Here is a 72,089-nt window from a genome sequence, read left to right as displayed (position 1 = left end):
CAGATTAATCTCATGGACCAATATTATCCTTGGAGAAGAAACTAAACCAGCATGAACCGTCCAGGACCAAAGCAAGCAAGTTCAAGACAACAAACAACCCACTAACTATGCAAGACAAAAATCAACCTCGCCCAAGCGTTCACGTGCCACGACCCCGCTAAACAAGATACACTTTCAGAATAAGCGCTGCAGCCCGGCCCACTCGGTTTTTGAAGAAAAAAATGGGAGGGGGGACAAGAGCGGTACACAACTACTGCTACTCCGCAAAGCATTTTGAAGCAATCATGACAGAAAATTCAAATCGACTTATAATTTGATCGTGTCGTCTCTTTGGATATGTAACAGCCCAATTTTCACGCCCAAAAATTTCATTTTTATAAATTACTTTAATTAAAACATTCGGAGGAAAAACATTGTCAAATCATAACATCTCATAAAACTATGTATAATGTCTGAAAATCCAAATCGTAAATAGTGATAATGTCAGAGCACAATCCCAAGGAAAATCATAGTGCGGAATCTGGGGTGTGTGTATGATGTGCAGCTACCGCGCCGGCTCCTTCCCCTTCGAAGAAGAGGTACCTGAAACAAAACTGAAAACCGTAAGCACAAAGCTTAGTGAGCTCCCCCATAATACCACATACCATACACATATAAGGAACATCTAGGAGATACGGGCCCCGCCCACACTCATGGAGATACGGGCCCCGCCCACACGCCGCTAGCTGGGAGATACGGGCCCCGCCCACACTCCACTATCTGGGAGATACGCGCCTCGCCCACACTCCACTATCTCTGAGATACGGGCCTCGCCCACACTCATCTACTAAACCATAACATACAAGTATCACACAGACAACGAGTATAAACAATTCTATCGTACAAGCATATATCATAATCAAGTTCAACTATGAGATACGGGCTCTGCCCACACTCCGATACTAACATATCGTCTATACGGGCCGACCTTGGTGCCTTAGACCTGTTCCTACTGGAAGGAAACTCACCTCAAACGAGTAGCTGCTGATAATCTGTGCGGGAGAATCTCTGACTGCTGTTGCTCCGGAAATCCTCCGGCTATATTCCCCACAAAACACTTAATCAGAATCTGGTATCTACCCTTTAGGGTAAAATGACTATTTTACCCCAGACCAAGTCCAAGTCAAAGTCAAAGTCAAAGTTAACGTCAAAGTCAACTTCCAATTGACCCGACTCGCCGAGTTGGGTCGTCAACTCGTCGAGTCCCTACCCCTTCAACTGTCCTCTTCCACGTCCCTACTCGTCGAGTTTAGCGATGACTCGACGAGTTCTCCTTCTAACACAACCTCAGATGAACCTTCATCCGACCCGCCGAGCGGTATGAACACTCGTCGAGCCCGTCTTCATCCTAAGAACACGTCCTGTCCTCGACTCGCCGAGTTGTATGAACAACTCGTCGAGTTCATCTTCAAGGGTTGGGAGATTGCCTTGGACTCGCCGAGTCTGTTCTAGCACTCGTCGAGTCCCATGAACTCCAGGTCTAAAATGAAGTCCAATGCGTTGGGTCACTCTTTATGTCCTGCTACAACCTTACTAACACCCAACTGAGTTCTTTTAACCCTCAACAGATATGAGACTCAAAGCCTTGGACTCGTCGAGTCCCAAGAACGGACTCGCCGAGTTGGTCACGTCCACACCCTAAATCCTCGATTTCTGATGTACAACTCATGACCAAAAGATAGATCTAGGCTCCTACAATCGTCCTAGCACGTAAAGTTACAAACTTTACATGCATGCATGGGGCTTTGAGTCCAAAAGGTCCTAAAACAAGCTCTTGGGTTGCATGGAGTCTTCCTTGGGTGGAAAAGCACCCACTTTCTGCCTTGTGACCCCTCAAAGGACCTAGATCCGAAGCCTTGTCCCCAACCATGCTTGCATTCATGGTTGGCTACCTAAAATGACTTATAAAAGCCCTAAATCTCCACAAAATGGGATCTAGCAAATGAACAAACAAGTTAGCAACTTTATACCTTCTGAGGACTGAAAATGAAGCACAAACTCGAACCCCTCTGGTCTCCTCTTGTTTCCTCAAGCTCTTCTCCTTCCTTCTTAAGACCACCAACACCAAGATCCACCAAAATGACTTAGATTGCTTCAACAACGGCTAGGGTTTTCTATAGAGGGTTTCTGGGAGCATAAGGGACGATGGAGGCTGTATAAGGTTGTTTAAATAGGGTGCAAACCCTCAGTTTAGGGTTTTGTCCAGACAGAGTCTACTCGTCGAGTCCGGGACTCGACTCGACGAGTCCATCACTTAAATCCCGCGTCTCATCCCGCTTCTACTCGGCGAGTTGGGCCTTCAACTCGCCGAGTCCCAGGCCAAAAATGCAAAATTACTAAAATAAAATACATACCAGGAAGCGGGTGCTACAAGATAACTGCTCCAGTGTTGCGGCGGTCAAAACCATACCATCAAGCCTGAGAATCCTCTCTTAATTACTAAGTACATGCTTTCGAGACAAAGCTCTGAGAAACTCGCAGGTTGAGCAAAGCACAAGTGTTTTCGGCCTAGACACCCAAAGTTAAGTCTGAAAAAGCTCGAAAGAACCTCTCGCATATCACACTCACAGAGCAAAGCTCGGCCTGAAAAGCATTTACAGGGGACTTGCGAAATGTACACTGCTGACCAGCCACCCAAAGTTTCCTCATGGACATAAAAATATAACATGCTACCTGGCGCTAGCCGCAGATCTCATCCCCCGTTGGCGGAGCATGCGCGTTTTCCTCAACGATGTTTTTATAGACAACTTTCAGGCGTGACTAGGAGGTAAGAATCATGGACCGAGTACGTCGCAGTTGCTTTACGAACTTCGAAGCTTGGTACAACAATCACGCCAAATAACAATTTAAAAAACTATATGGCGAGGTCGCACTTCCTAACTACCTTGGTCCAACATCTTATCGACACCATTGTCACATAGCATCCCAACATCTTAGGGAATGCGGGGAGGCGATCCAGTGGGGGGAAATCCCTCACTTAAACCACACTTAAAGTATGGTGTTCCAAAATGTGGTTTTTATCCCAGTCAGCAAACCGCTATGTAAAGTATTTGGTATACCATCAAGCCTAACACATAGCAAGTGTTAAATGTCTTTCTTTGTATAGAACATAAGTCTTTGTATGGGACAAAGCAACTAGTCAGAGGAGGTTTGGAATTGTAACAGACTAAAAGGTGATGATTAATATCCGCAATATGAAAATCAAATGGGTGACAAATATCTATATCCAAGTTCCATTTAGCCCTTTAGATTTCCAACAGATAGGAGACTTAGGGTCAATAATTATTTATGTTGCTAATTAGATTGTAAATTCTGTACGAATTGAACTTGAAAACAAATTCGAAAGACTTTGCAAACAAAAAAACAAGAGAGGGACCCCCTAATAAGAGTTATATATTTGATCCATGATATCTTTTAATGTTGTTCGTACCATCAAAAATACTTTTACTTTAATAAAGATTTTTCTATAAACAAATCATCATTTCATGGAACAAAAAAGAAAAGAAAGAAAATCTGCACAATCTTTTTAACATAATTAATTACCAATGAACAAAAAGTGAAACCACTCTTTTCCATTTCTTGAAACAGGAAAGTAAACCTAAAAATCAAAGAGCAACGATCACACAAGTAGCATGTTGTACGAAAATGTAACAAAGTTAACTAGTAAACAAAATTATTAGGCTTCCCACGAAGATCACGAAAATAGCCTCTAGGGTTAGCTTCAAACGCAGACCTTCGCATCATCATCGGAGATCTACCGGGTGCTCTCATCCTTCTTCCACAGCAGCAGCAGAAACACCGACCGAAACACCGGAAGAATGAACGGACGACGTTGAAACAGCCGACGAAAATGGAAGAGATGCACGACAGCAAGCAGCTCCAGCAACACAGGACGGTGATCAAGACGGCGGCAGCTATGAGATAGGGTGTGGCACCGTCGAACCAGTGGCGGATCTGCTCGTCACGGCTGTCCGGGGGGAATTCCTGGTTGAACATCCCGATCAGACGCTGGAAGAAGTTGCTTACGGCGTCGATGACGTTGGTGAAGATGTCACTGAAGGGGTTGGTCCATTTCTCCGGCGAATCGTCGGCTAAGAAGATTCCTCTCAGCTTTAGTTGCAGTGAAGTCGTCGTCATTTTTAGTCGTCGGATATGGAGATACTGTGTAACAACCCCTGCAACTTTATAAGTAAAGTTTGCAGTAATTACGACAATAGTCCCTTGGTTATTAGTAAAGTTCTATATTGTGTCCACCGTCATTTTAGTTATACATTTATGGCTCTTTGAATGAAAATTGATAAATATTCTAGGGTTATTTGAAAATATGATTTGACAAACTAATCTTATTCATAATTATCATTACATATGTTTCAAACGAGACTCAAATCCATAACCTCTCAAATGAAAAAGTCATTCTTTGCTGTTCGACTAAAAACCTTTGGTGGAGAATATTTTATACATTTTAAATTCACACATCATTTTTTTAATCATTTAATAAAAATATTATTAGTTTTTATTTTATATAACTTACTTTATGTAAAATTTCTTAAAATAAATGATTATGAAGTATGGATTCACAAAATTGTGAAAGTCACTCGTTTTAACTCAATTTCTTATCGAATATCGTTTACCTAAAGTTAAACATAATTTAAATAGATCTATAATAAATTTTAAGATAAAATGAAATCATTCACTATTTTTGTAAAAATAAAGAAAATGTGTATACATATATAAACTTTAACCTAGGGATGTAAACCGGTGAGAGCCGGAAGAACTGAAAATCAAAGTTGAACAATAATAGGAACCGAAAACCGAATCGGGTATTAACTGGGAAGGACCAAAAAAACATTTAAAATTTGCTTTGGAACCGAAAAGAACCGATTCAGGTTTTAGAACTAGAAAAACCGGGTTGTTTTGGTAAAAGAAATATGAATTCAAGGGCTGTTTGGTACTCTTTTTAAACTTAGGTTCTGTTTGTATTACTTAGCCTTGAAGGTTTGTTATTATTAATGTTATAACTTATCACAAAACCAATCAAAAGAAACATATATTAGACTTTGATTCCAATTTAGCAGTTCATATAGATATATGATTAGACAGTAATGCTAATATTGTTCATCCTGATTAAGGTCTTACTTGAAATAGTGAAGTTCATATATCATAATCTGAAAAGTAGCAAACTAAGATAGACTTTTTTTTTTTTATGGAACTGCAAAACCTTCTTAATCAATTAAAATCTTAATGATAAATTTAAATTTGATGCTTATGGGTTTCTGCTTTTAACAAACACAGAGAAGTTACTAATGCTCACTCTGTCACACACTTTTAATACAGGGGCGGATCCAAGGGGTATCCCGGGGTAGCCTGGGATACCTCTAAAACTTTTTTCGGTAGTGTGATTTTTTTTAGAAAAATTTTGTTTTATGTAGTGTATATATACGCATTGCTTCACTGCTAGGTACAAGCAAACAACTAGTCTACCGGTTAAGGTGTTGGTTTATTAAAACAAAGGTCTTAAGATCAATTCTTGCTCCTTACAAATCCTTTGTTTACATTTCTTTTATTTTTCCAGCTATTTTATTCTATTATTTTTCCAACTATTCTATCCCACATCGTCAAACACATGTAAACTCAGTTATTTTCATCTATTATATAAACTTGTTATCCTCGTGCTTCATTTGATATCTACTTTGAGTCCCATATCGATTCAAGTATCAAAAGATACTTCAAATTCATGTTTATATAACAATACTTGAAGTTAGCTAAAGATTCGGGTTTAAAACCAAAACAAAACCGAGAAACCCAAGTACAAACCGAAAACCGAAACATCGAACCGATGAGTTTGGGTTCAGTTCAGTTTTAAAAGTTTCAAAACCGAGGCTGTCGGTTTTGGGTTCGGTTTTAGGTCAAAACTGACCCGACCCGCCCCATGCTCAGCCGTTGTGGTGATACCCAGAAAAAAAATTTGGGATACCCCTTCTCTTTAAGTCTGGCTCCGCCACTGTTTTAATATCTCTTTAAAATTTGAATATGAATTAAAAATATACTGGAAAAACATATATTCTTGTTGAGTGTTGCACCAAAGATTCCCAACTTCTCGAACCATTACATCAAGACTGTTTTACTTCCACTGTTCAATATCACCCAAGATAAATTCATAACAGCCATAATGTTACTTGATCTAGGAAAAAATATATCCATTTTCAGTATATACTACAGTTTGAGTTACATATGAATTGACCATCCCGAATGTTCCCTGATGACTAATGTGCTTATTTTTAGTATACGTACAGAAATAGCATTACATAAGATGCAAACATCTGTGGAAAAAAAAATTGAGTTTGCTCGACTTAGGAGGGATCAACTTCACATAAAGTTTTTTTTTTTTTTTTTTTTTTTTTGTGGGTTGTGCGTGTGATCAACTTCAGCGTGGCCAATTGATGAGGGAAAAATACTCTTCAATATCTGGTTCCAGGTTTGTAGAACCGGACCCGAAAGAACCGATGATTGATTAAGTCCATAATACAAAACCAGAAACCGAACCGGATTAGCTTATTCGGTCCTAAGCGGTTCTGGTTTCGATTTCGGTTTCGGTTTATTTTTTGGTCCAATGTTCATCCCTACTTTAACCTCTAATTTGTCATCCCTCTACTTTGTTGATGACCCAACCCTACCGACACATCCTTTTATATAGCCTTTAATTGATTGTCATTACATTTTGATTCTAGGACATATTTGTCCGACTTGGATTTTAAACATGGGCGGAGGTACTGGGTGGCACATGCAACCTCTTAAATTTTACCGTGAAGTGCAAAAATTTAATGTAAATTCGTCAAAATCCATCACAAATTCAATACAAATCCATCAGAAATTTGTCACGAATCCATTGGAAATTCGTCAAATTAAGTCATAATAAGTGTAAATTTAATATAAATATGTCGGTGTAACATTTTTAGTGACGGATTTTTTGACGGAAATTATCTTTGAAAATTAGTTTTTTTAGTAGTGCAAACTTTAAAAAAATTGTGCAGCCCCTCATACTTTTTTTTTCTACGTCAGCCATTGATTTTAAATATCATATCTTTTCTTAAATTTTTTGAAGATCATATGTGCCAAAATCCTTATTTTTCATATTGTTTTTAATATTTTATAGTAAGTTTTAATCTTTATTTTAATCACTTTATACCCTTAATATAAATATTTAAATAACATCTAATACCCTTTCAAACCCTATAGGTAACTACAACATAAAACAAAAGGGTGTGTTCGGCACGGAGCGTTTGCAAACGTTTGAGAGCTTCTAGCGTTTGACAAAACGCTCCGTTTTGAACAGAAAATCTCATTCGACACTACAAGCTTTTAGCGTTTAGTTTAAACAAAACGCTTCAAATCCAAACGCTACTTCATGTTGCGTTTAACAAAACGCTACAAACTACAAGCTACCCGCTACCAGCTAGTTTTGTCGAACACACCTAAAATCAGCTTTCTCTCATTCTAGATTGGACAATGTGTTTCTCTCACATCTCCTCTACTTGACAAGATCACCGGGGATGTCGTCTCGTCACTCTTGCCACACTGCAGCCCTGCCGCTCTCTCTGAATCTCTCTTATCTACCTCTTGCTCCCAGCATCTCCATCTTTCTTCCCATTCCTTATCTTCCTTCGTATTTGTTAAAAAATTGATGCCCCACCTTTGGTTTCTGGTATCCACCTTTATGGCCCCCGACCACCACTAATTGACGAAAGCCATCATCGTCCTCTACTTCTTTCTTGCCAAGACCAAGCAACACCGACAATTTGCCAATCAAAACAAGTTATAACTCTTTGCTTGACTTTTTTTTCTTTGGTTAGTTGATCCACCATGCTAAAAATACATGGTCAAATTACAAGGAATTATCATCTCTTAGAAAAAAAATATAAGAAACATACATATATCTTTTGAATCCCTGGTATGTGTTTGTGATATTAGATTCAAAGTATTCCAATAGTTTAGAAGTATGGGTATTGTTGTCATTTCATATTTTTTTATAATTATAATTATTTTAAATTACCAAAAATTATTGAATTGTTAAAAAATATTAAACAATAGTAATAATTTAGGCAATTATGATATTTCAAAAGTTTAAGAAATATAAATATGATATGTAGAATAAAAAATGGATAAATAGAATATTTTGTTATTTGTCAAGGATGTATAGAGTATTCTCCGTTCATTATATTATTTTCACCATTTGATAATTTCGATGTTCCTTTTGGTTTATAGAATATAAAACAATTTATAATTGGGATAATGATTTAAAAGACTAATATATTTTTTGATTTATATATTTATGGTCACTGAGTTTTTTTCATCCACATTTACCCATTTACTTGTTAAACTGTATACATTCAGTCCTTATGACTGGCTATTCCAGGTAAACCGGGAAAAATGACTTAATAGAGTAATTATTTATCACTGTGTATACATTTAGTCCTCAATATTTTTTTTTGCACATTTAGTCTTTAATATTTTTTGTTGCAAAATAAGTCATTGTTGTTTTTGTACACATTCTGACAGGCTGCTTTAAGTTTTCCTCACGGCATCCTACGTGCGACAATCATTAATGAGGTGTTCAGGGATGTTGATGTTTATGGCCACCGCGACCTCGACTGCTTGGTTGTTTAGGTCTTGTGGTTTGGCTTAGGTCTTGTGTTCTGAATGTCGCAACTTCTTCATACGATCTTGGATTTTAACGATCTTTATATCCACACGTTCGTATTTGAGTTTACTACAACTTTTGTTTAGATTACTCCTGCTAAAAAGTTGTAAGAAAAAATGTTCATACATACATTCATAAAAAACGCATGGATATAAAGATCGTAAATAAAAATATATTACTTTTCAATATCTTTATTACGTGAGCCTTCGAATTAACAACTCCATTAATACCAATATTATAAAAATAATTATTTTATGTTTGTTTTAACCTTTTTTATAAAAATATATTTAATTATAAACCAAAGTCAATTATATCAATAGCAACAACAACAAACCTCAAGAATCTCATTAGAATAAGATAGGGAATGTAGATGGGGTAAAACGATTGCATCTCGTAAATAACATGTGGTAGGTGAAACTGATAACATGTAGAAGAGACAAGCTTGAAAAATAAATCTAAGTGAGTTATAATGTAGAAGAGACAAGCTTGAAAAATAAATCTAAGTGAGTTATAAGACATAAATATAAACAAATAAGTAGTAACCAAAGACGGTAAAGATGCACTAAAACGAAAAATCCCTAATGCATCAAACAATCTAGAAATTCGAATCACAAGAACAATATTAGTTCAAGCGGAATAGGACTAATATATCAAACAATAATCAACCAGATGAAATGAAAATACCAAGCAAAACATTAAATCAGAGAGACACAAAGATTTACGTGGAAAACCCAAATCGGGAAAAAAACTACAGGCGGGAGAAGCCGAGAACCAATCCATTAAAATATTACAGTGTTTACAGAGCTTGATCAAAGATATTACAATGAGCTTTAATGATTTGGTGATTAAGGGTTGAAACCCTAGAAATGTCGCTCAAAAGGGGGAAGAAGAAGAGGTATTGATTTTGTCTAATCTCTCTCAATGCAAAAAATGACATTCAATTGAGGCTAAAAGGAATAAAAGTTTTACCAATTTGGCAAATTGGTCCCTTCAAGAATGGCGTATTTTCATTTCTGGAACAAGTCCTTTTTAGACCTAATACACCCATTTTAGACCTACTACCCCTTTTAGACCTGATACACTCATTTTAGACCCAGTGCACTTTTTAGACAAGGATTGCTGAAAGACATTATAGCCATTTGAACTAAGTAGCAGTTGTCAATTTTGTAAGGCAAATTTACATAAAATCGAACTTGGTTGACTGCATCCCGGATGGCCTTAGGTACATGTGTTTTCATAGTTGCGTTCGGGCATAGTTTTATTGATAAGAACCTTAATTGTTGTTCTTAATCCAATGATATGGAGCAAGCTTTTCCAATAAAGGTAAATGTCTTTGAATTGAGGTTGTCGTTGGATAAGTTACCTACCAGAGGCAAGTTGTGACATCCCCAATTTTCATTGTCAGAGAAGACCTTTTTATTTATGCTTATTTTAAAAACAGAGTATTCTTTATATAGCGGAATTTATCCCGTAAAAATTATTTCCAAAGAAATGTTTTTCATTGATTATTAAAACTTGGGATGTCATAATTGATACAAAACATAAGCATAAATATTACAAGCCTTACATTAACTTATTATACTCCTCGAATCTCTCGGTGGGTTGTACCATCATACCGCTATCTGTGATACAAAGAAACTAAGTGGGTCGGGTTGGGAAACCAGGTGAGATACATAGAGCTTTCAATCCCACAATGTTTTAATAATATATATCTTAAAAACCCGCAAGATCGATTTTTTATCATTAACACATATATATCTCATATAAGCAAATTACCCTATCCCATCGATCCTCGCATATTGATCCTATACGACCTTACGACATTTTACGACATTTATCCAGAAGTATTAATGTGAACAACAATTTGACTATGTTGCTTTGGGGATTCCTTAGTAGTAGACGATGATCAATAGATACAAGAGAGAAAATAATGGATTACTCGGATTATTATGTGTAATCCATACTCTCGGATCAGTAATAAATAATTGTACCTAATCTATACTCTCGGATCAGTGGTGAATGACTATACCTAATCCATACACCCGAATAAGGAATGAATGACTATACCTAATCCATACTCTCGGGTCAGTGAAGAATGATTATACCTAATCCATACCCTCAGATCACTGATGAATGACTATACATAATCCATACTCTCGGATTAGTGATGAATGAATATACCTAATCCATACTCTTGGATCAGTGATGAATGACTAAACCTAATCCATACTCTCAGACCAGGAATGAATGACTATACCTAATCCATACTCTCAGTCCAGGAATGAATGACTATACCTAATCCATACTCTCATATCAGGAATAAATGACCATACCTAATCCATACTCTTGGATCAGGAATGAATGACCATACCTAATACATACTCTCGGATCAGGAATGAATGACCATACCTAATCCATACTCTCGGATCAGGAATGAATGACTATACCTAATCCATACTCTCGGATTAGTAATAGATGACTATACCTAATCCATACTCTCAAATTAGGAATGAATGATTATACCTAATCCATACTCCCAGATCATAAATGTCAGAATTCTACCCTCCGTTCACACCTCACACGTACTGTTAAGAAGATGCTACCTAATATCCAACTTAATTAAACTTCGGCCTCCTTTACAAGTATTATCTTATTTCTCGATAAAACTACAACGCTCAACTCCTAATACCAACTCCGCTTAGGCAACATTATCCTACCTACGTGTGTTTATTTGATACAGAGTATTTTAGGTATTAATATACTTTTACATTTCTTTCTAATAATACTTCTATTATTATTATTATTATCATGAAGCAGTAGATATATATCTCAACATATATAGAACCATATCTGGTTTGCATATAGTATATTATCAAATAAGTTTTTAACACATATTCCAGGAAATAAGCATCTCACATATAAACTCTTTGACATATATTTAATACTTTAATTAATATTTATACTAAAATAATGTTCATGAAATGGACTATTCATTCATCTGACTTAGGTGGGTGACTGAAGAATTCGGTAGCGCTCCGCATAACACCTTGAATTTTCCTTTGACGTGACCTAAGTACGAATGTCACTAAGTCTTAGTCTTATATTCCTGACGACTAATAATAGCCTAGATTCCTCACTAATCCCAATGTTTACATAAAGATCTATCAAGTAAGGAACAACCAGGTAGGATTATATCAGAGGTAAGAGGTAAGGTCTGTTTTGTATACAGAGTATACTGTTTGGAAATATCACTTTAAACACCTCACTAAATCCAACCTAAACATCACTCCTATAAGTAGATCAATCAGTATAATGACTTGGAATCACTGATAAATTTTATTTATAGGTTCATAATAACGATAATGAACTTAAACATAAGTTACACTTAAAGCATAATAAGTGTAGCTTAACTTACATAGATTTCTAACAAAATTCTGGAAAGTTCGCAGGCAGAACTTCGACCGAACACCGATATATCTTCGAAGACTCAGGGCTTCCCCAAAAGCTTCTAAAATCTAAAGGAAATTCAGGCTTGAGAGGTAGAAATTCCATAGAATGGTTCTGGAGGTGTGAGGGAAAGAATGAGGGGTTGCATCTATTTATAGGTCGATTTTTTATTTGCGCGCCACACACTTAGGCTGACATTTCTCCTGCCGTTTCGTGCCACGTGTAAGCTTCCATGTGGTTCGTGTTGCCACCTTCTAAAAGAGCGCGCCGCACAAAAACGCAGATTTTTTAAAATCTGTAGCTTCTTCATATGAGCTCCGTTTTCGACGTTCTTTATATCCACACGTAACTATCGACGAGATCTAAAACTTTCATTTAGACTTCGTCGGCTTATTCTCACTTTACTTTTAAATTTATATTTTTATCGGCTTGTAATGTTAAAGTCCGTATAATAATCATAACTCTTCCATACAACATTTGTTCTCGACTGTCTTTACATCGACAAAATTGTATCTACGAGATATTCAACTCATGTTTAGATTTTTGGCTAACAATCAACCGATTGTACGATTTGTATCTACGAGATCTTCAAAAAATCATAACTTTCTCATATGAAGTAAGATTTGGAGGTTCTCTATATGCACACATTCGGTTTTACGATTCCTATGACTTTCGTTTAGATTATTTATCCTAAATATTCTTCTATCAACAACATTTGTTTATCATTGTGACGAATAAATATTATATTATTCTTTAAATCATCTTGTTCTATCTTGTGGGCGTTACAATTATCTCTCCCTTAGGATGATTACGTTCCTAAATCATCAACAAAACTGGGATTGTATAATGATTTTGCATGTTACCTTTCCATCCTAGGTAATAACCATAACTCATCTGTCTTTCCAAACGGGTATCAAAATCTTGGACTTCTTAACGGCTGGCAATGCTCAACCTTGCATTTGCTCTTCATTCCTAGCCAAACCTTCAGTCCTAACCTTTGAGTTACAAAGTTGATCTTTATTAGAGACTTCTGCTCCTTCTTAAATGGACTTGATTTGTTATGCATTATTTCTCTGAGCAGGATCTTCTTGAGATTAACAACGAATTCCAGAATCTGAAGAAGGGCAAGATGAGCGTATGCTGCAAGTTTTACAGAGAAAACGAAGCTAGTTCCTTGGTTCCAACTGAACTCTCCACGATCAAAAAAATTGTAAGGTGACTACCAGCAAATTTTGGTCCAACGGTGAAGCTGGAAACCACTTTGAAAGCCGCCATCTGGGCAGCTAAGAATGTTGAGAACCAGATCATAGATAAGGTTATGGAGAGAGCGAAAGTAGGAGAGAAGAAGAAGTTTGAGGGATCTTCAAGATCCTACAAGAAAAGAAGATTCTCAAAGTCTGATCCCAAGAAGTTTGGAGGAGGAGGAGGTGAAGCAAAATGGTGTGAGAAGTGCAAAAAGAAGCACTCTGAAAAATATGGTGAGGAGGTGACCTGTTACAAGGGCAGAAGGACGGGTCACTATGCTAACGAATGTACATTAAACAAGAGAGTGTGCTATAATTATGGAGAGGATGGGCATGTGCATAAGGATTTCTAGAAGAAGAAAGAGGCTACGAAGCCAAATGTGCCACCGAAGCCAAAGGCGAGATCTTTCCAAATGACTTTGGAAGCAGCAAAGGAAGAAGCTGATGTCGTATCAGGTACCTTTCTAGTAAATGATTTTCCTACCAATGTTTTGTTTGATTCTGGAGCTAATTACTCCTTTATATCGCATAAATTTGGTAGAAGACTAGCATATCATATAGATAGACAAAATAATGTTCTAGTAATAGAAGTTGCTAGTGAAAAATTTGTACGTGTTGCGAATGCATGAAGAACATCGTCATTGACTTCAATGGGAATAAGTTTCACGAGGAATTATTGCCCATTGAGTTAAACAACTTCGATATAGTATTAGGAATAGATTGGCTTAGTGCGAACGATGTCAAGATACTATGTAGAAAGAAGATAGTGAAGATAAACCCACCTAGAAGACAATCATTTATGGTGTACAAGGACAAACGCTGAGTGAACTCTAGAATTATCTCGATGATAAAAGCCAGAATGTGTTTGGCCAAAGGATGTACATTATATCTAGCATTTGTGATTGATATAAAGAAGGAAAAGAAGGAAATGAAAAGAATACCAGTGGTGTGTGACTTTCTGGAAGTATTTCCCGAAGATCTTCTTGGATTTCCCCCTGATAGACAAGTAGAATTTTGAATAGACATGTTAACAGGGACGACGCCGATAGAGAAAGCACCATATTGATTAGCACCGATGGATATGAAGGAGCTTATGATATAGCTTCAGGAGTTGTTGATTAAAGGTTTCATTAGACCTAGTTCATCACCCCCGGGAGCTCCGATGTTATTCGTGAAGAAGAAGGACGGGAGCATGAGGATGTGCATAGAATATAGAGAGCTGAACAAGGTAACAATGAAGAATAATTACCCATTTCTAAGGATTGACGACATGTTCGATCAGCTGTAGGGCGCGAGCTATTTTTCGAAGATCGATCTTAGTTCGTGATATCATCAGATGAAGGTGAGAGAGCAATACATTGAGAATATAGCTTTCAGAACAAGATATGGACACTATGAGTTTTTGGTTATGTCGTTTGGACTAACCACTGCTCCAGGAGCGTTTATGGATCTGATGAATAGGGTTTGTAAACCTTTCCTCGATAGATCTATAATAGTGTTCATCGATGATATTCTCGTATACTCAAAGAGCCAGCAGGAGCATAGCAAGCACTTACAAGAAGTATTGGAAGTTCTGAAGAAGGAGAAGTTGTATGCAGAGTTCTCCAAATGTGACTTCTGGATCCGAGAGGTAGAATTCTTGGGTCATGTGGTTAACCAAGAAGGTATAATGGTTGACCCATCGAAGATTGAAGCTGTGATGAAGTGGGAACGACCAAAAAGTACCACTGAGATTCGTAGCTTGATGGGATTAGTTGGATACTATCGAAAGTCTATCCAAGGCTTTTCTTCGATAACTGCTCAATTGACAGATTTGACCCATAAAGGAGCTACTTACACATGGAGTGAGAAACATGAAGAAGCTTTTGAGAAGCTAAATAAGAAGTTATGAAAGGCATCGATTCTTGCATTACCCGATGTAGTTGAATATTTTGCAATTATAGTGATGCATCTAGAGTTGGGTTAGGTTGCGTTTTAACCCAGAGGGATAATGTGATATCATATGCATCCAGACAACTGAAAGACCACGAGAAAAGATACCCCACTCATGATTTGGAGTTGGAGGAAGTAGTTTTGTGATAAAGATATAGAGCCATTATCTTTATGGAAAGAAGAGTAAACTTTTCACCGATCATAAGAGTCTTCAGTATCTCTTTAGTCCAAAGTAATTGAATATGAGACAACGAAGCTGGCTAAAGTTACTCAAGGATTATAACTACGAGATACGTTACCACCCTGTTAAAATGAATGTCGTAGTAGATGCTTTGAGTAGAAAGATAAACCTGGAGAGGAAAAGGCCAAGAGCGTTGAGAATTGAAATTGTCTCAACAATTGCGGAAAATATCAAGAAAGCTCAAAATGAAGCTTTGGAGGGAGATAACCAAAAGGAGAAACATTCAGGAAAAACGTTAGTGTTCGATACAAACAGTCTAGGATTAAAGGTACATATAAGTTTTGCTTCCGGTAATCACTCAATATTAGGTAATTTCACTATGACAATATTCAATAATCAGATTATTTTAACGAAATTACTTTATCACTAAAAATGATTTATCAAATAAGTTAATAACACATATTCAAACTTTATCAACAAAAAAGCTTTTACTAAATATAAAATGGGTAGAATCAAAGGAAAATATGACAAAAACTATTAGGTTTTCAATAATTTATCTGAAAAAACCACTGTTTTATGTTCTTTTTTTTTTCACAAAAACCACTCATATTTCTTAAAATTTTTAGAAAAACCACTTATATCATTTTTTTCCCAAAAAACAACATTTTTTAAAAAAATATATATTTTTCTTCCAAATACAATGTAATTTATAACCATTAAACAAAGTTTGTTAACAACTATGGGTGAGAACTGATTCGGGATCGACTTAAATGAAAATCAAATCGAAAATTTTGGTTTTTTCACTTGAAATTTTTGGTTTCAAAATACAATATAGTTTATTTTGTTTCATTTCATTTTTTTCGGATATATATATATATATATATATATATATATATATATATATATATATATATATATATATATATATATATATAAACTAAAACGGAATAATTATTTTTTTTCGAGGTTTATATATGAATTATTTTCAGAATACAACACAATTTTTTTTACCATGAATGCAATTTTTTTAACTCTAGAGTGAGAATATTTCCTTTTATTTAACTAAAATCAAAACAAAACCCAAAATTTTGGTTTCTGAATTGGGGCATACAAAATTATCGGTCTTCCGGTTTCGGTTTCTAATTTTTCTATAAAGTTTTGAAGTCTTAGTCATAAGCGGATTCACCTTGGATCCCGGGATGCCCCATACAAAAATTTCAATAGTATAATTTTTTTTGAGGAACCTGATACTCTCCACTCGCCGGAGTACTGAGCATACAAACACCACCATTAACGAATGTCGAGTTTCATTGTCAATCAGACCTTCACCTTTCTTAACAAAGTTCGCTCCCGATCTCGTTACTCACTAAAATCACCGGAGAAGCATGACCTCTTCGAAGTTCAATTATCTATCTCTCTCTTTTTGTCGGGATTTGAACTCAAGGGAGAAGGGGGATTGCACTATAACTGACAGAATCGTGTACAAGAGGGTAGGGATCAAAAGACTTCGAATTTGTAAATATGTGCAGGTCCAAAAATGGAAGAGAAAAAGTTCCTGTCGATGCATAGTTGTTAAAGTGAAGAAGACAAATTGATTTTTGAATTAGGCTGTTTTAGGGAGTTCAACATCCTAACAAATGTAATTCCTCAGCCTAACTTATCTTACAAAACAAATTTTCGGAAAATAAAATTTACACCCTGAACTTATACTCCAAAAATTATTATTATTATTTTAATCCCTTTACATCTAAATAACGCCTTTCATTTAACTAATTCACTTGCCAAACTTACAAAATTTAGTCTTTAAAATTGTGTTTTTTTTTTTCTTATTTGACTAATTCTCTTACCAAACTTTCATTTGAACTTTATGTCTAATGAAAATTGCGGAGTTTTTTTTCTTATTGTATATTACATGATTTTTTTGGGATACCCCTTTACTTTGACCATGGCTCCGCCACTGGTCTTAGTGTTCTTGTAGTCACATACATCGTTAAATACTCGCATCAAGAAGCTTAAATTTTAATATACGTCATGAATATATTTGCAAAACTATTATATCATATACTTTTGTTGAAAACTTATTGGTGGACAATAGGGTTTGCAAAAAACCCGAAACCATACCAAAAACAAATTTGAAAAAACAGAAACCGTGCCCAAAAAAAAAGAAACCAATTATTTCGGTTTGATTTCCTTTCTTATATATAAAAACCAGGAAAATATGAACCAAAACATTTATTTGAAAAAGCGAATTAATTTGTTTTAGTTTGCTTTTTATATATAAAAACCAGAAAAAAAACCGAAACTAACCAAAATACCAAAATTAAAAATTTCAATTAAAAAACCAATGTTTTAAGAAAAAAATTCTTAGAAAATAATGTTTTTGATTTTTTTTTTGATATAAGTGGTTTTTTTTTCTGAAAAATTGAAGAATATGAGTGGTTTTTATGAAAAAAAATAAAGAACTTAAAATTTTAATGGTTTTTATGATATTTTTTCAAGAATCAATATTACTTGATAGTAAAAGAAAGAGAGTATGTTAAAAAAAGGAAGAGAAATGACAAAGTGACATTAGACTTAGAGAAGATTGTTTTGATTTAGAACATTACCGCCACAAAAGATGCGAGAAAAGATGGAGACATATTTCTTTATTTGGCTGGAGGGAGTGGTGTCACCGACATCACACTCCATTTATTACCACATAAGCGCCACATTATTTTTTACCATAAAAGTTTGGTTCCTTGCCATATCCAAAAAGTGGTGTCACACTTTATTTTAAAAAAGAAATTAATTTATATAAAAACTTTAATTTTCTCCCCACCCAATCACAAAACGGTCAAATTCTCCCCACTCAATCACAAAACACGGCAATTTTTTACCACACTGCGGTCTAAACCGCACCCAGGGGGCGGTGTTCACTGCCTAAGTGGCGAAACCGCACTCCCTCTACCACACCACTCCCCTAAGTCTTACGATTCTTTTTGACCTAACTCTCTTGTTTTCTTTGTTTATCCATTTAAGGTCCATGGTTTCACATTCCACATGTCATATATGTAACACAGTCGATCTTCCACATATAGAAGTATGTTTGTCGACATCTATCTTCTATATAAGGTCGTGCCAATTAATAGGGCAATATGGGCGATGGCCCACGACCTCCAATTTTTCAGGGCCCCATTTTTATATACTTTATTATGTTAGTATAAGAAAAAAAAATTATATATCATGTATAGTGGTTGACTTGAGCCACCATCGATCGAAGGTCTATGAATCAATTTTGGTTTCTTCAACGGTAACAAAAAACTGATTCTGGTTTTTTAGCACAACATTATGATTTCTGATTTTAATTTTTGTTTCCTGAGTTTTAATTCCAGTCTTTTGTAATACATCGATTATGATAATTTAATTTTATGCATCTTTCAAACAAATCGATCTTGTGTTCGTCTTAATCTAATTTCAGGTAGCCTCACCGATAAAATGAATTCACGTTTATGATTCTTGTTAATATTATTTCTGATTCATGTAAATTGTAAGATTTCGTTGTTGTTCTTCACTTCTTTCATGTTAATTTTCTGATAAAAAGTTAATTTATGTGTTTTCTTTCTAATATTCTTATTGATAACTTGAAACTTCAACATCATAACTTTTGAAATCGTTGTTGTTGGAGCCCGGAAAATGATTCAAAATCGTTATCTTTGTTGCTAAAAAATGATTCTAAAAACTATTTAACATCACAAGTCCACAACTAGGTGTTTTCTTTTCTTTTATTTCCTTTTATTTTCAATGTTTCGTAAGTTTATAAAATAATAACATGTTGTCTAAAAAACATTTATCCGGTAGTAAGAAAAAAAAAACAAAAACAAAAAACGGAACAACTAATATTATAACAAAAACGATCTAAGAATAAATTTATAACAAGTGTTCATTTAAAAGAAAAACAAAAACAAAAAATATCACCCTTATTTACTATTTTTTTTTTTACTGTTAGGGTCTTATTTATTTTTATTTTTTTGTTTGGGGTCTCAAATCAGTTTAGACTAGGGATGAGCATCGGAACCGGCCCGGGAACCGAATTTGGTGGAAAATAGGAACCGAACCGGACCACCAGTTCTTCCGGTTCCGGTTCCTACCGGTTCTTTTCGTGTCTTCAATGTTTGAACCGGTCCTCGAGAAATAGCAACATACGATTTCGGTTTTTGCCGGTTCTACCGGTTCCCGGTTCCAAAAACCCACAAAAATATCGTCTCAGTCCCGGCCCGATCGGTTCTATCCGATTCCGATTCCGGCCGGTTCTCCGGTCCAAATACTTATCCCTAATTTAGACCATCCCTGGTTCTTATGTTCTTCTATACCCCATTCCCAAATTTGTTGTGTTGTTGATGTAACCAAAAAAATACAATTGCATGGGTATTTATTTTGTTTCCAAAATAACAAAAATGATATATACACCGGCAGACATTAGTGGAGCCTGGGTCCCGGGCCACTGCTCCGATTCCGGCAGGTAGTGTAATTTTTTTTTTCTATTAGTTGCAACGACTTAAAATGCGAGTACCACAACTAATTTAGATTTGTTCAGATTTTTTTTGTGTCACCGCTAAAATATTCTCGTCCGTCCGCACAGGATATATAGATATATAATTTCATGATTTTAATGTATACCAAATATTATTTGGATTACAAATCATTATATAAATTAAACCATGAAAATATATATATATATATATATATATATATATATATATATATATATAATGCTCCCTTATTTTTAATTTTTTTATCATGCGGTAAATAGGATAAAATAAAAGTTATTTTGAAATAAGAATTATCTTCCATCACTCCGGAGAGTTCTGATAGTGTTCTGATTCCCTCCCCGATATTTCAATATGCGAACCCAAGATTCTGTTCTCTCATCGTAATCCATTATTTTCTTCGATTTGTTTATAATTATTATTATGATATTATTCTATATATTTATCAGGGTTTCTTCGAAAATTTAGTCGTATGGAAATCCTTGTGAAATTATGCTATCGATTATCAACTATCAAGGTTAGTTTTCTATCTGGGTACTTCTGCTCTTTGTTTGGTTTTCGTTTTTCCAAATCTTGCTGACGAATTGAAAACCTTCGTTCTATATTCAATGCAATTTTATCGACTCAAACTTTTGGTTTTTGAAGCAAAATTACTTTCTCTCAGCACCAAAATCAACCAATTAATTTAGTTTTGTCGAGTCATATCATCATTGATCATTCAATATAATCCTGAATTTGGGCTTAATTTGAATGAAAACAGTTTTAATCTCATGTAACTTAAAAGTCACTTTGACATTTGAGAAAGTCAAATACCAAGTCCTTTGTGTGCTAAGGTGGTGTTTTAACTTTTATGTGTTCTACAATGTCGAGAACTATTGTGTGATTTTTCTCACATTCTATAAACTAATCTTGGGTTTATCATCTAAATCTTTAATTTACCTTTTTAATCATATTCTCCATAGCTCTAGATTAACCAACCTGCAAAATCGTCATGGGATGCTTGCTTTGTTGTTTTCGGGCCCCTGAAGTTGACCAAGAAGATGAAGATCCCGATGATGGTCAACAAATTCAACAACCTAATGCAACAACCAATAGAAGCACTGAGGTACAAGACACTGCATTTGAGGTATGTTTTAATTCCATATGGTGTTGCATTGCATTGAGTAATAACATTTTCTTTTTGTAATGTTTTCATTGGTACATTTTGTTAATTGTATAATCATAAGTGTCCTAAAGCTTGTGTAATTGCCTTAATTTGTGTTTTGCATGTGTTTGTGAACACTTATTACGGTATCAAATGTAAAAAATTATCATAAAGACTACTTGTGCTCCGTTAAAGAATATACATTTTGTCTTTTAGGGTCAATACTTTGCACATTTTGACCTTGAAAACAAGTAAAGGTTGTAAAAATTGGATTGAGATTTTCAACTCATTTAATTAATCGGGTCAACCATCATGTTTATTAATTTGGTTGGGTTAAAGTTCAAATTTGGTGACATATCAACTCGCTCACCTGTTTAAATATAACATTTAATTTAATATCAATATTTAATTATCTTCTATTTAATACATAATATTCGCTTAGTTCAGTTTCGTAGATATTAGACAATTCAAAAGTTAATTACGCAATCAATTAGTATTTTTTTAAACATTTGAACAATTATTTGAGTTTGTAATTTATAAGTATCCTGATTATTTAATAGGCCGAGTTGAAAAAAATAAATAGATTGACGGTTTAATTAAATAGTTCAACTTGTACTCAATCCAACTTGACCCATTAGTACCCCTAAAAATTAATTTATTTGACTAGTAACGCCCAAATGCATATTTTATTACTTCTAATGAATCAAATATATATTTTATTATTTCTAATGAATTAAAGTTTTGTGCTCTAGAGTGATGCTCTTCTTGGAAAAGGATCAACAGATGTGACTCATTCACAAGTTGTACGAGAACCCGTTCTTGAAAGTAACAAAATGAACTCTGAAAAATCAGAAGATTGTGTAGTAAAAGAAGATAATGAATGTCTTATATGCTTTGAAGGTGAGTAATTTTTTTTTTTTTTTTTGGCATTCTATGTTTATCATAAACTTATGTTAACTATATTATTTTAGTTTCCAAAAACGAGAATTGGAGCTAGAATCATTTGTTTATATATTTGGTTGTAGAATATACGCTTGACAACCCAAAGATTACAACTAAATGCTCACACCATTATCATCTTGGTTGCATCTTGAATTGGCAAGAAAGAAGCGAGTTTTGTCCCGTTTGTTCAAGGGTAACACTTTCTTTTCATTTTTTTTAAATAATTATTATTAACTACCAATTATGGTCACATTTTACCAACATTTGAGGTTTTTACAATTAAGTTCAAAATGCAAACTAACTTGTTTGACCACAAAAGTCAAAGTAATGCATACTGAAATTTGAATTTATAGGTGATGGATTTTGAGGAGATGAATTGACTGTGAAAGCGGCCCTCTGTATGGATTTTTTTTAGTCAACCGTATCTTGAAGAAAATTCTAACGGAAGATTAAGAAAGCTGTGTTGATGCATTGGGGGAGAATGAACATATATTGATTGAGTTTTTTTTATTTTTATTTTTTTTAATTTATATTTGGGAGTATATTAAACTTTTGGTCCTAAGAGTTTTTGGTTTTCATAGAATTTCAATATCATAGAACATTGTTATCACCGGCTTTGATTTGGGTGTGATAGAATTTGAGTTTGAAACTACTTTAGTATAAAGAATGTAACGTCTATAAAGTTTAATGGAATATTCAACTTTTATTTAGAGTTTACATCAAACTTACATAGTTCAGTTAAACTTTTATTTAGGTTGGTGAGAGTGGTTCCACTCTTGATATATTAATTTAACTGTCATGTAAACGTTACGTCATATTTGTCACACCTTTTCAACATCTTGTCATTTGGGAGTTGGTTTGTCATACAACAAATTTTTTTTTTCTTTTATTTAAACAAATTAATCTAATATAAAACCTAAAAATTTCATTAACTTGAAAAGGAATTACAATAAAAATTAAACATTAACAGTATCGTGTTTGGTATAGTGAGTAATATCTTTTATCAAGAGTTTCATATCATGAGTTTTTTCCTTCTCTTTTGCAATGTTTAAATATTGCTTCAAAGTAGTTTTTAAGTTGTCCATCCCGCTCGTCATTTTATCTACACTTGAACTGCTTGCGATTCATTTACCTTTCGTTTTGCTTTGTGTCTTCCCATGGGGCAACTAGGTATTGGAACCGCAACATGCTCATTTTCGTTAAGGTCTACCCCGACATGCGCATCCGATGATTAGCTATGAGTGATTTCAAATGTTTTGGTTCTTTTAGAACTACCCATGTACAATTCCGAAGTTTTGATATCTTTCCATTTTTCAAAGTCCTTCACAATAGTCCAAAACTCAATAAATTGAAGAGTGCCCCCTTATCATGCTGGTAAATTGCTAGAGTTTTCTTCAATATTGTTTTATCATTCACATCACTTTGCCACGTATGCTTCACGTTCAAGAATATGGCGTTAAACTCCATGACAACTTTGTTGGTGATCTTCCACTTTTAGTAAATTTGATTTTTTCCGGTAGTCTCCACTCTTCATGGCGGAGAGAAAATGTATTGTACATTTCTAGTAAAAAGGTGGTCCATATATGTCGTTCCCAACTCTTGGGTCTTCCAAAACGTTAACCAATGCATGTGTCAAAGTCTTCTCTTCCTCAACGGTCCAATTCTTACAAGGTGTCTTTCCTTTTTTCTTGGGTTCCGATTGAGCTTATCATGCTTGGGTATGATATAGTGTTTATATTGGAATTGAGTTTGGGATTGGAATTTGAATTAGGTTTCTTGAATGGTCTTATATGGGTTGAAATCATTTTGGGATCGGAATAGGGATTGGATAAGGATTGGAATTCATATTCAGATTTGGATTGGAATTGGCTAGGATGTGGATTGAGATTTGGCTTGGAATTGGCTAGGATGTGGATTGTGGTATGGGCCGACACCAAAATAATGGAAAGTAGGGATGAAAAAATAGGGTGATCCATTTGAGCTTAGTAGAATATGTAGGAATAATATTACGGAAATGTACGAAAACAAATAAGAAATAGGAAAAATTTGAGGCATGTGTTTAACACATTGTCCTTAAAACATATTCGTCCGCTATCGGGTGTTTGTTTCCCAGGATACAACAACTAGAAGTGGTTCTTCTATTCCACCCGAACCCTCATTAGGCTTGGATTTTACCTTTAATTCAGCAAGAAAACTAAGAACATGAAATGGAGAAGAAGAGAGTTTTTGTATTCTTATTGGTGTACTCAAATGGTTGTATAGTAGTAATATTTATACTATACATTCTATAACCTCCCCTTTAAACACCTCTATTAATCACAAAATTAATGTGTGTTAATATGTGTGTTAATATGTAATTACATTGTAATATTAATTACAATTTCAGTTACAAAGGAAAGAAATATTTGCAAGAAAGGTCCCTGAACTTTTCTTTTCTTTCTCCCAACCATTAATCTCTTTTATTTATTTCTTCAAACACCCTTACTTTAAGGATTAATTTCTCATTCATATAAATCCATTTTGGACGTATTAAAAAATGGGAAAAAAACCCATTTTTATAAATTGGTTAGCACCAATTTTCCAATAATCTCCCACATGAATGAAAATTGATCAAGCATTTTCAAGCTACCTAGATAAAATCCAACAGTTGAATCATGCATAGGATAGGTAGGTGTTATCCTTTGAACCTTCCCTTAAGATACATATTTATTTTACTAGCGGAGTAGACTCGATGTCCTTGAACTGTTCTGCCGTTTGTGTAAATAATAAATATGTATCTCACATGATTCTTCCTAACCTAGTTTGGTTCTCATTGATGTGTCCGTTATGGTCATGGACACTTGCCTGGTTCTGTAAGAGCTCTTAGGAATGTGCCCATACAATTCCATTTGAAGCGACCCCACTGTAAGGGTCGAAGACCTGTTGTAATATGTCGAAGACCTAAGTTTATTTTACAAGGCATTTTTGTAACGAAGCGTACTTGTTTAGTCCTTGTAATTTTTTGTGTGCTTTCATATTTCCTATAAATAGGGACATTACTTAGAGTTAGATAAGAGTCTTTGTATGAGCTTGTCTATTTTCTCTCTGTAACATTGAAAGCATAATAGAGCTAAAACCAGATCATATTTACATCGTGTTCAATCTATATTCTGATTACTCTGATTTAATTCATACTTGATTCCACACTTCAACAATTGGTATCAGTGCAGGAATCATGATCTGAGATCTAATTTTCACTCTGTTTCAAAAGATTTTTGAATCAAATTTCTGGTTCAAAAAGTTCCGCATCTTTTGACGTGAAAAAACTTTCTAGATCTTCAGTTGTGATTTGATTCTGCAACTGATTTGTTGAATCGAGTATTCTACTTCATTTTTCTGATCAATTCAACAATTTAATTTCAAATTCTCTTTGATTTCTCAAAAAATTTCTTTCGTACATCAATGGCGAACTTCAATCTCAACTCGATGACTACATACTCTCATCTGCTAGGATCTTCAACTAAGATTCCTATGCGCATTCCTGAATAATATGATCAATGGTTTGATCGTATGCATGATTACTTGAATGGAATCGATGAAGAGCTTTGGTCTTGCATCTCAGGGAATGTTACTCTTCCGACAAACCTTCAACCAATTGGATCGTCGTCTGGTACTACGAGTGTGGAAGATCAAAATGTTTGTATGAAGAAACTTGAAAAACGATGCATAAGGGAGTTACGTGGTGCATTGCCTCCAGTTGTGTATAACTATGTCAGAAGTTGTACAATTGCAAAGGAAATCTGGAATAATCTCAAAGAAAAGTTTCAAGGCAGCGAGAAGACGAAAATCAATTCAGTTAAGCAATGCTTGATTGAATTGAAGGATTTCAAGCAAAAAGATGGTGAAACGATTGAAAGTTACTATGATAGGCTGAACGAGCTGATTTACAAATGCAATCGTTATGGAATCACAAGGTCTGCCATGGAATTCAATCTCACCTTTGTTATGGGACTCCGTAAAGAATGGAGGAGTGTTAGCATGATGGTGAAAAATCAACAGAGTTTCGACACATCTTCTTTGAATGATTTGTACAATCAACTGAAAACTCACGAAAGTGAAGTGAACGAAATGGCAGAAGAGTCGAAGATTAGTCTGGGAGGTCCATTAGCACTTGTCTCTAAAGTGTCTGAAAAGGAAACTGTCGAAAAAGGTGATTCTGATGATGAAGAGGGGTTTCTCATGAATTCGGATGATGAGGCAATTGCTTATTACTCAAACAACCGAGTCAAAAAGTTTTTCAAGAAACCGTTTAATTCGAAGATGAAGCAAAGTGAGGGAAAAGGAAGCTTCGTGAACAATTCTACAGGAGAAGAGAAGAAGAAGTATGAGAAGAATGATGCGAAGGGTGCTGAGGAGAAGAAAGAAAAGAAATTGAAAGGAGATTCTGGTATGGATTGTCATTATTGCAATGGAGCCAATCATCTAGCAAATGATTGCATGCTTCAAAAGAAAGATGAGAAAATGAATAGAGTGAAGGATGAGGCGTATTATGTGGAGAGGTTGGAAGAGGTGCGTACGAAGGCGAAAATTTTTTCTCTGGTGGCTCAAGGTGAACAGGAGAATGATGGCACATATCAAATCTGGTCTTCGGGCTCCGATGATGAGGAAATGCGTAATCCTACGCATGGGGCAATGTTTGCGAAGCTGGAGGAAGATTCAGACGAAGAGGTCAAGGGCCGTTACTTTGTGTCAAAATCTGCTGATAAATCTCCAATGACAACAAAGGTACTATGTGACGAGCAATATGATGAGAAATGGTATATCGATAGTGGTTGCTCACGTCACATGACAGGACGAAAGGAAAATCTGAGAGATTTTCGAAGCTTGGAAAATGCAGGAGTTGTGAAGTTTGGCAATAATCACAAATGTCAAGTGAAAGGATATGGCAAAGTCACGAATGGAAAGTTCATTGTTAATCGCGTTGCTTATGTCGAAGGTCTTCAACATAACTTGATAAGTGTTTCACAACTTGTTGTGGGCACTGGCAATCAAGTGGTGTTTAACGAAGAAGGCATCATCATTTCAAATGTTGAAATTAACGAAGTTTTGCTCAAGTCCAAACGACATGGTGACATGTTTACTCTTGATATCAAACCAATCATCGGCAAACCCTCAGTGTGCTTACTTTCGAAAGCTTCCTCTGATATCAGCTGGTTATGGCATTGACGTTTATCGCATTTAAACTTTCAAAATTTGAATAAATTGGTTGTTGATGATCTTGTTCGAGGTTTACCTGTACTAAAATTTGACAATGATACATTGTATGCAGCTTGTGAACAAGGGAAACAGCACAGGAAATGACATCCAATTGTGATAGATCCGAAAATTGTGGAACCGTTGGAACTTCTTCACATTGACCTTTGTGGACCATCGACTGTTGAAACTCTCAACAAGAAACGGTACATTTTGGTTATTGTTGATGATTTTTCACGATTTACTTGGGTATATTTTCTCAGGTTAAAATCTGAGGTTGCTCAAACAATGATCGAGTTTATTAAGAAGATCGAGATGACTCTGAGGAAAAATGTTCGAAAGATAAAAAGTGATAATGGATCTGAGTTTAAGAACAAAGTGTTGGATTCGTACTTAACAGAAAAAGGAATTTCGCATAACTTCTCTTCACCATATACACCTCAGCAAAATGGTGTGGTTGAAAGTTGAATTAGGTCACTTTGCGAAGCAGCGAGAACTATGTTGACATATGCGAATCTTCCTCAATATCTATGGGCTGAAGCAGTTTCGACAGCATGTTTCACTCAAAATCGATCTTTCATTCATCGTCGATTCAATATCACTCCGTATGAAATTATCAATAACCGAAAATCTAATGTCAAATTCTTTCATGTTTTTGGTTGCAGGTGTTTTATAATGAATCTTAAAGACAGCCTTTCAAAATTTCAAGCTAAAGCTGACGAAGGCATATTTTTGGGATACTCGCACAATTCGGTTGCATACAGAGTGTTAAATAAGCGTACACGAAAAGTCGAAGAGACATTCAATCTTACTTTTGATGATTATTATGTCAAACAAGTTGAAAAACAATTTGAATAAAAACCAATTATTAATGAATCTTCTGATGAAACTGAAGAATCAAATTCATCTGACTTTGATTATGATTTAATTTTTGGTATTCCTGACAGGGCTGTGGATGCTGAAGTTCATGCGAATGATAATCATCACTCTGAATCTTCGAAGAATAATGATGACTTGGAAATTCCTCAAAATATTGTAGATGTTAATTCAACAACGAATTCTCCAGGAGTTGGCGAAAGTATGCATATTAATCTAGTGGAAGGAGAGCACTTGGATTCGAATACTCTGGTTGAGGGGGAGCAGTCTTTCGAGGGGGAGAATGGGAGAATGGATGAAGTTATTGAGGGGGAGCATCAAAATGATAATCATGTTGAGGAGGAAAATGATACAATAAATTTTAAACAAAACGATGATTTTCATGATCTAAATGATAATGTTTCTGTTGTAGGATCTGAAAATGAAGAGATGTACGAAGATGCACCTTTGGAATTCGATCCGGCATATCCACCGTTAGAGAAATGGACAAAGACTCATCCGATAGATCAAGTCATTGGAAATCCTCAAGAAGGAGTATTAACAAGAGCTCAGATTTGTGCAAAGAATGAGGTATTAAATACTCATCAAGAATTTTGCATGTTCAATGTTTTCATCTCGAAAATAGAACCAAAAACAGTTAAGGTTGCAATGGAACACTCAAATTGGGTTGTTGCAATGCAATCTGAACTGGCTGAATTCGATAGAAACAAGGTTTGGCGATTAATTCCTAAACCTGAAAATGTTTCGATTGTCGGGTTAAAATGGATTTTCAAAAACAAAACCGACAAAGATGGAAATATTGTACGAAATAAAGCACGTCTAGTTGTAAAAGAATATTCACAACAAGAAGGGATTGATTATGAAGAAACCTTTGCCCCTGTCGCAAGACTCGAGGCTATTTGAATATTCTTAGCTTATGCAGCTCATAAGGATTTCGATGTCTATCAAATGGATGTGAAATGTGCTTTTCTCAATGGTGAACTTGAAGAAACTGTTTACGTTGAACAACCTCCAGGTTTTGTAAATGAAATGCATCCTGATCATGTATACATTTTAGATAAAGCAGTTTATGGGTTAAAACAAGCACCAAGAGCATGGTATGCAACTCTTACCAGTTTCTTAAAACAGTCGAAATTTAAACAAGGATCAGTTGACCCCACATTATTTCGAAAGAAAGTTGGGAATCATCTAATGCTTGTTCAAATTTATGTTGACGATATTATTTTTGGCTCTACCGACCCTGCTTTGTCTAGTGAATTCGAAAATTTGATGAAAAGCCAATTTGAAATGAGCATGATGGGTAAAATCAATAATTTTCTTGGCTTAAGCATTCATCAAAGCAGAGAAGGCATTTTCATCAATCAGGAAAAGTATACAAGGAATTTGCTCGAAAAATTTGGAATGACAAATAGCACGAAGCTAAGAGTACCAATGGCTGTTGGAACAAGGCTAGCCCCTTCGTTAGAAACGCCTGCGGTTGATCTTACCTTATACAGGATAATGATAGGTTCATTGCTTTATCTTACTGCAAGTAGACCTGATATCATGTTTTCTGTATGTAATTATGCTAGGTATCAAGCAAATCCACGAGAACCACATTTAATTGTTGTGAAGAATATCTTTCGTTATCTCAAGGGAACAATTTCGTTAGGATTGTGGTATCCTTCGAAAACAAGATTTTTCATTAGGCATTTTCAGATGCAGATCTTGGAGGGTGTACTTTGGATCGAAAAAGCACAAGTGGTGGTTGTCAATTTTTGGATGGCAAATTGGTTAGTTGGCAGTCGAAGAAGCAGACGTGTGTTTCGATTTCTACTGCTGAAGCTGAATATGTTGCAGCTGCTGCTTGTACATCACAAATTATTTGGATTCAGAGTCAGTTGAGAGATTATGTTGTGAATATGAAAAAGATTCCATTGTATTGTGATTCACAAAGTGTTATACGCATTTGTCATAATCCAGTACAACATTCGAAAACAAAACATATTGCTCTTCGTTATCACTTTATCAAAGATCATGTGGAAGATGGCAATATAGAAGTCCATTTTGTGAAAACAACAGATCAGCTTGCTGATATTTTTACAAAAGCTTTGGATGAAAAATCATTTGTTCGAATTTTGACAGGTTTGGGAATGATCGAAGCAAGTTCAGTTCCAGGAATGATATCGCATGTATAACAATGAAGTGTTATATAAAAATGTCGATTCAGAGGTCATCATGACTCATTCAGAGGCTGATAGTATTAACCATTCAGCGGTTACTGTTTATAGTCAACGCTTCGACATGCTTCGACTTCGTTACATTGAGCATTTTGGTTTGGTGTAACTCTTTTCGTTAGATTTCCAAAATTCTTGTGTATCTTAGTTTTATTTTCGAAAAACCAAAAACTACAAAAAGATTTTATTTTTGTTTAGTCATTTTATTTTCGAAAAACCAAAAAGTACAAAAAGATTTTATCTTTGTTTTGTCATTTTATTTTTGAAAAATCAAAAACTACAAAAAGATTTTATCTTTGTTTTGTCACTTTAGTTTCGAAAAATCACAAAATCCAAAAAGATTTTCTTTTGTTTGTTAATTGTTTCTTTTAAAGAAAACTCAAAAACATCAAAAAGATTTTTGTTATTTTGTTCTTTATCTTTTGTGTGTACAGATTTCACGAAGGCAATACAAGGGTGATGCTTATGTTTCTCTGGGAAGGTACAATTTCGACATCTTTGTACTAGTTAGACTGTCCCTAGAAGCATGCTGCAGCATGTCGACCCAAGCCTCCATAGACTCAATGTGTGTTTACGAAAGCCTTAATGAAATTTTTCTTACGAAAATTTCTTCCCAAGTCAGGCTTATATTCACATTAGTCGAATGAGCTACCTTACTCTTCTCAAATGAGTTAAGAGTTGTCTGTTTGGTCCAATCGTAACAGAGGTACAAGTGTTTTCGTCAACCAATCTTTTTCATCACCAAATTTCTTACACTTACACACACGAAGACATATGTCCAAGAGATCTTTGATTCAACCAATCAAGATTTAGACATGTCAAAATTCTGTGTTAATGATCTGACATCATGAGGCCGTGATGAAAGTGAAACCTAACTTTCTATCTTTGACAGGAATTGACGGGGAACTATGTTCCAGTTTTGACGAAATATTTGTTTCAATACCACTTTTCGAAACTCCAAATCATATTCATTTCTTATGAGTGATCTTGATCAAACTATCGAAGCCCACGATGTTTGTTACCCAACAGGATTCAGTATCAATTCTTTCATGAATATGATTTCCGTGTGAGTTTCATTTGCTTTCGAAGTTACTTTCAAAATAATTCAAAGCATACTTGTCAGTGACTACACCGGTCAAACAAGTAATTCTGGTTACAATTACTCACCTTATGTTAAGGTTGATATGTAACGAAATTGTAAACTACCCATGAAGCCTTATAAAAGAAGACCTTCGATACTTCTCTATAAGTATTCGATTGAAATTCACGGGAACATACACAAGCAGTTGATTATCTCTCTTGATAGTTAATGAAGTAACCTTTGCCTGGGGTTTATTTGCTTTTGTGTCGAATTTATTTGACATCACATATCCAAATTTTTGTTTAATTGTTTCTTATCTTATCTTTGGAACACTGCACTCACGAAATCCTTGAGGTTCTGGGTAATACCAACTCAGGCTGATGATTTCAAACATCTGGCATATGACTTCGCTTTTTATCCCAAAAGTGAAAGAGCCTTACTTTCATCCGAAGATTAGTGACGGTTACAATTCAATTGAGATATACGATCAGTCTGTTTGAAAAGACGTTCTGTATTCAGTCCGGGTTTCTAGGTGATGTGACAGTTACTTTTTGACGCATGGCTACTTTATCGGCAGTATGGTGCGAGATTCAAGGTGCCACGTCGGATCTCATTAAATTCCAGTCCCGCTTCAAATTCAAACACTAGGGTTACATATAAAAAGGGGAATCAAAGCGTGTTCTCAGTTTACGCTTCCAAAAGAAAAATTCCTACTTTCTCTGAAAATTTCCGATTGTTCTTCAAAGCTTTCAAAAACCCTAATCATGGCCAATTCTGCTGAAGTTGTTGTTCAATCCCAAAACACAGAAGACGTTACTTCCCAACCAATCATGAAGATTCAAGGTACAAACTATCAAGTTGAAGATGATGTTTCTCTTTACCCAGACGAATTGAAGATGTTGGTAGTCGCCTTGAAGAGTTATTTCTTTCCACTGCCATGTTCAATTCGTTTTCAGTTCCACTTTCATGGCTTTCTCAAGCAGGATCCACTGCTACGTACAACAAAGCAATGGATATCATCACTTTTCAACTGGTGAATGACAAGAAGATTCGATTGTCCAAGAAGATTTTCTGTCAAATTCTTGATATCCTAAATTCTCCAATCTATACTGATCTTTCATCTGCACAAATCATCCACATGTTCAATGAGATGGGTTATCAACCCCCACTCACCAAGATCAGTGATTTCAAGAAATCAGGACTTCCAACTGTTTGGAATTTTTTCTTCAGAATCTTTTTATGCTGCTTGACTGGTCGCAGTGTAGGGTTGGACAAAGGTCGAATGGAGGTGTATGCAATGGTGACAGGGTTATATTATGACATTACTGTGGATTATTCTACCCAACTATGGAAGGAATTTCAAAAGAGTGTCGAAAACACGAATGTCATTCAAGGAATTTCGTGTGCTAGGTATTGGAGTTTAATCCTTTGATACTTTTATGCCAAAGAAGGGATTGAGGTGCCTACTGATGAGGAGACTGCTGAGTTCATCAAGTACCAATTTCCGAAGGAGGTTTCAGATGATGCTGAGATATTTACACACATTGCAAGAATTCCAGATGCAATGTTACAACGGGTTGATCCAACGAATTTGGTTCTAATTGAGTACTTAGAAAAAACCAATCCGGATGATGGCTCTGCGAAGTTGTTACCAAAAGAAACAGCTGGTCCTTCGAAGAAATCTCGGAAGTCAAAGAAGGATGTAACCATTACTCCTGAGAAACCAGTACAAGAGCCAAAGAAAAAGAAATCACCAAAACAGACGAAGCCAGATGCACAAGTTTCGACTGTTGTGGTTGAACCGGTGGAGCCTGTTGATGATACTCAAGAAAAGGAAACAATTCCTTCAAAATCAGGTATTTTTCGAAGGGTAAAGAAAAAGTCTCGTCGATCACGAAAGCTTTCTGATGGTTCATTTAAGTCTTCTTCGATGGTTCGTAAACCATATTTGAATCATCAAGGCATTCTCATTCGTGAGGTACCAGCTCCTGTTTCTCCTTCTTCCAAGAAACGAAGAGATGAAGATGTTGCTACACATATTTAGAAGAAGAAGTTGAAGAAAAGGAAGATGGTTCTTCAAGCAGAATCATCCGAAGGGGAGAAAGTACCTAAAACTCCTGAAGCTACAATTCTTCAATCAACATCTATTCCTGAGAAGACTACGGTCATACCACCCGAAGTTTCGTTAACTGAATCAATTCTTGAGGAGGTTCGAACTTCAGACATCAATACACACGTATCTGATACAGATGTAAATGTCAATATGGGTGAAGGAAATACGAATAAAGAACTTGTTGTTTCGACTCAAGGTATTCTGGCATCCTCTGCTACTTTTGTTTCTTTACCACCATTCATTATCCCTATCACGAACACTACCAATTCACACACCTTTGAAACCATTCTCACCCAACCCATCACAAATTTTTTCTCATCGCAAACCACTGATCCACTTCAAAATACTGACGATACTGATGTTGACGAAGGGGGTTTTGGGGAACATTTGAAGAGATGGAGTTTGACGAAGAAGAAGAAACTTACCTTGATAACATGTTAATGACGATGAAGCAGTTTAAGATTTTGAATAAGAAGATGAATTCCATTATTCAATCTCAAGCTGACATGGGGGGAAGTCAATCTCTTTCAAGTCTGGAATTGGATGTTATGCTTAAAGCATTCGAAGCCAGGATGGTTAGTAAAGTGTCTGGCATGCTTCAAGATTATGAGTCTAAAATCTTGGAGAAGGTGGATCAAAGCGATAAGTGTAACGAATTACGGGTGAAGTCTCAGTCTTCGAACTTTGTGAGTGAAGTTAAAGACTTATGAAGGGTGGCCAAAGAGAGACATGTCTTGTTTATAAAAGATGTGAAGCAAGTTCGCGAAGATGTCAATCTCAAGCTTCAATAACTTCATGAAGACATGGTCAAAGAGATTGCTAGTGCTCAGAAATACTATGCATCTCTAAATCAAAAAGTGGATATTATCTGTGAGGCTGTCACTAAATATGTTAAGTTGTATGAAAGCTTGAGTCCTCAAGTTACTCAAATTTCAACAGATAACAGTCGAAGCTTTGTGGAGCTTACCTCTTTATTGAAGGAGTTGAAAGATTTGTCTACCACACCTGTTGCCTCTTCGATAATAACTCCAAAATTCTTGTCTCAGATGTTTTCTCAGTTCGAGGCTGTGTTGGACAAACAGTTAGCTCCATTATCCAAGTTTTCCAGTTTACTACCAACAGATGCCCCACCTGTTGTTACAGGGGTGTAAGGGGGAGAGAAGAAGGTTGGTAATGCGAAGGTTAGTGAAGGTTCGCATGAAACTGTGAAATCTATTGGGAAGATTTTTCAAACAACGATTCCAGTGTCAAAGCCAATTATCTCAACTGTTGGACCTGTTACTTCGACAGTTGTGACAACAATGCCAATTTCAACGAAGCCAATTCCAAGACCAATTTCTAAAGGAATTGTGATTGGGGAAGGTGGCAGCAGTTCGAAGCCCAAGGAAGTTGTTGATAATTCCTCAGTCAAAGACAAAGGCAAAACAATCTTGGTCGAAAAGTCGAAAGAAAAGAAGAAAGCTGAGACTGATGCTGAGCTTGAGAAATTAAGGGTTGTACAAAGCATTTTAAGTCTTCGTGCAAGTGACCCACCTGGAATGAACAAGGGTGATCCTGCGAAGCATTACAACTATGAAACAGTTGAAGCAAGAGTTGCACATAACCATATGTATGCGTTTGAGAAGAAGCCGAAGCAGAGTTATGCAGTTGTAAATACGGATATGATACAACTGGATTTACCAATGAACGAAATGATGTTCATCATGGCTCAGTACAAAATTGCTGAGAAGTTCGACAATGATGATGATTACACATACATGAAGCTCAGGTTTCATGCTGTGTTAGGGAAACTTCCAGAGGAAGTTTGGTCACTCGTGAAGATCAAGAAGGTGATCAGTATTCAGAAGGATGTTCTTTTCGAAGACATGATGCAGAACCTTCGATTTTACGTTGCAAGGGCAAATGGTCAGGAGTGTAATTTCTCGATTGCTGATTTTCCATTAATGAACTTGTATGATCTTATACAAGTTGCATTACTTCTGAAAGACAAAGATGCTTCGTATCTTCGAGAGACTGATCCAGAAGTGTTTCATCTTGGTCTAGCTCACATCAAAATATTCATAGATAACTACTATGAGTGTTTGGCCTTAACGGATGTGGAATTAGCAACTGCGAAGGGGTTGGAAGTTAAAGTACCCATGGAACCAACGAAGACTCAACCTGAGTTGAAGAAGTATGCTGATGGGGAAATATGTTTGAAGCCTTTTGGCATGGTCTTCACAGGGAAAGACAAAAATGTAAAAGCCAAGAGATTCTTATTCCAAGCTTGTGAAGTGGAGAGATACACAACGTCCCAGTATACGAACTTCATTGTTCGTATGAATAGCTGCAAGAAGAATAACGAAGGCGACAATAAGGAATTGAAGAAGATCATTTCTTGGTATTCTGAAATTCGAAGAGTAATGTTGTATGCGATACATATTCTTTTGAACTGAAGATTGGTCGACATTATTACAAAGGGGGAGAATGTAAGGGTCGAAGACCTGTTGTAATATGTCGAAGACCTAAGTTTATTTTACAAGACATTTTTGTAACGAAGCGTACTTGTTTAGTCCTTGTAATTTTTTGTGTGCTTTCATGTTTCCTATAAATAGGGACATTAGTTAGAGTTAGATAAGAGTCTTTGTATGAACTTGTCTATTTTCTCTCTGTAACATTGAAAGCATAATAGAGCTGAAACCAGATCATATTTACATCGTGTGTTCAATCTATATTCTGATTACTCTGATTTAATTCATACTTGATTCCACACTTCAACACCCACTTCTCTCTTACATAGGTGATTCCATCATAATCATTAAAAGCTAATGCATGATGATTTGCAACTTATCATCTTCGGCTATAAGCTTAAACTGCATCATTGTTTTCTTTAGGAATGGGTTGGGGTTAACCCCCACAGTGATTCACAAATATTATATGCAAGTAGGTTGTCCCATTGAACCTAGATCTTGGGATCTCCAGTCAACTAGGTTGGGTTTTCCTTCGCAATAACTTATTAATCTATGGGTTTTAGTCTCATTCCTCATAACGACCTCTTATTCCAAGCATTTTGTTAACGGATCCGCAATATTATTTTGACTTTATGTAGTCATTAAAGATAATTCATCTTGAGAGTCATTGTTGAATGGTGTTATGTCTTTGAAAAATATGTCTAGACTCACCATGTACACATATAGGAGATATTGGCTTATCATGGGATGTCTCCTAAAAACTTACAAAGCCCTTTAGTTTATTGTCCAACCTTGGATAAACTTGAAAAAAAAAATTCCTATATTTTCCAACAAATGTTGACCATTATCAATATGATTATTAATACACCATTGTTACTACTATTGAATATGCATAATTGTGTCAACATAATACGATAAGCATATGTAGTATATGTATTTGTGAATTCACAATAACATTGGCCAGATGTAATTATGAATATACCATACATGAGTCTCCTTGCAAATATCGTATTTTTCAATGCAATTTCTTGCTTTAACCATCTACACGTAAAATTCTTAAGGCATCCTATCTCAAGGATCTTAAATATGTCACAAAATAGAACAACATTTTGAAGTGTCATTTAAATGGATCGATTTCAACACATTCATTCATGTTGAAATAACATAGTCAAAATTTTGATACTATTGTTCCAAAACTTGCTTTAAGTCATATAATGACTTTACTACTCACACATTTTGTTGCATTCCCTCGGGTAAGATAACTGCTTGGCAGTTCCATGTAGATTTATACTTCTAAAACTATGTTTAGAAGTTTTAGATTCATATCAGAATGATATACTTCCAAATTTCGAGAAGTAACAACCACATATAATTATAAGAGCATACAAATGAAATTAATCAAGACATTCTTATGTTTGTAATCCAAACATATATGTCATGAGCTCTTATTTCCCATTTGGAAACCCACTAAACCGCAGTCATTTCTCAAACTCAATAGTTCAAACGGTAGAACCACAAATAGTTTTTACAACTTAATCCAATATTATATTCTAAGAAACGATCATATGATTCCAAATTTAGAATACTCATATTTCCATTCATAGTCCTTTCAACTTCATATTGAATATTTTAATATTAACCAAAACCTTTATCTTGTTTTGATGAATTCCAACCAATATTAGTCGATTTAATGGAAATATGTTCTTCGAGTAACATTTGATTGTAAATTTCCAAACAAGAAATCAGTACATATTTCTATTGAAATCATAGACCATTATAACCGATTCTCATATTCTTTGGATCTATCTGCTTTCATTTTCCTCCTAGTGGTTTACATACTAGAGGTATATCCACTAGCTCTCATGTGTGATTTGGCAAGATAGAATCCATTTCACTTTTAATTGCCTCTTTTCATTGAGATATGTCAAAGGAAGTGAATCCCTTTTTGAAAGTTTGAGGCTCTCTTTCGACCACGTACATGCATAAATCATCTCCAAATGATTTCTCACTTGTCCCCTTTTACTCCATCATGATCTATTTATTCCTCCATTTCTTCTTCATGATAGGATTCTTTGTGCCCAATTGTTTTGGAGCACTTGTCTTTTATTTATCAAGACATGAAAACACTTTTCAAAGTATGATGCATTTTTTGATTCCATTAGTGTACAAGAAAACAATAAACACTATTGTTTTGTGTATAACCAATAAAGATGCAATCAATAATCTAGTGTACAGTCCTTACAACCCTTGGGGTTAGCTATCACACCCTTTACACCCCCACATTCGAATGTATTTATAAGATGATTTTATACCCGACCATAACTTAGATGATATTTTTTTTCCCGTTTTCTTTTGGGGTACCTTATTTAAAAGGTAATTAGTTGACAACATAACTTCCCCCCACATTGAGTGTGGGAACCCAAACATAAGCAACAACATGGCATTCATCTTTTCATTTAAGATATGATGTTTCCATTCGGTGATGCCATTTGTTATGGTGAATAAGGTGCCTTAAGCTCATGTTTAATACCATGACTTGCAAAAAATTCCTCAAATGGTGATGCATATTCACCTCCACATTTACTCTTTTTGGTGAGATGATTCTCAACCTCACTTTTGTACAATTTAAACTTGTACATCTTTACTTTTAAGTAAATTAACTTAACAAAGTTGAATGCAATCGTCAATAAAAGTGATAAAGTACTTATATCACCGTTATATGGATTCGACTTCATATCACACACACACATGTGTGAATTAATCCAAGGGGTTTAGTTGTCCTTTCAACGAACTTGAACTATGACTCAACACAAGTGTTGCATCCATATTTCGACTTATATGAAAATGTGGTATGTGTTCAAGTTTGATTACATTCTTAACGTGTCAATATTAACATGTCCAAATCTAGCATGTCACACATTAGAAATTTAAGCAAGTAAGCGGAAGAGTTATCCAACTCATTGATATTAGGCTCATTAGCCAATATATGGAATTTAAACATTCCACCATCCTCATAAACCTTGCCTACAAACATACTTTTTTTTAAGGTTAGTACAAACTTATTGGACTCAAACATGAAAAAAAATCCATGTTTGTTCAAAAACCATCCAAAGACTAAGTTCTTCTATGGAACATACAACACATCATTAAGTGTTAGCTCTTTTCTATGTTATACCATTTCTGGAATGTTTTAAACACCAAATTTAAGTGTTTAGAATCACAATTTCAAGAATAAATTTTTGCCTTAACTTGGACAACCTTATAATTCTTGAGTCACTCCCTCTTTGAGCACACATGGTGTGTAGCACCCATATCAATCCATCACTCAATGGAGTTAGCATCCATAGAGTTTACTTCGGAAATCGTTCCACTTTGGATGGTGACATTTCGAAAATCATTTATGCTCTAAATATAAATGTTTAGAATTCTAATTTCTAGAAAATATGTTTGTCTCTTGCTTGGAAAAAACTCAACATAATTAAAAATCCATATTTGAACAAATATGAAACTTGATTTCTGATGCATAAATTCTAAAATTTAATTTCTCATGCAGGAAACTGATGCATAAATTATGATATCAGAAAACTAATGTTTTATTTCAACAAAATTATTTAAAATGTGATGTTTTTAAGTAAAACCAAGTTATTTTCTGATTTCCAAAGCTGTTTTACATAAAATTGAAGTCCTTTTTTTATTAAACAAAACCTTTTTTTTGTTTTTCACAAAACAATGTAGTCTGTTCAAGACTGCTTTAGCCCCACTTAAACCAGTCAAAACTGCAATCTAATTTCATAATCCAGTAGGTCTGTCTCTTAGCTTTCTAGGGCCTACTTGCACAAGTGCATACGATTTTTCTACGATTTATTATGAATTTTACAAAACTGTGTATCATAGCTGTTAAAATCTAACCAGTCAGTGAAAATCGTATTTTTCACCCTAGTTAGAGTTGTTTACAGCTTTTGGCCAAAACTAATGAAACGAAATAGACTCATCATATACCAAACTTTGAGAACTGGTTTCAACCAAAAATGAGCATCCATTATTAAGTTATGATTTTTCAAATATTGGTACAGATTAGAGCATTTCACAGCAACACGTAAATTGTATTTTTTTTTTAGTTAAGCTAGCTTCTTAACCCATTAGGTACTTAATAGAATCAGTACCGAAGTTGGAAAATTCGATACTTAAAAACAAATACATGTCTTAATGACTTAATGACCAAAGATGCTTCAAAAACAGAAAAAAAATCAAAATTTTTTTTCTTATGAAAATCGTACAATATCAAAATAATGCAAGTAAATTGTTTCCGATTTCTAGTTCGTTTCATACAAACGAATTTGTTTTAAGATTGTAGGAATAATATTACGGAAATGTACGAAAACAATTAAGAAATAGGAAAAAAGTTGAGGCATGTGTTTAACACATTGTCCTTAAAACAAATTTTCCCGCTATCGGGTGTTTGTTTCCCAGGATACAACAACTAGAAGTGGTTCTTCTATTCCACTCGAACCCTCATTAGGCATGGATTTTACCTTTAATTCAGCAAGAAAACTAAGAACATGAAATGGAGAAGAAGAGAGTTTTTGTATTCTTATTGGTGTACTTAAATGGTTGTATAGTAGTAGTATTTATACTACACATTCTATAACATCCCCTTTAAACACCTCTATTAATCACAAAATTAATGTGTGTTAATATGTAATTAAATTGTAATATTAATTACAACTTTCAGTTACAAATGAAAGAAATATTTACAAGAAAGGTCCCTGAACTTTTCTTTTCTTTCTCTCAACCATTAAACTCTTTTATTTATTTCTTCAAACACCCTTACTTTAAGGGTTAATTTCTCATTCATATAAATCCATTTTGGACGTGTTAAAAAATGGGAAAAAACCCTATTTTTATAAATTGGTTAGCACCAATTTTCCAACAGAATATGGGTGATGAACTAATGAAGGGTATGAAATGGTTGTATTTTGGGTTATTTCTTCTTGGAGTTTTTAGGTTAGATAAAGAACTAGAGAAAGCTATTTTCACAAGATAAGAATAATGCATGAGTGAATTATATGAAGAATATTGAAGATTGTTGAGTGATATAAAATTAGATAGTTGTTGGTATATCAAAACTATTGTTAATTTTCTACGAATTAACCTTCACATGTGCTTTAGGGTGGGTTAATGTGATAACTCATATGATGTCTTTACCATTTTTATTAATAATTATAAACTAAATGACAAAACTTATATCTTTGTAAATTAATAATTTTTTTTTGTAAATCTTTGATTAGTGATTATGATTCAAATTATTAATAGTGTTTTTCTTTTTCAACTGAGGTTTCTACGGGTATTAACCTAGTTAACTAGTGTTATACCCGTCTGGTGGACGAGTTGACCGATGTAAAACAACAATTATATCCTTGGCAAAAAAATAGTGGGGTTTTACTTTTTTTGTAGCATCTTAGTGTAATTTTTTTCCATAACTCACTGCAAACATTAAAATATATAACTGTAAAAAAATAGTTTATATTGACATTAATTGTTGTTTAGATGGTGAAAACTTTTTAAATTCGATGCTTTAATTAGATAATGATTCCAAAGTATGTTGCATTACATGGTGCACAAGTACTTACTTGAAATGTATATGTAAAACAATTTTTTCTTCAATAATGCTAATGAATTCCAAGAATTCGATATGTACCAAAATACTGGATCAATTTTACTTTCTTTTTTATAATCATACTTTCATTTGTTCCGATTGTAGCATTGTACCATTACAAAACTACCAAATTAATTTATGTCATGCATATAAAGTTTTTTTTATATGTTACGTTAAACACGTTGTAAGTTGCATTAACTATATTTAGGTATTGTTATACCCGTCCGGTGACCCGGGCTTACCAATGTAAAAAAAGTTTATTGTTTTTACTTTCTTTTATGGCATTCTACTTTCATTTGTTCCATTATAGGATTGTATTATGACAAATCTATGTACCCACATATATTCATAAAAAGTTATCTCATGTATACTAACTCCAAGAAGTTAGCTATCCTGATGTAATAGAAAATGAAGGCATAAGAAATGAAAGCAAACTATGCAGACTGTACACATGTTTTCAGAGTATCTTTCCTTTAGTTAGCCTCTTGTATCTTGCTTTCTAGAATCTACTAAGCGAAGAGGATGAACTTAAACAACAATGTTGAAATGTATACATTTGGAAATAAGCCAGTGATTCAATATTTCAAATATAGAGAACAATATCTAAAAACCATCCGCTTAGGTAGTTCCATGCAACACGCTAGCCAATATCAAAGGGTACTCCCATGTAACATGTGTGGGGATCCGTTTCCCTATAAACACGGAAGAAAGGCAGCAAAAAAAGAAAGAGATATGTATATTGTTATCATTGCTTAAAAATAAGCACGTTGCTAGTGCTGTTAAAAATGATAAATGAATAGTATGTTGCTATTTCCTTTAAACAATATAAATGCATTGCTATCTCTGTTAAAAATGTTAAGCACGATGCTATTTCCACTACTACTTATTTCTGAAAAATACATCAAAACTATAACTACTAAAAGATAGAATTAACAATAGATTTCTTGTCATTAATTTTGCAACACCTCCTTTACTTGAATTACTGGACTATCATAAATTTGTATAAATTTGTAAAAATAAACGACACAATTTTGACACAATTGTGATGGTTAAGGTACAATGACATCCATAATTACCATTGAACTGCACCATTTTTCTACATAGTGTTAGATCTACAGTTGTAAATTAATGAGTTATGCAAATTATGCTGAAGCCTTATTCAACGGTATTATGTCCGACTCGAACTCAACACAAAAGTTTAATATAGTTTAAATATATATATGAAATTTATAACTTTGAGTACTCTTGATTAATGAGTTATGAAATCCCACCTTGTTTATGTTAGGGCAATCATTCAGTTTTGTGATGGAAGTTAAGGACAGGGGTAGAATCGTCATGTCCAACGATAGTACTTTTGGCTTTTTTTTTTCTTCTGAGGTTCCGGTCTATGTTAGGGTCTGGCGTTATAAAGTTCTTTTTTTGTTTTTTGGCTTGATGGGAGTTCCTAAATTAGATGTAAAACTAGCTATAACAACCTGACATAAACATAATGGTTAAATGCCAATTTAAATAACCCCTGCTCATTCCCTTCAAAATTTAGCAATTTCTTTCCCACCTTCTCAAGGCGCATTTCCCCTTAAGCAAATTAAGCAGAAAAAACTCTGGTTCGTTTGCTAATGTTCTAGATAAAGATTGGACTTGAGATTCCCATATTGAAAAATAAAAGATGACTCTAATCTCGACACTTGGCATGAATCAAGATAGTTGGGAGTTGAAGACTAAACCCCCTGCTTAAAACATGTGATATTGTACTAAAGTTCAGTGAAAGAATCTCCTTTGCAAAACATGAGAAATGCAAAATATAGAAGTAGGATGCGTCGTGAACTCGATTTCCAAACAAACAATAATCAAGAAATTAAAGTGAATAGTGAAATACCTGAGTTTCTTCGAGTTCATTTATAGAAAATTGAATGTCGCCAGTAAGTTCTCTCACAACCATGTTCAATGGAACTAATCGATGGCTAAATTACTTGGTAACATCAACTGCTAATGCCTAGAGATTGGATATAAATGATAATGATAAATATAGTAAGAATAAAACTAATAATGTGTTTAAACTTTAAACTTTAAATGATAATATTAATTGTACCCTTCATCGATAAAAAATATACATTTCCCTAAATTTGTGTGCTCCTATCTACATCACACCATAAATAAACTATTACCAAATGGGATTTTGATCATAAATGTACAATGTCACTTTAAACCAAATCAAATTACTCGATCTAAAGTAATATATTAATCATCAATCATTTATTTTTACAGAGAGAGACGTATACCTACAACCGTTTCTTAATAAGGCGAACAAATTGAGCAATTGAAGATGCATGACTCTTCCATCACTATCACTCACATCCAGAATCGTCCATGGTTAGCAACAATGGCATCTACAGTAAGTCCATCAGAGGTGGACGGCTCCACAGTTGCTTGATTGCAAAAAACATATGCAGACAAGAAGAGAGGTTAGATCCTAGAGGAAGAAAAAAACAGGAAATTAAGGATGTACCTGAGGAGAAAACAAAATTAAATTGCAAAACAATAGCATCGAAATGAGGGGAAAACAAATAAGAAACTACCTATAAGTGGTGGAGTGCCATATACGTATAGTACAATCTTCAGAACCTGTTATAATTATTGGGAGTTTAGGATGGAAGCATACATCAGATACATTGTGTGTGACCTAATATCTGCACCCAACTTTTATTTTGACAATCCCACACCTATTTAACCACTCTCTCACAAATTTAAGAATAGAACTTATTCATTTATTCATTCATTCAAACAACCATTTTCTATTCATATGCCTATTACCAAAAAGGAGGTAATCAATTCAGTTTTAAAAGCAACTATACTTGTGTGTCGTATACTCTTGCAAGATAGAGAGAGAGTTAATTCAACATATCAATTACACAAAGATGAAAACGGATAGCTGAGATGAATTTGTACCTGCAAATCTTCCACCCAGTTTATATCTTAGTTTGAAAAGGATCATGAATTTGTACCATTGGTCTGATTATTTAAAGACCTACATTTACATCACCATTGATTTACAAACACAATGCTTAAAGATATCTTACAAACTACAATAAGACAGGGAGCTCTCTTTGAAAAATTGTTTGGTTGTGCCTTGAAAGAAATATTCATGTATCAATTAGTAATACCAAACATAAAGGGTTTATACTCAAATTCAAATAACAATGCGTTTGTTATAAAACTTTGCAAGTTAATTTAGAAAAAGTGCACTTCCCATGAATAAATTCTTGAATTACCATAACCATTTGCTTATTCAGGATGAAACTATTTGCCTCTACGACTTTGCTCACCAAAAGAAATTCAGAAAACAACTGAAACGAAAACCTATTAATGTTCATTCTAAGACCAATCAAATTTGAAGGGGTTTTCACTTTTCAGTAGTATATACCTGGTTGAATTCGTTTCCATTGTTGAGAATCAGAACCTGTAGACACGCAAGGAAACCGTCAAATAATATTGAAAATTATATGTCGATTAGTTGCAAATAATAAATCCAATTATTACTAATATGATTACACAGTTTCGTCTAGAAACCAAATCAATCTTTCTCGATTAGATCTAATTTTAAGAAAGGTAGAAAGAGAGTGTCCTGTTATTGGACGAAAGTAAACGCAAGACAGTAATGTAAAACCGACTTGTTGATGGCTGATCTTGATCTTACAGAACTGCACGGATCGGACTCCTGTCCTTAAAAGTTTTTACTTTGCTTCTTTTGGATGTAAGCAACAGAGTAAAACCCCAGGATTTAATGCAGATTTATCGGTTTTCCAACAACAATGAAAAACGATAAACGCAAAGTGAATACTCAGAAAGCTAGAAGAAATCGCCAAGAGAGGGAGAGAGCTTTGAAATTCGTGTGTAGAATACAGCTCCTAGGGAGCTGTATTTATAGGTGTCGAAACCCTAAAAGGCAGTAAAACGATCCTCATAGGTCGTCCCCTAGAAGCCTTAGGATGACGCCTTGCTCTCCAAGCAAGCCATTTTCTGAGCCTTTCAAGAATATTCTATTACCTTATCCACGAAGTCAACGTTGGTCAACCATTTGACCGGTTCGGTCAAACCAACTTAACCCGAACTTGTCAAAAATAAAAACTCCTCAGCTCCCAGCGACCGATGTTGGTCAACCGTTTGACCGGTTCGGTCAAACTGACTTGACCCGAACTTATAAAAAATAAAAACTCCTTAGCTCCCAACGACCGATGCGTCGTGCCAAGTGGCAAGTGTGCTCAAATCGTGTCATTTCGTGCATTGCGGGAACGGTTAGGGTAGGCTAAGCGCGCACGTGGGCTTGGCCCATTCCTTTGATCCACTAAAGCCTTTGAAGGCCTATCAAGAGAAATGGTTTATAAGCTCACAAAATCTTTCTTCCCCCACTAATGTGGGATAGAGGAAACTTGCCAACTTGCAACATTTCCTCTATAATTTCCAACAATCCCCCCCCCCCCCCGAAGTTGGAAAGTTTCCTTTCACTCAAACACATGATGTCACTTGGGTGTCACGAAGATTAAACCCTAGTTTAATGAGAACAAACAAGAAGAGACCAATTCAATGGTATCCTTATAGGTTTAAACCATGAACCTTGTGACCTCTCCGGTTTACCCCCACACATCACATGCCATCTATGCGTTCTCCCTGAGTGATAATATGGCCATGGGCTATAAATCCTTTTCATGACCCTTTAGAAGATAAACCATTAATCTTCACTTGAAGCAGCACCACCTCTACATCATATAGGAAAAGTTTTACAACATCTTCGTTGCTTAGATGTCTCCAAAACTTTGTTAAGAGTCGAAACTCAACCTCGTTCTCGGCAACGACGTACTATCCTACCTCACATAGATCTATCATTAATGATAGTACCTTCTATCGTTAGTAACTTCATTGTTACCCTTTAAACTTGAGAATTAGGAGTATTAATGTCAAGTTGACTTTCCATCACTAAGCGATTCTATTTTGGTTTTAGATCCATGACTCTCGTGGTAGATGTAACCAAATCTCTCATCAGAGGTTTAGTAAACGGAACTGCCGAAGTTCCTACTTGTCTTGATATAGACAATTTTGATGGTACCACATTCAATTAGTTGTCTCACAAAGTTGTGTCGTAGACCCACATGTTTCGACTTCCCATTATATTTATTGTATTATATACTTTAGAAAGTGTGGCCTTATTGTCACAGTACATAGGTATAGAAGGCATTGGAATATCCCACAGATGGATATCCATGAGTAGATCTCGAATCCACTCTGCTTTTTTTCCTGCTGCTGTTACAGCAATTAGCTCTGCTTCCATCGTTGAATGAGTTATGCATGTCTATTTCTTTCTCTCCCAAGAAATAGCACCACCAGCTAGAGTATAAATCCAACAATTTTTTGATTTTGAATCACTGGTGTGATCTATCCAGCTAGCATTAGAATTACCTTCGAGTATTCCGTTAGATGACGAATACGTTAACTCAAAGGTACTTGCATGTCCTTTTCAGGTATCCCAGTATTCTACCCATCGCTTTCCAGTGCTCCGTCCCTGGATTGACAGTGTATTGAATCAGTTTGCTTACAACGAATGCGATGTCGGGTCGAGTGCAATGTGTAGCATACATCATACTCCCAATTGCACTTGCATATTCTAGTTGAGACACTGCTCGGCCAGAATTTATATTTAGCTTCACACTTTAATCAAAAGCAATGTTGAATTCCTTAATATTCAAATGTTGAAACTTTGTCAGAATTTTCTCTATGTAATGAGATTTACTCAGAGAAATCTGACTACATGTCCTTTTCACCTTGATACGAAGAATTGTATCAACTTCTCCAAGATCTTTCATCTTAAATTTCGAGGATATGTATTTCTTCGTCTTAAGAATACCTTTTAGGTGAGTATCAATGATCAACATATCATCAACATAAAGACATATAACAATTATGTACTCGGATGTGTATTTGGAATAAATACAACTGTCAACATTGTTGTGCTAAAATCATAAGCAGTAACAGTGGTGTCAAATCTCTCATGCCACTGTTTGGGAGCTTCCTTCAACTCGTACAAGGATTTAATAAGTCTATACACTTTGTTTTCTTGTTCAGGTATCACGAAATCTTCAGGTTGCTCCAGGTAAATCTCCTACTTGAGATAACCATTCAGAAAGGTTGTCTTCACATCTATTTGATGAATGTACAATCCTTTCAAAGCTGATATTGCTATGAGAGTTCTAATAGAACTAATGCTAGCAACCGGGGCATTGGTATCAAAATAATCGATCCCTTCTCGTTGCATGTAGCCTTTAGCAACTAATCTTGCTTTATAGGAAGATATGCATCCATCTGGATGATATTTTCTATTGAATATCCATTTAGATCATGTGGGTCTCCTCCCCTTGGGTAGATCAGCTAACTCTCAAGTTCCATTACCCATAATTGAATCCATTTCATCATTGATGGCTTCCTTCCACAAAAGGAGAATCTCTAGAATTCATGGCTTTAGTAAAGTTCTTAGGATCATCATCCAAGTTAATGGCAAAAATAACCTCTCTTGTCACTTTCTTTTCTTTTCCTTTGACTAAATAAGAATAGAAATCATCTCCAAGACTTTTCTTTATTCTAGCCCTAGTACTTCTCATTGGTTGCTCCATAATAGGAGGAGGTAGGATTATTTATCGAGAAGTACTTGTAGGTGTTGTGTGACTGGAGTTTTCATCATCCCTAGAAAACTTGTCCTCAAAGAATTCCACATCTCTAGATTCCACAACAACACCTGATTCAATATCTAATAATCGGTAAGCCTTGATATTGTGAGCATATCCAATAAATATACTCTTATTAACTCGTGATCCCAATTTGGTTCGCTTAGGATCGGGAGTCTGATAATAAGCAACACACCCCTACACTTTCAAATAGTCTAGGTTAGGCTTTCTACCTTTTCACAATTCATAAGGGTTTGTAGGAATCACACGACTAGTGATCCTATTATGAACATAACAAGAAATCAATAGTGCTTCCCCCACAGATTGTTTGCTTGACCTGATTGGTTCAACATGTAGTTGATCATCTCATAAAGGGTTCAATTCTTTCTTTCAGCCAAACCATTCTATTGGGGAGTATATGGTGAAGTTCTCTCATGTTTGATTCCATTCTCTTCGGATAATGTGTCAAACTCTTGGTTGAAATATTATCCGCCTCTGTTCGAGCAGAGAATTTGGATGCGTCTTTCAAGTTGATTTTCGACTTCAGCCTTATACAGTTTAAATGCATCAAAAGCTTCATCTTTTGATCTCAACAGATAGACATGTAGATATCGACTAGAGTTATCACATAATGTGATGAAATACCTTTTTCCTCCTCGAGTAAGTATTCCATTTAATTCACATATATCAGAATGAATTAACTCAAGTAATGATGTATTTTTCTTAACTTATGAAAATGGTTTGTTTGTAAATTTTGACTTCACACAAGTTTCACATTTTTCAAAATCTTTTGTCTCATATTTTAACATTCCGTTAGTTTGCATTTTTCAATGTTTTTAACATTAGTGTATGCTAAACGTTTATGCCATAAAGAAATTAAACAAACAAAATAACCAGAAAATTTCACTTCATTCACATTAGCAACCATTCCACTAATTACATCATTACTAGCAACACTAGAAACACTTGCAACACTCGCACCATCACTATCAACACTTTGCCCACTCGCACTACCCTCATCACTAAGGCACAAAAGATACATCCCTGAACAATTGTTCGGCCTCCCAACATATCTTTTGCCCTTAGTGATCATAATTCTGCCTTTCTCAAGCTCCATATTGAACCCACCTTTGTCAAACTTGTCCGCAGAAACCAACCCCTTCGAGAAAGTAGGAACATGGAGAACATTTTGAAGGGTAACCCATTCACCACGTGTGAACTTCATACGAACATCACATCTTCCTTGAACTTCAGCTTTGTGACCATCAGCACAGACGACTATCATTCCTGGTGGAATTGGACGGTAAGTGCGGAAGCTCTCTCCTTACCCACAAACATGCAGAGTGGCTCCAGTGTCCATAAACCATCCTCGAGCACATATTGCTCGAGTAAGGGAAGAGATCATGAAAATCTATCCAATGTTCACACTTGCCACCATATCAATGACTTGCTCGACTGCATGTGATACCGATCCTGATTTGCGATCTTTTCATTCTCTCGCATAGTGCCTAATCTATCCGCAAACGTGGCAAGGCCCGATTTCTTGAAATTCTTCTTGTTTTGTCCCCCAGACTTAGTCTTATGACCAGAACACCCAGTTGACACGTGATGCACACTCGGTCCGACTTTACTACGTTTTTCCCCGATGCGAGTTTCCTCCTCAATACAAAGGCGATTCATCAAATCATCTAAGGACTAGTCCTTAGATTTGTGCATCATTCTCTTAGAGAAGTCTTTCCACGAGGGTGGCAGTTTTGCGATGATCGCACCAACCTAAATGAGTTCTGGTAAAGGGATAGAGAGGGCGTTCAACTTGTTGACCATGACCTGAAGTTCACGCACTTGCTCCAAGATAGGTTTGTCATCATCCATTTGAAACTCTTGGTACTTAGACACAAGGTACTTATTAGTACATTCTTCATGTGTCTTGTACTTGAGTTCCAAAGCACTCCATAGCTCTCTCGGATCTTTGACCGGCGCGTAAATATCATAGAGCCAATCAGAAAGTGAATTCTTGATGTGACCCACACACAGTTCCTCAAACTCTCTATGTAGAGCCCTTTGTTTTTCCAAATCAGAGATGACCTTTGGGTCCATAGTTTTCCCCGCTTCGGGAATTGGATCAGCATGTATTGGGGTCAGTTTTGGGTCCAAAACATAAGCAATCTTTAGCACATGAAGCATGAACTTGACCTTTTCAGCCTAGCAGGGGTAGTTCTAACCATCGAAACGGGTAAGCTTGGAAAACTATTGGTTCATGAAGTGGAGACTAGCAGATAGGATTTGGGTGTCCATTAGTCTGTTGATTTATCACAAATAAAAACCTTTAAGAATGTTGAGAATCAGAACCAATAGACACGCAAGGAAACCGACAAATAATATTGAGAATTATATGTCGATTAGTTGCATATTAATATGATTACTAAGTTTCACCCGGAAACCAGATCAATCCTTCTCGATTAGATCTGATTTAAAGAAAGGTAGAAGGAGAGTGTCATGTTCTTGGACAAAAGTAAACGCGAGACAGTAATGTGAAACCGTCATGTTGATGGCGGATCTTGATCTTAGAGAACTGCACGGATCAGACTCCTTTCCTTAAAAGTTTTTACTTCGCTTCTTTTGGCTGTATGCAACAGAGTAAAACCCTAGGATTTAATGCAGATTTATCCGTTTTCCAACAGCAATGAAAAACGATAAACGCAAAGTGAATACTCATAAAGCTAGAAGAAATCGCCAAGAGGGGGAGAGAGCTTTGAAATTCATGTGTAGAATACAGCTCCTAGGGAGCTGTATTTATAGGTGTCAAAACCCTAAAAGGCAGTAAAAGGGTCCTCATAGGTCGTCCCCTAGAAGCCCTAAGGCGACACCTTGCTCTCCAAGCAAGACGTTTTCTAAGCCTTTCTAGAATATTCTATCACCCTATCCACGAAGTCAGTATTGGTAAACCGTTTGACCGGATCGGTCAAAAATAAAAACTCCTCAGCTCCCAGCGACCGATGCGTCGTACCAAGTGCGCCTAAATCGCACCATTTCGCGCATTGCAGCATCGGCTAGGCTAGGCTAGGTGCGTGCGGGCTTGGCTCATTCCTTTTATCAACTAAAGCCTTTAAAGGCCTATCAAGAGAAATGGTTTATAAGCTCACAAAAGGTTTCTTCCCCCACCAATGTGGGATAGAGGAAACTTGCCAACTTGTAGCATTTCCTCTATAATTTCCAACGTCCATGGCATGAAATTAGGTTTCATCATGTAAAATTCAAAAATGGTTGTAGAGGTGAAATTGAATCAAATAAAAATCATAAATATGGATATATATGGCGTTTGAAATTAGAATTCATAATAGAAAGTAAATACGAATACATCCACAAAATAAAGTAAAATTCGTAAAGAACCTATACAATAGAAAATACTACACAAACAAACACTCATAGTTACATACGGCACAACTCTTAGAAGAGGATATAGAATTTAAACCTGCGATCATTAGGAAGAATCAGGAAGGTTCGACCACCACAACCTCTGGCAACCTGCAAATCATTATGCGATTCAAAAATAAAAAACACCCAAAAAATCCAATTCAATCAATAGGTTAAGACTATAAGAAATGTGAAATTGATTTCGAATCAATAGAGATGGAACTGAATTGGTTCGAAAAAAAATCAGAAGATGACGAACTAGTGCATAGAGGAGAGAAGAAATGAAATTTTTGGTGTATATTCATCATCAGGTGGAAATATATGGAAATTTACCAATTATTAGTAGAAAATTAAAAGGAAGCTAGCGTGAGTTAGAGTTGAATCGGCGAAAAGGAAATGACCATCCAGACTTCATAGGATCATCATTTTTCTTCAACCTGTCAAAAAAAAGATCATTAGTAAGATTGATCATTAGCAATTAAAGCAATTGATTGAAACCATTGACAGAGGGGATAACGAACCTAACTTGGAGTAGGTTGGAGAAGAAGACGAACAGATAATTGAATCTCCCATTCAATATGAGATCAGAGGACACATCTATTGGAATAAGATGATGTTCAGATGAAGTGATGCGTGTATGGAGGATCAATTTGACCCTTGCAGCGGAACAAAGAACAATTGGATGAAAAGAAAAGAATGAGTAATGAAAAGGGATACATTTGAAGCCCAAACTAGACCTATAGCTTGAATCTTCGGTGAAAACAAACCAAGACCTATTGGTTTGAGTTCAAGATCAAAATTAGGAGACGTGTCCTAACAAAGACCAAGTTTTAATGGTAGCTACAACTCAGAAAAGATGAACACAAGTTCAAATGTTTTATTGCTTCAGTAATCGACGATTACAAATGATCACCAAACGGCTTTATATATAGCCTTACAAATGTAACTGAAATAAAGCTAATAACTCTCTAATTAAGCGGGCCTTAAAAAGGCTTTATTGAAAACATAAAAGATTTTATTCAATGCAAAAAAGTAACGTCTTCAATCCTCTGACGTCAACAAGCACACTCCACGTCTGGAACCAAGCCAACCGTATCCAATGTGTCTTTCGTAATGTGGCTCCCATTCATATCCACTCTCAGTAATATTATGTCCCATCGTACTGATAGACAAGTTGCAACGAAAGTCTAAAGTTTCCTAACGCACAAAGGTTTACGACAGCTTGCGATCGATCGCGCCCGATCACATCCATTCGCAACGACTGTTCGCATCCAACAAACCATTCATATCCAACATAGGTGACCCGACGTTCTCACTACCTTCCACTTTCACATCATGAAGGAAGCAATTGATAGAAAATTGAAGCAATTTATTGAACCACTAATTGAAACATTGAACCAGTTACAGTAAAATCGATGACTTTTATAGGAGGGAATGGAGATAACCGCCATAGAAAATCTTGATTGTTGTAGAACATCCTTTCCCCTTATTAAAACATAAAACCAAACTATTTAGCAACATTTTTAAATATGGAAGATTTTCTTGTAATATGGATCACTAAACAGAAGTTGAGAGAAAAGGATTCTCGCCCTACGTATGGTGATTATATAGAACTGTAGGAAGAGTTGAAGATGGAAGTTGAAGGAGTCTTGAGAGCTTATGGAGGCTGAAGGAGGCGTGGGCGAAACTTCTGCAATTAGAGAGAATGTTGTAGGTTTCAGCAGATGGAAGAGAAACCGCAAAAAACTGTAAATAAGGAGTTATTACGGTCAGGATTAAAAAATTGAGGGATTTTAATGGCTGAGATCTTTCAGACGATTATCCACTCACCATCATCAATAATATAAAGAATTATATTACTTGCACCAAGCTTGGCAAAACTAGCAAATAGTTGGTGACCGGTAGGTGAAAGTTGGTTATGATTATTGCGGGTAGCTGGTAGCCGAAAGATGTTTTTATTTGTTATGATTATTTAACAAAAATAGCTAGAAACTTTTGAAATATGTAAAATTACATAAAAAGATAATTGTTTAAAAAAGATATATATATATATATATATATATATATATATAATTTTTAAGAACAATTTTAGAAATTAATTAAAAAGTTCAATACCATTCTTAAATGCTACATGAAGAAGTTTTTAGACCCAGAGCTTTTTGTTTAAATTAAAACATAAACGTTCATATTTCCAAATAAAACTTGTTTAAAATAGTGGCAGATGCTCGTTAGGGCCAAGGGCATGTCTTCCCCTATTTTAAGCTTCCTAATACATGTGTATATAGTTAATATAAAGAAATCAAATATTTACTAAATTTGTCTATTAGGCCCCCCTGTTTTGATCTAAATGACAATATGGAAAATTATTCTTGAAATCCGGTAATTAACTAAGAGAATAACCAACTGAAATCCAGAAAATCGCTCAAGAAATCTAAACAGATATAATTTTATTAGGAGACAAAGTAAACTAGGAAACTATGTCCCTTAAAACTCTATAAAAAACCGAAAACTAGTGAAATGTACTACACTTGAACTCAATCTTTGAGGTTAAGAAAAAAAAATACTTCGAAAATGTGACATCCCCAAATTCACCTTCATTTTAAAATTTTTATTTATGCTTATTTAAAAATCAGAGTATCCATTTTAAAGAATGATATTGCGGAATTTTTTTAGCAGAAAACATGATAAAGATATTATCAAAACATTTTCGAAGAAATGTATTTTGTTGATATTAAAACTTTGGGATGTCATCGTCAATACAAAAACATAAGCATAAACAGACCTTACATTCATTTACAGTAATGATCTACATTTTCATTAATCTCTCAGTGTAATGTAGCTTCGTATCGACACATGTGATACAAATAAACTGAGTGGGTCAGGTTGGGAAACCTGGTGAGTACATTGGGATTTCAATCCCACAATGTTATATCATATATATATATATATATATATATATATATATATATATATATATATATATATATTAGAACTCAAATTACATACAATTTCACCTCATATAAGCAATTTTACCCCACCCCGTTGATCCTTACAACCACACGATCCATTCTCTCGGATCTAAAATTAACAGCTTTACCTAATCCATACTCCCGGATCAGGTATGTCTAATCCATGATCTCGGATCAATGACAAATGACTATGCCAACTTCATACTCTCAGAGTAGGGACGAATGACTATGTCTAATCCATGCTCTCAGATTAATGACAATTTTTAATGTTCTACCCTTCGTGTATATCTCACTCGTACTCATAAGAAGATACTACCCAATATTCCTCTTAATTAATTTAGGTTTACTCTGTATCCTAAATCATCATATATTGTCAGATATGCTCTTAACACGTATTTCAGGCAATATCAAATATTTCACACATAAACATATATTTAATAATTTAATTAATACTTGTATTAAAATCATGTTCATGAAATGGACTATGCACTCACTTATTAAAGTGATGGCTCCAAACTCGGGCAGTGTTTCGCTTCTAACAATTTTATTTTCCTTCGACGAAACCTAGTATCATTATCACTAGATTTTAGTCTAATATTTATTGCGACTAATTATTAGTCGAGCAATATTGTTTTTCTTGTATTATATAAGTGCTAAACAATACTTTTCAACTACTATGTACAGACAGGGGTCATACATGAAACACCGGAGGGCAGGACTATTTTGGCATTTAAGCTGTTATGAAATCCAACAACCCTATGCGGCCCTTCAAACTAGATTCCCCGTACCGCCAACAGTTAAAAGGTATTATAATAACACTTTGTATAATTTATAATACTTAACACATATATTGTTTATAGATTCATAATAACGATAATGAACTTAAACATAAGTTATACTTAAAGTACGGTAAGCATAACTCACTTACAAGTGCTTTAGCGAGAAACCGGGCTTTGCGTGGGCAGAACTTCGTCGCTGAATCTTTCTAAAAGATTCTTGTAGCGCTTCAGCGCTCACCTTACTATACTAAAACTACAGAAAGAGAAGTCGAATCACGAGGGACCGAAATGCTCGGGGGATAAGAAGAGAAAGACTCGTGAATCAAGAGAATGATGCAAGAAATATGAGAGCCTAGAGTCTCTTATTTATAGTAACTGAATTTTCAAAAACCACCCTCTATAGTTAGTTAAATGACCTTATAGTTATTTAAACGACTAAACACCTCTTTATAATACTATTTTAATTAGATTTAATGATATTTGTACTAAACTAATATCGAAAGTACTCAATACTAGTCCCGCATCGTCAATACCTTTCTAATGATATATACATATGTATATATATGTATACGTATATATGATTTATACTCTATTTTAATACGTAAATATGCTATTATAAATTATAACTCGTTCATACGAACTCCGTTTTTGACATTCTTTATATCCACGCATAGCTATCGACGAGATCTACAACTTTCGTTTAGACCCCGTCGGCTAATTTTGACTTTATTTTTTGTCCATATTTTTATAAAATTAAATGATTTTGCTAAAATCATAACTCTCTCGTACGGACTCCGTTTTTGGCATTCTTTTTCTCAAAATTCTTATTTTAAAGAGTACTACGATTTTCTTTTTGGTGGCTTTAGCTAAAAGTCAATAATTCTCTTCGTAGCTTTTTGCGCCATACATTCATTGTGCGCGACTGACTTTTATATCTTATAAAAATCATATCTAATTCATACGGAGTCGGATTTCTACGAAATTTATATTTTCGGGATCAGGAAGACGTGTGCTTTCTAAATATTATATATATATATATATATATATATATATGTGTGTGTGTGTGTGTGTGTGTGTGTGTGTGTGTGTTTTGACGCACTTATTTTTACGATTTACGAACGATTCGGTTGATTTTTCTATTTTATTATATTATAATAATCATGAAACACATAATATTCATATAATTCTTCTTTATTACGTCAAATAGGTTACAGTTGTTGATCCTAATTATTACTTTGGTTAAGATTATTTATTCTAGATAATCTTCTATAAAAAATCATTTTTAACGCTTATTATATCTTAATTGATTAGCCCAAATATGCGGGTGTTATAGAAAATTCTTCCGATCGCCTGAAAAAACAACTCCATCGCCTAACTGCCCACCTCCTTCACCGGTCATCGTTATGCACCTTTGACCACCACCAGTTGCCACTCTCCGTTTCCGGTCTCATCTCCGTGGGAGTAACTATATGTATGGTGCTCTTTCTATTTCTTTATTTATTTCTCTGACCGATTACAACTAGGAATATAAGTTTATGGAATCTGCGACATGAGTGTGAACTTGGATATTAGGAATGATGTAGCCTAACTTTAAAAGCTTGACAACTATTATTTTAGTTATTAAACAATACTATTTCTTATTTATTAATGAATTGCTTTTTTATAACACATAAAAAGATATTAGACGTTGATAAAAAAAAATTGGAAACACAAAAACATGAGTATGAAATTTATTAACATAAAATGAAAATACAAACATATATACATGTTATTTAATTTAAAGTGTAAAATAACCACTAAAATAAATCAAAATAAATAAAATAGTATTTGATTTTGTCTAACACTATTAGTTTTTCGTAAAAATATATCTGTTTTTTGTTATTTGTTTAATCATGTTATTTTATTTATTAATTTTGTTATATAGTCTATATCAATATGAAATAAAAACCCACTAGTGATGGATTTATTAAAATGAAAATGCAAATTCCACTCCATATATATTAGATCTTGTTTTGAAAAAAAAAAAAAAAAATCCTGTCCGTTTGGTTTTATTTCGGCCATCCTAATTGTTATGATCGTGTTCCGCTCCTGGTTTAAAACAAGCCTTTTGTTCAAAGTCAAAAGTGAGAAACTCACAACACTTAACTAAAATATCTCAGTTTAAATTGAAATAATTCAAAGAGAAAAAATAATCAAAATACATTAAACAACTATTTTTATTTTTGATCGGCCATGAATATTTTTATCATACAGCTTGGATTCTTAAACATTTTTTTTTTCATTTTACACTCATACGACCGGGTATAGGCCCATAACAGTATAGCCAGATTAATCTGTTAGATTTTTGGACTTCCAAAATGGTTGTTAATTTTTCTGTACATAAAAAGGTATAAGAAGTTAATGGATAGGTGCCCTCACTTAATGATTGAGGGTTCTAGTCCTGTTATGAACGAAAGGTATAGATTTAAAAGTAAAATAGTATGTATGTTTTTTGAAGTTTGAACAAACTTAAAACGAAAACAGGCTAATGCCGGTTGGAAAACAAAAAATAAAACCCACTTTTAGATTTTTTTTTTTAATGACCCAATGCATACGAAAAATACATTCTATGACCAATCTCATCAAATAAAAATAGTTTGTTGTTAGATTTCAATTGCTTTCTTAATTAAAAGTGAAATCTAATTATTTTCATGTGAATCACATTTTAATTATTGAATGACATATATACATAAATACATGAGATAAGGCCGAGTGCATAATGAGCCGAATATATAAATAAATAAAACAATATCTATAAACTAATATTCCGCTAACATTTGTCCACAGTGAAAACAGGAAGGGATTCAAGCTGGACCGAAAATCGAGAAACAACGGAGAAGGAAGACTCTTCGTGAAGATGTCAACATATTGAGACGATGATGGAATATGAAGAACACGCATATGACTCGTAGTAACCTTGTCCCGACAAAAATGTAGATCAATTTCAATATGCTTTGTCCATTGATGATGAACCGGATTGGAAGACATGTAAACAACACTCACATTATCACAATAAACAATAGTAGCTCGTCGTGCAGAATAATGGAATTCAAGTAACAGGTTATGAATACAACATGTCACTGCAACAGTATTAGTAACCCCCTGTACTCACTACTCAGCCTCAGGACCAAGAAATCATGTTATGTCGTTTAGAGGACCAAAAGAATAGATTGTGTCCCAAAAAGACACGGTATTCGGAGGTAGAATTCTTGGTGATAGGAGAACCATCCCATTCGGCATCAAAGTAAGCAATGAGGTCACGACTGGGTGATGAAAATAACTAAAGGTCGTGAACAGTAGTGGCTCGAATGTAGCGGAATATGCATTTAAGGGTGGTAAAATGCAGCTCTCACGGGCCATGCATATATAAACATATATGTTGTACCGCATATGTGATGTGACATTGTAGCATCCCAAAAATCATAACAAAATTTTCATTTTCAAAACCATATCAAAATCCATAAATCATTCAAAACATAGTTTCCAAAAGTCATTGTCATAATCAAAGTATCCAAAAATTATAGATCAAATAAATATCGAGAATGATGTGCACAATCATGCCTTCGCTTTTCCCCTATCCCCAGATGTCCCTGAAACCATAAAATCAAACTGTAAGCCAAAACTTAGTAAGTTCCCCTAAAATACCACCATACAAACATATAATAGCATGCATATAGGGTCCACAACCATTGGACTGGATTACCCCTAAGCCCACAACATAAGTCTGGATTGCCTACTCGGCCCACAACTTATCTCTAGATTGCTCTCGAGCCCACATTATAAGTCTGGTTTGCCTTCCCGACCCTCAGCTTATGTCTGGATTGCTCCTAGGTTTGTTGGCTTCTGCATAGAGCAGTATTGCCTCAACCCAACCACACTATGTCGACATATGCAACAGATAAACATATAACCAAAAATTTAGATAATCACGTAGATCTACGAGTCTAACGGAACACTACAACATACCAACATCCTATATACCAGGATACATCATACAACCTAATAGGCCGACATTGGTGTCTTCGACCCACGAGTACAGCGAGGAAAACTCACCTCACAGTCTCAAATATAGTTGAACTGATCACTTCTCCAAACACTGACTTCACAAATCACCTATACCATAAACAGGGAACAAGCCTCAATCTACTACTCAAATTACCCCATTTAGCCTAAAGTTAAATTTGGTCAAAGTCAACGGTTAACGGTCAAAAGTCAAAGGTCAACCTTTAGTTGGTCACCATGTCGTGGCAGTGAAATGAAAAAACAGACGGCTCTTGCCCAGTTGTCACGCCGTGGCGACCTAAGGCCACGTCATGGGCATTGGGTTCCTAACAGTTTGTTAAATGTGAATCAAGCATTTGGATCATGTTCATTGAGCATTTGGAGCACTTGGAACTCAATGGAGCACTTAGGGTTCATGGAGCATGTGACAAAGGAACGGATCATCTGAGAAAAGGAACGGATCGCCTGACAAAGGAATGGATCAAGTGCCAAAGGAATGGATCATACAGAAGGGGATTTGGAGCAACTGGAAGAGGTTTGGAGCACTTGGGAGTGATATGGAGCAACAAAGGGACCTTGTTGCGCCATATGTTAAAGGGACGAGCCAAGAAGGATGTTCATGCGCCATGACATCTCTTCTTGCGCCATGATACTCCCTCTTGCGCCATGAGGATCTATCTTGCGTCAAGGGGTACTTCTCTTGCACCATGAGGATTGCTCTTGCGCCATGCATGGCCTTGTTGCGCCATGAATGTTCATGTTGTGCCATGGTGGTATTGTTGCTCCAATATTGATGTTCTTGCATCACACTTGAAGTCTCTTGCGCCATCCATATCCCTGGTGCACCATGATGGCGCAAGTTAGACCATCTTGGTCCTTGATGAGCCAAGTATGCTATAAAGTCCTCTATGATGCTCAAGATCATTCAAGGATGCTTAGAAGTTGGTTTTGTTCAAGGATTACACCATGTTGTGCCATCATGATAGTTGTTGGGTCATTAGTGTTCATGATGCGCCACATATACATCATGTTGCTCCACTATGGCACAGTAGGTTCATCCCTATTTTCGTGCAACATCTGCCTCATCTCTTCCCGTTGTTCAGCCAACATAGCCCGTATCATGGCTTATGCTCCAGCCATTGTGATTGGCTCAGGTGTAGCTGCTACCACCGGTACTTGCTCAATCACTTGGGGTTGAGGCTGTTGATTCCTGTTTCCATTTGCGTTTCCAACTCCACTTTGGGTTCTTTCCATTTCGATCTATACACCAAATAAGGTGAATTTAGATCTTTATTTTCGATAGATGTTTAAATCATCCTTATCACTCTGAAACGTTACATGATAGTTCTAATTGTTGGATAAGGTGTCTAAGTCCATAACTATTTATGGTATGTACTTGACCCGGTTGGCATGGTCCATTTGGGTTGCATGGCATCATGATAATTGGATAGACAAAATGAGAAGAAGGACACTTATGATTTATTAATATATTATAAGTTATAATATATTAATATGAAATTATATTATTTAATTAGTATTGATCAAGAATTAATTTGGAATTAATTTTGTGATCAAATTGAGACTAATTAAATATATGGGGTTGATTGTGTAAATCATCCATTCTTATATAGTGGGCTAATGATCCATGGTTTATTGGATTGGGCTAAAACCCATAGGGTGCTCCATGGAGGTGAAAACCCATGGATAATGGAGGAAATGAAAAGCCATGTCAATTAGAGTTTACATGGTGTAACCTTACTTGTGACACACTATATAAAGACCCCATAGGCTAGCAAAATTGGCACATTGATAAGAACAAGGAGGGCTAGCCGATTTTGAGTGATAGTGTGCTTCTCTCAAAGTTATTCCAAGAGTTGTGGTGTTGTGTGAAACATTTGAGGAATCACATTTGGGGTGCTAGGCTCACAAAGTTCTTAAGGAATCCAAGCAACAAGAAAGGTATGTTCTTCTACTAGCTTTTATGTTTTAAGTTCCCCATACCATGCTAGTTAGGTTAAGAACCTTGGAAAAATCAAATTTGCAAGTATCTTAGTAAAACATAGATCCAAGGTTTCTACGGTTGCATGTACACCATAGGAGTGTTAGAATGCTCAAAACCCATCAGTGGTATCAGATCCTAAGCTTGTTTTCTTGATACTTGATGCAAATTGTTGAAGAAAATCGAAAAATTTGCAATCTGTTTAGTAGAATCGCCGAGTCCATGGGGGGACTCGACGAGTCCAAGTGTAAAAGCATCCTACTCGTCGAGTAGGTTCTTGCACTCGACGAGTAGAAGAGCCTGTGTGCAGTTTTTCGAGTTTTGCTGCTGGAAATGGACTAGAATCATTACCCTAAACTGTTTTAAACTTGTAAAACCTGTTTTTGGTGTGGTAATGATTATGCTAATCCATTTTCAATGGTTATTATCAAAATTTCAAGTTTTATATGTGTTTATATGATTCTTGAAATTGTTGATATGAATGTTCATACACTTATGAGTTTGGTAGATCATAGGAATTATTTGCAAATTGTTTGTTAGATTAATTCTTGATCTAAATGTTTTTAATGGAGTCCATAATTTGTCCTCAAGTTATGGATTACCAAAAGTCTTTTCTTTTAAAGTCCATTAAAGAACACATAGGTTACATAAAATGAAGAGTCTTCATTTTAATAAACCATTAACTCATAAGTTATGAAGTTGAAAAGTTTTGAATAGTTACAAAACTTGCCCTCAAGTTTTGGAACATGTAAAGTCACTTTAGAAAACTTTAGTTCCAACCCCTAGAATTTTAAAAGTTAAAATTCAACCCTTATACTTATAGTATTATAAGTTAATATATATATATATATATATATATATATATATATATATATATATATATATATATATATATGTATGTATAAGATCAAGTCGTTTTACAGTTAGTAGGCTCATTGACGAAGGCGGTCTATAAGGGGGTATAAGGTTGTTGCCTATAAAATGGCAGCTTAATGGGTGTCCACTCTCACCCACCGCTTCCTTGACTGGTGGAGGGTCGTTAGCTGAACTGGTAGGATAATGACTTTATTCTCATTAAAAGTATAATGATTATAAAGTAACTAAATGTTTTATAAATTTCCAATCTTAGTTACTTTAGGAAAATGTGAATTTGGTGCTAACCCATGAAATTACACTTTGCACCTTGCTTAAGTCGTTAGTGGAGCGTGTGTGGTTAACCGGCACACTAACTTGGATTTAACAAGGTTGGCAAAGGGTGGCTTAAGGTTTATCATAGATCGGTGGAGCGCGTGTGGTTAACCGGCACATCGATTAGGTGATAAACATTAATAGTACCAAGTTAATTTGCATGGTTATTCACACCTTGTTTTGTGATCCGCGACATCCCAGTCACAAAACTTGAAGGGCACAATCGAGATTGAAACATGCCATTGAAAAGTTCAATGAATCTCAAAAGAATCTAGGAGTTTCAAACACCAATTAAAACCTAATAATACATTTCATTTTCATGGTGGAAATTGGTGAATCGTCATTCACCTACCTTCAAATATTTTATAGTTAGGATTACAACATCCATCTTCTAAGTTACAAAATATTGTGTTGGGTCCTAGCCTTAATATTACATTTGGGTGTCTTATTAAGGACTATCTTTATATCTAATCTACACTTGTCTTTCTTCCGTTTCAGATGTCTTCCAACAATGTTGCTTCTGGCTCAAACCCTACCGGCTCCTTCTCTCTCATGAACCTTTGTGGGAGAGTCATCTTTGATGGGACTAATTTCAATGATTGGATTAGGAACATAAGGATGGTCACTCGCTATGAGGACAAGGATTATGTCCTCGACAAGGAGCTGAATGAACTTGATGAGTCTTCTGCTACTCCAGAGGAGATCGCTGACTTCAAGACTCATGAGAGAGATGCCACTAAAGTGACATGTATCATGCTGGCCACAATGACAGCCGAGCTCCAAAAGTCTTATGAGGACTTTTATCCTTTTGAGATGCACCAGGATCTGATGGAAAGATACCATCAGAGTGCTCGTCAAGAGCGATATGAAATAATCTCATCCATAATAACAACCTGAATGAAGGATGGTGAACCCATCACGGGCCACATGCAGAAAATGAAAAGGTTTGTGGACCGTCTGATGAAGTTGAATGTGAACTTCCCCGAGGAGTTGGCAATTGATATCTATTGCACTCCTTACCTTCTTGTTATGATCAATTCCGAAAGACCTATCATATGAACAAGGAGGAGGTCACAATCAGCAAACTTCAAGGACTTTTGAAGACCGCCGAAAGTGGTCTTAAAGGTAAATCGGTTGTTACCACTCCTACTCCTACCACCGCCCCTGTTCTGGCTATCGGGCAAGGCAAAGGGAATAAGAGGAAGAGCCCTTCGAAGGGTACCAATGGAAAGTCTCTTGATGACTCCTCTTCAAGTAGAACCAAAGGTGGTTCTGTCACTCCTTTTGCCAATCCTAAAGAGGCTGAATGCTTCTATTGCCATGAAAAGGCGCACTGGAAGAGAAGCTGGCCAAAGTACTTGCAAGATGTTAAGGATGGGAAAGTAAAACCCAACCATACAGGTATTTACACTATATTGTCTAATAACTCACCATATTCTAATTCTTGGGTCCTTGATACAGGTTGTGGTATTCACATATGTTTTGATTTGCAGGGACTAAGAAGAAGTGAGAATGTGGAGCATGGGAAGATAAACTTGATCATGGGAATAGGAAAGCTTCACCTGTCACCAAGATTGGAGTTTATTCTTTGTCGCTAAGTAGTGGGTTAAGATTAGATTTGAATAAATGTTGTTGCTCGTCTGAAATGGCGAGAAATATTATTTCCTTTCACGGTTTGTACAAACAAGGATGTACTTTTTCATTTGATAATAAATGTGGTGGTATTAATGCTTTCTATAATAATGTTCTTTATTTTAAAGCATTACCTTGTGATGGTGTATATGAAACTGTGTCGGTTGTAGATAACCTAGGAAATAATGTGTTGTGTATTGATTCTTCCACTAGCTTGGATAAAGCATCATTATGGCATTGTCGTCTTGGACATGTTAGCAAGAAACGCATAGGCCAACTCCAAAAGGATGGAGTCTTTGAGTCATTTGACCTAAAGTCAGATGATAGTTGTGAATCTTGTTTACTTGGAAAAATGACAAAATCACCCTTCACTGGTACCTGTGCTAGGGGTGAACGTTTGTTGGATCTTGTACACACAGATGTGTGTGGACCCTTCAGAACCGCCACAAGGGATGCTAACCGCTTCTATGTAACTTTTACTGACGATTACAGTAGATATGGTTATGTCTACTTAATCAAGCATAAGTTAGAAACCTTTGAAAAGTTCAAAGAGTTTAAACAGGAAGTGGAGAATCAGCTGGGCAGGAACATTAAGATGCTTCGATCTGATCGAGGTGGTGAGTATCTTAGTACAGAGTTACTTGACTATCTTAAGGAATGTGGGATTGTCTCACAATTGACACCTCCCAGAACACCACAGCTTAATAGTGTGGCTGAGAGGCGTAATCGAACCTTGTTGGACATGGTTCGTTCCATGATGAGTCGAGCTTCGCTACCAATCTCATTTTGGGGGTATGCCTTAGAGACTGCCATCCATATCCTTAATCTAGTCCCTACCAAAAGGGTTGCCAAAACACCTCACGAGATGTGGACTGGGAAAGTTCCCAATTTGGACCACATCAAGATATGGGGTTGCGAGGCTTTCGTGAGGCACGAGGCTCACGATAAGCTCGAACCTCGGAGTGAGCAGTGTATTTTCATCGGCTACCCACAGAAATCCTTTGGTTACCTCTTCTATAGACCCAGTGATAATGTGGTCTTTGTGGCAAGGAGAGGAGTCTTTCGCGAGAAAGAGTTCATAAGCGAAGGAAACAGTGGGAGACAAATTGACCTTGAAGAAATTCAAGAGTCAAGTGGTGAAGGAACCTCAAACCCTAGCAATCAACCTGAGGAGGAAACTCCTATTGATCCAACTGACGAGTCTGTACCTATGAGGCGTTCCACGAGAGTTAGGAATGCACCTGAGCATTACTATGGTTTCCATATTACTGCGGAAGGTGATACACTTATCAGTGATAGTACAATGGTAAGTTATGATGAACCTAACAGCTACACGGAAGCCATGGCAGGCCCCGAGTCTGCTAAATGGAAAGACGCTATGGACAGCGAGATACAGTCCATGTATGACAATCAAGTTTGGAACTTGGTTGACAATGTACCAGGTCGTAAGACAGTCGGGTGCAAATGGATCTTGAAGAAGAAGACCGACATGGATGGGAATGTACACACTTATAAGGCGCGACTGGTTGCAAAGGGATTTTCTCAAACTCCGGGAGTTGACTATGATGAGACCTTTTCACCAGTAGCGAAGATTAAGTCTATTAGGGTTATGCTAGCCATTGCTGCATTTCATGATTATGAAATATGGAAAATGGATGTCAAAACCGCTTTCCTTAATGGAAAGTTGGATGAGGATGTTTACATGAGTCAGCCACAGGGTTTTTTCAGTACAGAGTACCCTAATAGAGTGTGTAAGCTTGAGAAATCCATCTATAGATTGAAACAAGCACCTCGCAGATGGAATCTTTGTTTCGATGAGAAAGTCAAAGAGTTTGGTTTTTCGAGGAGCGAAGATGAGTCCTGTGTATATGTCAAGGCTAGTGAGAATATAGTTAGCTTTTTGGTATTGTATGTGGATGACATACTACTCATAGGAAATGACATCCCAACTCTGCAGGAGGTGAAGTCCTGCCTTGGGAAGTGTTTCGCTATGAAGGACCTTGGAGAAGCTGCCTATATCCTAGGGATAAGGATTTTGAGAGACAGGAGTAAGAGACTAATTGGACTTAGTCAAAGTACCTACTTGGATAAGGTGCTGAATAGGTTCAACATGCAGGATTCCAAGAAAGGAGAGTTACCGATCCAGAGTAACGCCAGACTGAGTAAGACTCAGAGCCCGAGTATAGAGGCTGAGATAGTTGAGATGAGTCGAGTACTGTATGCTTCCACTGTAGGCTCGATCATGTATGATATGAGTTGTACTCGTCCTGATGTGGCCTTTGCTTTGAGCATGGTCAGCAGATATCAGGGGAACCCTGGCAAGGCTCACTGGACTGCGGTAAAGAACATTCTCAAGTACTTGCGGAGGACTAAGGACTGGGTCCTTACCCTCGGTGGGAGTGATGACTTGAGAGTAGTAGGGTATAGTGATGCTAGCTTCCAGACTGATAAGGATAATTTCCGCTCTCAGTCAGGCTGGGTCTTTACCTTAAATGGAGGAGCAATTACTTGGAAAAGTTCCAAGCAGGAGACAATGGCTGATTCAACTTGCGAATCAGAGTACATAGCAGCAAGCGAGGCAACGAAGGAGGCGATATGGCTGAAGAACTTCATTGGAGACCTTGGAGTAGTACCAACTATAAAGGAGACTATGGATATTTTTGTGATAGTGAAAGTGCAGTTGCCTTAGCCAAGGAACCAAGGGATCACGGGAGATCCAGACACATCGACAGCAAATACCATTTCATTAGACATCGAATAGAAGAAGGACTCCTCGTGGCAAAGAGGGTATCATCGGATGAGAACCCAGCAGATCCCCTCACGAAGGGACTGAGTAGGGTTAAGCATCTTCAGCATGCGAGGCGCATTGGGCTAAATGATGATATTAGTTTTAGAAATTAGATAGCTTTTGAAATTTGTAAAGTGTAATTGACATTTGATGATTAAATAAAAGTTGTTATTTATTTATAAGTAAAGTGTTACTATCTTCTGTCAATCGTTTACTATGATTTCAATTTTGCATGTTTTGACTTCCATAATAATTATGTTATGGTATATCATATTATTCAAACCATCCACAGTCAATCATACTTTGGAAGTAGGTAATGAGGCAAGACTATCATGAATGGGTCTGCAGTTTGTCTAGGACAAAGGAGCTGCAGTGTTCATGAGTACTCCTGGAATAGTGATTCGAGTATTGGATTCAACCCACGCTCACTTGTATCACTTCATGGAATTTATCTCGAGTGATTGTGAGACGGTAATATCATATAATTCTTCAAACCTAGAGATATGAGTTGTTGACTATGAGTTGGTTATACATTGATTGTACGAAAACGCATTGGTAACTCGATGTTATAAAACATGCCTTTGTGTATGATTCAACAAGTAGTAGAACAAGCATATGAGTCGAAGTTTATATGTTCCTTTTAGTCCTTGGAGGATTAAAAGCGATATCTGGGCCCCTCGATGATTTTGTTTTGAGCTATGTACCGGGCCCGGTCAGAACCAAATTGATGTGTTCAGGTTAGTTCTATGTAAAACAAATCGGAAATCGGAAAACAAACTGCTGGACAATAAGTACGGCATTGTTCCATGTATTTTTCCGGCTGATATCTTGAGAGCAGAGGATTATATGATCACTTATCTTAAATGGCAGGTCATCTTAGTTCTGCGAGACTTTGAAAGAGCTACGATTTCTGATCGGTTCCTGAAGTCATACTTGCAGTTATAGTTAGTAGACTTATCCAAGTGGGAGACTGTTGGATAAGGTGTCTAAGTCCATAACTATTTCTGGTATGTATTTGACCCGGTTGTCATGGTCCATTTGGGTTGCATGGCATCATGATAATTGGATAGACAAAATGAGAAGAAGGACACTTATGATTTATTAATATATTATAAGTTATAATATATTAATATGAAATTATATTATTTAATTAGTATTGATCAAGAATTAATTTGGAATTAATTTTGTGATCAAAATGAGACTAATTAAATATATGGGGTTGATTGTGTAAATCATACATTCTTATATAGTGGGCTAATGATCCATGGTTTATTGGATTGGGCTAAAACCCATAGGGTGCTCCATGGAGGTGAAAACCCATGGATCATGGAGGAAATGAAAAGCTATGTCAATTAGAGTTTACATGGTGTAACCCTACTTATGACACACTATATAAAGACCCCATAGGCTAGCAAAATCGGCACATAGATAAGAACAATGACGGCTAGCCGATTTTGAGTGATAGTGTGCTTCTCTCAAAGTTATTCCAAGAGTTGTGGTGTTGTGTGAAACATTTGAGGCATCACATTTGGGGTGCTAGGCTCATAAAGTTCTTAAGGAATCCAAGCAACAAGAAAGGTATGTTCTTCTACTAGCTTTTATGTTTTAAGTTCCCCATACCATGCTAGTTAGGTTAAGAACCTTGGAAAAATCAAATTTGCATGTATCTTAGTAAAACATAGATCCATGGTTTCTAGGGTTGCATGTACACAGTGTTAGAATGCTCAAAACCCATAACTAATATCGTAGTCGAACGTTTAGAATCCTGAACACGTAAGGTTTCCAGCTCTGGTCGGCAATAGACCATAGATCCGAATAAATAATAGCATATAAGGCAAACATAAAGCATTTAGCACATAAAAGCATTTTAGGCATCTTTAATAAAATAAACTAGTGCTCGTGTCTAAAATATAGTGTTCTCTTAAACTAATGCTCTGATACCAACTGTGACATCCCCATTTTCACGGCCAGAAAAGACCAATTTGTTTATGCTTTTTTTGAAAATCGGAGTAACCTTTTAATGGAAAGTGTTGCGGAATTTGTTCCCAAAAGAAAATATGATAAAGATTTATCAAAGCATTTTCGAAGAAATGTATTTCATTATATTAAAATCTCGGGATGTCATTGTCAATACATATCAAAAGCATAAACAGTACAACATAGGCCTTATAACATTTATATATATCTACTGGCCTATAATCCATAATCCCTCATCAAGTCATCCAACTAAACTCTTGTGCCACTACCTGTAATACAAGAAACTGAGTGGGCCGGGCTTGGGAGCCTGGTGAGCACATAGGGTTTTCAACCCACAATAAATAGTTTATTAGATTCATCAAATCAATCATCCCGATTACCCGTTCCCGTTATCCTCACTTTACGTCCCTAAAAAACCTATCATAAGGTACTTATCCTAAGGATTTTCATCGAGATGGACATTATCGATAAGGGGGTTCCTTATCAATAAATGTCTGTAAGGCAACCATGAGGGGGATGGAGTACACCGGTGAGCACATCGTTCACAAACACCTACAGGTTGCGAGCCTGCTAGTGTTCCACTAGACTGTCTAGAATAGTCTGTGGTCGTCATCTATACTCCGCTAGATGACTGGATCATCGTCAACATCGAGGCCTCTCATCATTTTATCACACATCGTCTATTTCATCTACCCATGTTTTACCCCAACATTTTTGTAGATATAAAATATATATACAGTTTAAATCATTTAAAACTTGTATAAAAATGTTCATCCAGCATAAATATCAAGTAAACAGATAATATGCACACATAGCACGTAATTTATATAAAATACTTCATATCTATGTGTAAGATGAAAATAACTATTCACTCACTTGTTAAAGTGACGACTCGAAATTTGAGCAGCGCTTCGCTTCTTAACAATATGATTTCCTTCGATGAAACCTAGTATTATTACCACTAAATTTTAGTCTAATATTTATTGCGACTAATTATTAGTCTAGGTTCGTCATTAACTCAGAGTCTACTTCATGATCTATCAAGTAAGGAACAACCAGGTAGGATCATATCAGAGGTAGGGTCCGTTTGGAATACGAAGTATACTGTTTGGGAATCCCACTTTAAACACCTCATTAAATCACAGCCTAGACATCATCCCCGTAAGTAGATCAATCAGTATAACGACATTGAATCACTGATAAATCTTATTTATAGGTTCATAATAACACTATTATATTTAAATATAAGCTATATTTAAAGTAGGGTAGACGTATCTTACTTATAGCGGGTTTTCTTAAAAACTGGGTTCCACAAGAGCAGAGCTTCTGAGCTGAAAAGCTCTTTTTCTCGGAGCCTTCGGGCGCTCCGGAGCTTTCTTCTAGCGCTAGGGGAGTTTCCTAGGGCTTTAGGGGGGGGGGGGGTTGGGAGGTATAGAGAGAGAGAGAGTAGAGAGAGAAAGAGAAGGGTGGAGGTGTGAACAAATGAGGGTGGAAGGGGTTCTATTTATAGGCTGAAATATGGCTCAACTTGGTGCCACATGTCACCATCTGGTGGCAAGACTTGGGGATCAAGCAATGGCCCATATACAGCCACGTCACCCCCTTCGCAGCAGCACTCTGCCGAATTCTAAACCCCGTAACTTTCGCATACGATCTCCGTTTTCGTCGTTCTTTATATCCACACATAGGTATTGACAAGATCTACAACTATCCTTTTGACTCCGTCGGCTAATTCTCGACCGATTTTAAATTTAACAGTATGAGAAGATTACACTATTAAATGACCGTGTAAAATTCATAACTTCTACATACGGACTCCGTTTTCGTCTGTATTTTTATCGTTGAGCTCGTATTAATGAGATATTCAATTCTCAGTTAGGTTGCGTTGGCCAAAAATTGATCGATCTAAAATTCGAATTTTGGGTTGTGCACTGCTATGCCAAATCTTAGAAAAATCATAACTTCCTCATACGAAGTCAGATTTGGGCGTTCTTTTTATGCACGCTCTTGGTTTAACGTATAATAAAATTTTCATTTAGATCTTTAAGGATAAAAAGTAGTTTATCAAAAATTCACTTTTTATGTTACGTGGTGTCGTGCCGGTTTAGCCGTAAAACTTCGACGGATCATAACTTCTTCGTTATAACTTGGATTTTGGCGTTCTTTATATTTCCGGAATCCTTATCATGACCACTACCACTTTATTCATAGATATTTTGTTTATCTACACTTTTATTTTTGGCGCTTATTTTCACTCTTAATTTATTATATTTTATAAATAAGTATAATGCACATAAAATCACATAATTCACATAATATTCAAGTAATTCCTATTTATTACTTCGAAGTGGGTTACAATGGTTGATCCTAACTATTACATCATCACATTAATGCTTAGCCTAGAAACACGGGCGTTGCATGTTGCAATGGCAAATTGTGATTGGTTGACACCTTTCATGTGCCAATGGGCTTGGCCCATTAGGGTTTTAGGTCTGATCCCTCAAGTCTAAAGAGGGATGCATGCTAGGTCATTTAGTATCTTTAATTCTAGAGTGATATGCGAATCTCTGTCTAATTGTACGTGTAACCTCTGTTTGAGAGCTTTGAAATAAAGAATACTCCCCTCCTGCCCATGGACGTAGGTCACCTTGACCGAACCACATAAATACTGTGTCTTGTATGCTTATAATTTTTGCTAGTTATCCGCTTTACTTCCTAACAAGTGGTATCAGAGCTGCAGTTTGTATTCTTGTGATTGTAGATGTCTACTCACAAGTTTGATTTTGATAAGTTCAATGGTTCAAATGACTTCACT

The 72,089-nt window shown here is 35.7% G+C and overlaps 1 protein-coding gene and 1 long non-coding RNA gene across 2 annotated transcripts; one reads left to right on the top strand and one right to left on the bottom strand.

Annotated features, from left to right (window-relative positions):
* The first annotated feature begins 20,387 nt into the window (after nt 1-20,387).
* LOC145109729 (putative E3 ubiquitin-protein ligase HIP1) lies at nt 20,388-22,823 on the top strand. Its single transcript, XM_079046903.1, has 5 exons — nt 20,388-20,584; nt 21,030-21,193; nt 21,964-22,111; nt 22,237-22,346; nt 22,507-22,823. The coding sequence occupies exons 2-5, from the start codon at nt 21,059-21,061 to the stop codon at nt 22,531-22,533; spliced, it is 420 nt and encodes a 139-aa protein (XP_078903029.1). The 5' UTR covers nt 20,388-20,584; nt 21,030-21,058; the 3' UTR covers nt 22,534-22,823.
* Nucleotides 22,824-42,201: 19,378 nt separating this feature from the next.
* LOC145109745 (uncharacterized) lies at nt 42,202-44,754 on the bottom strand. Its single transcript, XR_013709188.1, has 6 exons — nt 44,724-44,754; nt 44,354-44,399; nt 44,057-44,203; nt 43,867-43,914; nt 43,654-43,770; nt 42,202-42,469 (listed from the first exon to the last, which is right to left on the bottom strand). It is a non-coding gene; the product is annotated as an uncharacterized LOC145109745 (long non-coding RNA).
* Between the last annotated feature and the right edge of the window lie 27,335 nt (nt 44,755-72,089).

Source organism: Lactuca virosa, chromosome 4 (genome assembly GCF_052849685.1).
Source record: "Lactuca virosa cultivar CGN04683 chromosome 4, Lactuca_virosa_CGN04683_v6, whole genome shotgun sequence".
NCBI classification, from domain to species: domain Eukaryota; kingdom Viridiplantae; phylum Streptophyta; class Magnoliopsida; order Asterales; family Asteraceae; genus Lactuca; species Lactuca virosa.
The sequence above is the reverse complement of the archived record's forward strand: the minus strand, read 5'-3'. Positions and strand labels throughout refer to the sequence as shown.

What these genes read in the sequence shown, in the direction of transcription:
- LOC145109729 (XM_079046903.1), top strand. Translation starts at nt 21,059, where the DNA reads ATGGGATGCTTGCTTTGTTGTTTTCGGGCCCCTGAAGTTGACCAAGAA. An exon ending in ATGTCTTATATGCTTTGAAG is followed by an intron (nt 22,112 to 22,236) that starts GTGAGTAATTTT and finishes ATTTGGTTGTAG; the next exon opens with AATATACGCTTGACAACCCA. An exon ending in TTTGTCCCGTTTGTTCAAGG is followed by an intron (nt 22,347 to 22,506) that starts GTAACACTTTCT and finishes TTGAATTTATAG; the next exon opens with GTGATGGATTTTGAGGAGAT.